Source organism: Chiloscyllium plagiosum, chromosome 9, assembly GCF_004010195.1.
Source record: "Chiloscyllium plagiosum isolate BGI_BamShark_2017 chromosome 9, ASM401019v2, whole genome shotgun sequence".
Lineage (NCBI taxonomy): Eukaryota > Metazoa > Chordata > Chondrichthyes > Orectolobiformes > Hemiscylliidae > Chiloscyllium > Chiloscyllium plagiosum.
In genome coordinates, this window is record NC_057718.1 from 49068341 (window position 1) to 49140150 (window position 71810).

General features: G+C 40.8%; 1 protein-coding gene across 1 annotated transcript; it reads right to left on the minus strand.

Annotated features, from left to right (window-relative positions):
* Positions 1 to 20413: 20413 nt before the first annotated feature.
* dusp10 (dual specificity phosphatase 10) lies at positions 20414 to 55299 on the minus strand. Its single transcript, XM_043695903.1, has 4 exons — positions 55167 to 55299; positions 53865 to 54833; positions 24578 to 24946; positions 20414 to 21384 (listed from the first exon to the last, which is right to left on the minus strand). Exons 2-4 carry the CDS (start codon positions 54784 to 54786, stop codon positions 21119 to 21121), a joined length of 1557 nt encoding a protein of 518 aa, XP_043551838.1. The 5' UTR covers positions 54787 to 54833; positions 55167 to 55299; the 3' UTR covers positions 20414 to 21118.
* Between the last annotated feature and the right edge of the window lie 16511 nt (positions 55300 to 71810).

Here is a 71810-nt window from a genome sequence, read left to right on the forward strand (position 1 = left end):
GCTGGGAGCATTTTTAACTAAGAATCCCAAAGTTATGCGCTCAAGTCTACCGCTGGAACAAAAATCAAGGCTGATGTGCCAGTGCAGTACTGAAGATGTGTAATACAATTACATCTTGGGATGAGATGTTAAATTAACATCCTCACTAGTGGAAATAAAAATTCCGATGGCACTCTTTGAAGTGCAATAAGTGAGTTATACTCAGTATCCTGACAATATTTATCACTTTATCTATATTACAAACCAGATTGTCTGATCATACACTTAATGCCTGCAAATTGGCAACCATGTTACATTACAGCAACGACTACACTTCAAATTTATTTCATTAGCTGTAAAGCTCTTTGGAACATCTGGTTGGCATAAAAGGCACTATATAAACACTCGTCCTTTTTTTATTTAATCAGATGGATTGTATGGAAGTCATAAGGAAAGTTCAGCTTTTCCCTATTCCCAGTGATGAACTCCTGTCACTAATACATTTATAGCTCATCGTGTCAGCCAACTGCCACTTACCATTGCTTTTAGGCAGGATCCTTACAGTCTATGCAGATAAGGACTGCAAGTCAATGTATCCTGTGTCTTACATTGCAGAGAAGATGAAAGTTTGCTTTCCAATTTGCACAACACATTTCCCCTAACTTCCCAATGATTTAAAATCAGCTCTTTAACTATGAAAGGATAGTCCAAAGAAATCTGTAAAAGGAAGTTAGGCCCAACTTTCATCAATTTATTAAATACTAGAAAATTGCTGGCCAGATGAGATGACAGGTAGAGATGGTGAGACATTGATTTGTTCATTTATATATTGGGATACAATTCACATAATAGAATAAAATCGCACATGAGATGTTTATTTATAATTGGTTTGGACACAAAAGCATTCATCCATCTACTTCCACAACTTAGAAGGATGCAGTAGAGGGAGGGAATGATGTTGGGGTCGGCCAGGGTGTGTCAAAGATTACACTATCAAGTTTACCTAGCAACACTTTTCATTGTTATAACTCCCAGTTCCATTGGATACTGGATATCAAACAGTAAAGGTAAATTCCAATGGTATGTAACACAGAATCTAATTATGAGTTAAACCAGTGATGTTGAACATATGAGATTGTTGTTCAAATCCAGTTAGGAGGGCTGAACTATTCCTTTCGTTGTCTAACTCTTCCACTGGTCACAATAAAGTTTGATTTTTATTTAAAAAGGGACTAATTTACACTACTGTATATAGTTCAGTATCAGAAACAAGTCAGCCAGGTTCCTCAAATAAGAAGTAAAAGATGAACGTATTGCAAATAAAAAGTTTTTTGAGCAAAAATGTTCAAATTATTAGCAGAAGGTGTAAACTGCACAAATGTATATATTTTACCCTTTTTGAAATCTGGGAAAATGTATAGACACAAAATAACTGTTACATTCAGGGAAAAGAATTATTCATAGGTTGTGAAAAATGTTCACCTATAGCTGAAGTTGTTTTGCAACCCAATTGTTGTCTTTCTGATTAAATTATAGCTTGATGAATTTGGTTTTATGGAGACAGTGGTATAGATTTTAATGAGGTTTTCAGCACACAAAACCTTGATGAGATGGATTTTAGAGAAAAAAAAGAGGGCACAAGTTATTATTCTGGATGGAGGTTATCTCAGACCCTCTATGAACTAATCTATTCTTTTTTTCACCTATAACTTGCAGCATGTGATGTCCCACTAAAAGTGCCAAAATTGGAGGTGTAGTGGACAGGGAAGAAGGTTACCTCTGAGAACAATGGGACCCTGATCGCAAGGGCCGATGGGTTGATAGGCTGAGGATTGGCAAATGGAGATTAATTTAGATAAATGTGAGTTGTTGCATTTCAGTAAGGCAAATCTGGGCAGGATTTATACACTTAATGGTAAAGTCCTGGGGAGTATTGCCAAATATAGTGACCTTGGGGTGCTTGAAGGTGGAGTCACAGGTAAATAGGATGGTGAAGAAGGCACTTGGTATGCTTGCCTTTACTGTTCAGTGCATTGATTATAGGAGGTGAGATGTCATGTTAGAGAGTCATAGAGACTTACAGAGATGTACAGCATGGAAACAGATCCTTTGATTCAACTTTTCCATACTGACTAGATATCCCAAATTAATCTCATCCCATTTGTCAGCATTTGGCCCAGATCCTTTCAAACCCTTTCTATTCATATACCCATACAGATGCCTTTTAAATGTTGTAATTGTACCAGCCACCAACATTTCCTGTGGCAGCTCATTCCATACATACATCACCCTCTGCGAGAAAAACCTGGCCTGTAGGTCCCTTTTAAATTTTTCCCGTCTCACCCTAAACCTATGCACTGCAGTTCAGGACTCCCCCACCCCAGGGAAAAGACCATGCCCATTTATCCTACCTATGCCTCTTGTGGTCCCTCATTTCCAATGTTCCAAGGAAAACAGCCCCAGCCTGTTCATCCTCTCCCTGTAGCTCAAATCCTCCAACCATAGTAACATCCTTGTAATCTATTCTGAACCCTTTCAAGTTTCACAATATCCTTCAGTTAGGAGGGAGACCAGAATTGCACACAGTATTCCAAAAGTGGCTGATATAATTTCCTGTATAGACAAAACATGACCACCCAAATCCTATACTCAATGCTTTGTCCAAAAAAGGAAATCAGATCTCCACTGTTCTATCTACCTGTGACTCCACTTTCAAGGAATTATGAACCTGCACACCAAGGTCTCTTTGTTCAGCAACACACCCAGGAGCTTACTATTAAGTGTATAAGGCCTGCTCTGATCTGCCTTTTCAGAATGCAGCACCTCACATTTATCTAAATTAAACTCCATCATTCACTCCTCAGCCGAAGGGATCTGATCAAGATCCCTTTGTACTCTGAGGTAACCTTCTTCGCTATCCACTACACTTCCAATTTTAGTGTCATCTGCAAACTTACTAACTCTACCTCTTATGCTCACATTCAAATCATTTATATAAATGACGAAAGTAGTGGATCCAGTACTGATCAATGTGGCACACCACTGGTGTGGATCCAGTACTGATCAATGTGGCACACCACTGGTCACAGGCCTCCATCTGAAAAGCAACCCTCCACCAGCACCCTCTGTCGTCTACCTTCAAGACAGTTCTGTATCCAAATGGCTAGCTCTCCCTGTATTCCATGAGATCTAACCTTGTTAACCAGTCTACCATGAGGAACCTTGTTGAATGCCTTACTGAAGTCCATATAGATCATATCCACTTCTTTGTTACTTCTTCAAAAAACTCAATTAAATTCATGAGACATGATTTCCCATGCACAAAGTCATGTTGTCCATCCTTAATCAGTCCTTGCTTTTCCAAATGTATGTAAATCCTGTCCCTCAGGATTCCCTCAACAACTTGCTGATGTCAGGATCACCGGTCTATAGTTCCCTGGCTTTTCCTTACCACCTTTCTTAAATAGTGGCACCATGTTAGCCAACCTCCAGTCTTCTGGCATCTCACCTGTGACTATCAAGTATCTCAGCAAGTATCTCAGCAAGAGGCCCAGCAATCACTTCCCTAGCTTCCCACAGAGTTCTAGGGTACACCTGATCAGGTCCTGAGGATTTATCTACCTTTATGCATTTTAAGACATCTAGCACCTTCTCCACTGTAATGTGGACATTTTCCAAAATGTCACCATCTATTTTTCCCCACATTCTATATCTGTCATGTCCTTCTTTACAGTAAACACTGATGTAAAATACTCATTTAGTATCTCCCCCATCTCCTATGGTTCCACACATAGGCTGCCTTGCTGATCTATGAGGTACCCTATTCTCTCCCTAGTTACCCTTTGTCCTTAATATATTTATAAAATCCCTTTGGAATCTCCTTAACCCTATTTGCTAAAGCTATCCCATGTCCCCTTTTTCCCCTCCTGATTTTCCTCTTAAGTATATTCCTACTGCCTTTATACACTTCTAAGGATTCACTCGGTCGATCCTGTCGATACCTTACATATGCTTCCTTCTTTTTCTTCACCAAAACCTCCATTTCTCTAGTCATCCAGCATTCTCTACATCTACCAGCCTTGCCTTGCATCTCAACAGGAACATACTGTCTCTAGACTCTGGTTATCGCATTTCTGAAGGCTTCCCATTTTCCAGCTGTCCCTTTACCTGCGAACATCTGCCCCCAATCAACTTTTGAAAGTTTTTGCCAGTACCATAAAAGTTGGCCTTCCTCTAATTTAAAACTTCAACTTTTAGATGCAGTCTATCCTTTTCCATCACTATTTTAAAACTAATAGAATTCTGGTCATTGGCCACGAAGTGCTCCTCCACTGACACCTCAGTCATCTGCCCTGCCTTATTTCCCAAGAGTAGGTCAGGTTTTGCACCTTCTCTATTAGGTACATCACATACTGAATCAGAACATTTTCTTGTACCTACTTAACAAATTCCTCTTCATCTAAATCCTTAACACTATGGCAGTCCCAGTCGATATTTGGAAAGTTAAACACCCCCACCATAATTACCATATTATTCTTACAGATAACTGAGATCTCCTTCCAAATTCACTTCACAATTCCCCGCTGACCATTAAGAGTCTATAGTACAATCCCAATAAGGTGATCATCCCTTTTCTATTTCTCAGTTCCATCCAAATAACTTCCCTGGATATATTCCCAGGAATATCCTCCCTCAGTACAGTGGTAATGTTATCCCTTATCAAAAATACTGCTCCCCCTCCTCTCTTGCTCCCCTTTCTATCCTTCCTCTTGCATTTGTATCCTGGAACATTAAGCTGTCAGTTCTGTCCATCCTTGAGCCATGTGTCTAATTGCTATGATATCCCAGTCACATGTTCCTAACCATGCCCTGAGTTCATCCATCTTCCCTGTCGGACCCCTTGCATTGAAATAAATGCAGTTTAATTTACCACTCCTACCTTGTTCTCTGCTTTGTTCCTGCCTGCCCTGACTGTTTGACTCACTCCTTTTCCCTATTGTACCAGTCTCAAATTGATCTCTTTCCTTACTATCTCCCTGGGATTCCCCTCTACCTTACTAGTTTAAATCCATGATGCAGCTGTACATTGGTTAGGCCATTTTTAGAATTCCGTGTTCAGTCCTGGGCTTTCTGCTATAGATGTTGCTATACTTTAAAGCTTTCAGAAAAGATTTACAAGGACATTGCCGGGTCTGGAGGATTTGAGCTATAGGGAGAGGTTGAATAGGGTAGGGCTATTTTCCCCGGAGCATCGGAGGCTGAGATGTGATCTTATAGAGGTTTATAAAGTCATGAAGGGCATGGATTGGGTGAATCGCCAATTTCTTCCTCCCAGGGTAAGTGAGTCCAAAACTAAAGGAAGTAGGTTTAAGTTGAGAGAGGAAAATTCAAAGAGATCTGAGGGGCAACTTTCATGCAGAGTGTAGTGTTTGTATGGAATAAGCTGCCAAAGGAAGTGGAGGAGGCTGGTACAATTACAACATTTAAAAGTCATCCAGATGGGTGTATGAATAGGAAGGGTTGTGAGGGAGATGGGCCAAATGCTGGCAAGTGGGGCTAGCTTAATTTAGGATACTTGGTCAGCATGGATGTGTTGGACTAAAGGATTAATATTGGTGCTATAAAACTCTACAACTTTATGACTCATTGCAGGCTTGATATCTCCATTCAAGCAGATTGCTCCTTGCAAATGCAACATTGTTGCTGCTACAACCAATGTATTTTCCTTTGCAAAGTGTTATTTTCAAAAGGTTGAACACACACGCACACACACACACACAATGTATTTTACATGTCCTATCAATGATATTTTAAAGTAATATTCACATCTTCATAACAATATTTAAAGCAGACTCAAACATTTAACAGTAATGTGGAGGAACATTGGCTAAAAATATGATCAAACCAGACCATGATGACTTCCTCAGTTATACAGCTTGTTAACACTTGCTTTGTGGCTCACAGAGAAAAATTGCAGATTGTCAAGATATGAAAACTTTGCCTGTTAACACTTTGACAAGAAAACCGCACGGTACCTTCAGGAGAGAAAAGAAGAAAATAAGAGAGAAAGTGATTGGGACCAGGCGCAGTAGGGAATAGAATGGAGAAACAGCAGAGAATATGGACTTAGGAAATAATCATAATGGGGAAGATAGTACAGACCATGAGTAATCAATGTCATCTTGAAGCTCCCCTCTGTCATAGTACATGATTACCACAATGTAGCAAGTTCAGGATACAGTGGAGACCCTATCCAGTGGCCTTGAAAGTCCTTGTCACTCTTAAATTCCTATAAGGCTGATTCTACAGATCAAGTGATGGACAGAGATTCAATGACAGTCATAGTACAACATATCATCGAGAAAACCACCCGGTTGCTGAAAGATACACTTCTGCCACCTCAATCATTCTTAAGCAATTCTCCAGAAAGACTCGGTGAAGGTGTGAGAGATAGGCTTTGCGCACTGTGCACTACTTAACATTGTCATGTAGAGGGAGGACGAAGAGGTAAGAGACTCAACTGGTAAAGAGGAGAGGGAGGTACAAGTGACATGGAGAGGTTCCATGTCAGTCAGCAACATGTCCATGGAAGAATGGATATGCTCTCAGACATGAGATATGGCAAATTGCACAGTGGAAAAAATCCATCATCTATGTATATATTTTCAAAACTTCAAGCAGCTCTGCCAAACAGTTCCCTGTTTGTCTGTACAACTCCAACTGATTGAGTGTGGCCCTCATTAGAGATCTTTCAACAGGGGCTGTCCTCTAACTGTGAGCTTGTCCTTTTTATCACAACCAACACACCTCTCATAGCTTCATAGTTTCCTTTGCTTAGATTTAGGACCCTATTTTTGAATTGGACCACATCACTTTCTTTCCTATTGATGAATTCCAAAACATTTTGATCACTTATTTCTATTGCACCTCTCATAATAAGATTATTAATAAATCTTTTGTCATTATACAATACCAAATTTAGGATTGCCTATCCCAAGTTGGTTTTTCAATGTACTAAAAATGCCATTCTGTACACAACCCAGGAATTTATGTTACAGTGTAATGCTGATGTGGTTCAACCAATTTATACATACATATGTATATATAGGCTAAAATCATCCATGATTACCATAGCACTGACATGGATCATGACCTCCATCTATTCTCCCTCCTCCTTCAAATGTCCTTCTGCAGATTAGTAATGTTCTTGACATCTATGACAATCTCAGCTTTGCGGATACTCCACAGAGCCTTCAGCCCAAATGCAGGTTCAAGTAGTTGAGATGGTTACATTTCCTGCACATATGGTTACACTGGACACTGGAAGTGTCCCTGACTTCCCAAATTGCTTTGGATGAGCATTCCAGTGGACCAAGCAGCCTTGTTATGACTCAACCTTAAATTACCTTATTTCCATTTACTTCTTCTAGTTTAATGAATATTAAATCTGTACCAGGGATCATACCTTGCTGTGGTTCTGTTCGCCGAGCTGGAAGTTTTTGTTGCAAACGTTTCGTCCCCTGTCTAGGTGACATCCTCAGTGCTTGGGAGCCTCCTGTGGGACAGGCCACTATAAATGCCGGAGGAAACACCACAGACGCGCTTCACAGGAGGCTCCCAAGAACTGAGGATGTCACCTAGACAGGGGACGAAACGTTTGCAACAAAAACTTCCAGCTCGGCGAACAGAACCACAGCAACGAGCACCCGAGTTACAAATCTTCTCACAAACTTTGGATCATACCTTATTTAGAATTCTTTAAACTTTCTTAATCAAAGCTAAAGACCAATTTCAATTTTAAATACTTGACAGTAGAAATATTCTCTTGATAAAGTTTACCAACATAGTCATTCAGCCTGCCCTGGCACCCAGTCCCATTGATGATTTTAACATTTCCTTGTGATGCCACTCTTGGAATATTTTCAGCTTTTCAACTCCTGGTCTATTTGAGGCTCTCTCTTAGTGATAATTGGAGTAACATATTGGCATGGATTGAAGACTCAAAAGTGAACAGGAATCAGAATGTAGGCATAAAAAGATAATCTTCAGGTTGGAAAGACGTACTGAGTGGAGTGTCACAGGAATCAGCTCTCAGGCCTCAACTTTTTACCATTTATATAAATGATTTGGATGAAGGGATGGTAGCTAAATTTACTGATGATGTAAACACAGGTAAGAAAGTAAGTTGTGAATTGGACATAATGAGGTTGCAAAGGGGTATAGGTAGGTGATTGGGTAAGTAGCTAATGGAGTATAAAGTGGGAAAATCTGAAATTGTCCATTTGCTCAGGAAGAATAAAAAAGAAGTATAATATTTAAATAGTGAGAGATTGCCGCACTCTGAAATACGGAGGGATTTTGGTGTCATTGTGCATGAAGTACAGAAGGCCAGTGTGCAGGTGCAGCAAGTATCTAGTATCGTTATTGGAATGTTATCATTTATTGCAAGAGGAATTTATTGCAAAAGTAGGTAGGTTATGCTTCATTAATACAGGCATTGGTGAGAACACACCTGGATTTCTGTGTAAAGCATTTGACGCCTTACTTAAGGAATGATGTAAATGCATTGAAAGAATTTCACAGAAGATTTTCTCAATTAATAATGTATTGTCTTATGAGGAGAGGATGGACAGGATAGACTTGTATCTGCTGGTCTTTAGAAAGGCAGGAGGTAATTTGATTGAAATATATAAGACCATAATGGACTATGACAGGGTGGAAATGGAGAAAATGGTTCCACTTATGGGAGAATCTAGAACTAGAACTAGAACTCATGATTCAAACTAAGGGCTCACCCAACAGGGTTACATGTGTCTCTGAAGCTCTCTTCCTCAAAAAAGTAGTGAAAGTAATGTTTTGAATATTCTTAAAACAAAGGAAGATGGATTCTTGAAAAGCAAGGGATGAAGGGTTATCCAGGGGGTGTTGAGAATATTGAGTTATCAGATCAGCCATGATCTTATACAATGGCAGAGCAGATTCAAGGCGCCAAGTTGCCTATTCCTGCTCCTCATTCTTATCTTCCCACCTTCTTGACAGAATGAAATGAAACTCGCTCTTGCAGTACAATGGAATTTAATCATCCTTTTTTGGCAGAGATCCCAGTCCCTGAGATAGAGTCCATAGCTACTCACTTCCACTGCAAACTCTGTCAAGGCTGCTTTGATCATTCATTATGGCCTTCTGCAACCATCAGTTGTAAATTGCAACTACATGAATTCCCAAACAGTCTGGAGGATGTCATACAGTGAATCATGGGTCAGTGTGCTCCAAGGACAGCTGAGTCCATCGATGCCTCTGACTGCGCTTTTACAAAGGTGGGGATCTCTTCTAACTGGATTGTCAAAGATTTTCTGTTGCAGTATTCCCATATCTGCAAATGCTGGCCTCTTGAATTGCAAGCCTGCCTCTGAAAGAATGGTCCAAAACCATAGCTTTTAAACAAGGCATTCTGCACTTTAGATATGATGTTTTCTCCTTCGTAGGAATAAGAGACACAGTTTCCCAATGCCAGAATCACGCTGCTGGCTGATCCAATGGCATACATTATGAAACCTATCCATGAGCTCACTGCCAAGACATCAAATCCTCAACTTCTTCTGAGCCCCAACAGTTAGAAATGGACTCTTGGACAAAATCCAGCCCATTATTGCAACCTGATCTGCACTTCTGTTGTCGATGCATAAATGGTACAAAACCTCTGACTTATAAAGCATTGAACAAGCTGATCCTTTTTTGTGGGTTGATTGAAGAGGATGGGACCTGGCATATAGACTATGGACTGAAGTAAACATGTAGCATAACTATTTCATCCATCTGCTTTCTTCGGGGCATAAGAAGTATTGAAAGTTACTGAATACACATTGCGTCATTCAATACTTGCTTTATTTCATCATTTCTATTTCTCTTCAGCTCTGGTGAAAGGGCAGTAACCTGAAATGTTTGGTGGTTATCCCAGTCTGGAGATAGCAAAAAGGAGAAATAATGGGTCAATTGGTTGTCAGTTAATGGTTACTTACTTCTTCACTATCTCTCCAAAAGCAGGTATGTTATGCTTCATGTATACACGGCATTAGTTGGTTCATATCTAGATTTCTGTGTAAAGTATTTGTCGCCTTACTTAAGGAATGATGGAAATCCATTGAAAGACTTTCACAGAAAGCTTTCTCAAATAGTATCAGGAATGGGTAGGTTGTCTTATGAAGAAAAGGTTGGACAGGCTAGGCTTGTATCTGCTGATGTTTAGAAAGATGGGAGGTAACTTGATTGAAAAATATCGGAATCTATCTGACAACTGAGACAAGTTGCTGGTTCCCAGATTGGTAACCAGGGCACCTACCCTGCCAGACAGGACTCCAGTTGCTGCAATTTGGGGCAATTGGAGAAATAGATAGCTGGGGTGGGAATCAAGAGGGTGGGCTTTGAAAGCCATTCCTTGCACTTGGTTATAAGCACCCAACCTCCCTGTCTTGTGATTTCCCATGCCAGGAGAAGCAAAAGAAAGCAAATCTATCTTCTTGCTGTTGCATGCTTGAGAAATAGGCCTGGACCAAGTGCTTGGATCTGGAAGCTGCCTGTCTTTAGGTTGGGACACCATTGTTGAGGGTACATTAATCATAGAGAGTCATAGAGATGTACAGTACAAAAACTGACCCTTTGGTCTAACTCATCCATGTTGACCAGATATCCTAAATTAATCAAGTCTCATTTGTCAGCACTTGATCCATATCCGTCTAACCCCTTTCTATTCATATACCCATCTAGATGCCTTTTAAATGTTGTAATTGTACCAGCCTGGCAGGTACAATTCACTGGCAGCTCATTCTACATACGCACTACTCTCTATGTGAAAAAGTTGCCTCTAAGGTCCCTTTTAAATTTTTCCCATCTCATCCTAAACCTATGCTCTCTAGTTCTGGACTCCCCTACCCTAGGAAAAAGATCTTGTCTATTTAGCCTATCCATGTCCCTCATGATTTTGTTAACCTCTATAAAGTCACCCCTCAGCTTTCAATGCTCCAGAAAAAATAGTCTCAGCCTGTTCAGCCTCTTCCTATAGCTCAAATCCTCCAACTCTGACAACATCCTTGTAAATCTTTTCTGATCCGTTTCAAATTTCACAACATTTTTCTCATAGGAGGGAGACCAGAATTGCACACAATATTCCAAAATTGGACTAACCAATGTCCTGTACAGCTGCAACATGACCTCTCAACTACTGTACTCAATGCTCTGACCAATAAAGGAAAACCGACCAAATGCCTTCTTCATTATCCTATTTACCTGCGACGCCACTTTCAAGGAACTATAAATCTGCACTCCAAGGTCTCTTTGTTCAGCAACACTCTCTAGGATTTTACCATTAAGTGTATAAGTCCTGTTCAGATTTACTTCCCCAAAATGCAGCACCTCGCACTTATCTAAATTAAACTCCATCTGCCACTCCTTAGCCCATTGGCCTATCTGATCAAGATCCCTTTGTACTCTGAAGTAATCTTCTTTGCTACCTAACACATCTCCAATTTTGGTATCATCTACAAACTTACTCACCAGACCTCTTATGTTCAAATTCAAATCATTTATATAAATGATAAAAAGCAATGGACCCAGAACCGATCCTTGTGGCACACCACCGGTCACAGGCCTCTAGTCTGAAAAGCAACCCTCCACTACCACCACCATCTGTCTTCTACATTCGAGCCAGTACTGTATCCAAATGGCTAGTTCTCCCTGTATACCATGCGATTTAACCTTGCTATCCAGTCTACCGTGAGGAACCTTGTCGAATGCCATATAGATCATGTCTGCCACTCTGCCCTCATCAATTCTCTTCATTGCTTCTTTAAAACATCAAGGTAGTTGCCAAAGTTCATTACTCAGCTCTTAAAAAGCTGATTGACCATGAGTTTTCTTAGCACTAGCATAGAGCATGGCCTCAGGAAAGAGGGGTGCCAATTTAAGAATGAGACAATGAGGACTTATTTCTCTCAGAAGGTTATGAGTCTTTGGACTCTTTCTCATAGAGTCCTTGTATATATGGAAGGCTGCGATAGATGCTTGATCAGTAAGGGTGGTTGAGGGTTATGGGAAAATGCAGGAAAGCACGCAAGCAACATTGGATCAACCATGATCCTATTGAATGGTGGTGCAGGCATGACGAGCCGAACAGTCTGCGCCTGTTCCTACCTTTTTAAAGTCTGATGGCCACTAGGGTAGAGGATTAGTTGACACTGAACACACCTGCCACCATACTTGGCCAGAAAAAGGGTAAATTGTGATCCTAAACTTTACTACCCACCCATCCCCATTGCCGATGCTGCCCGCTGGTTGAGTTTTTTCAAACTGTTTTTGTTCAAATTTCCATGATCTCCAGTATTTTGCTTTTTAAATTCACCCTACAAGTGTTGTCGTGTCTCATTATGTCATTCAATCAGTATAATGATAAAGTTCAGCATGGCGAACAATACATTACCTGCAATAACATGATTCATTAACAGTATAGATTTTTTGATAATTTCTTTATTCCCATGATAATACTTACCCATCTATAGGAAACATTAAAAAATTAGATCAATAACAAAATTGTAAAACAAACACAATACATAAAATTTCAAATTATATTGAATGTTTTCTGCTGGTAAACCACGAATGAATTTTATTGTGGATATTTTGAATACCCTATTCTTCTCAATGGGCAGCATACAAAACTCCTTTGTGGCTTCATATTTTGGAGATTACTTTTGTTACACAGGCCTATCTGCAGGATAAAGCTTTAGCCACAGTATGTAGATGGCTATGATTACCATTGACTGGTTCATGACTTGTCTGAAAAACAGGTCAAGTTCTTTGCTTGTAAACAGCACCAAAATAGTTTCAGAAGAGTTTCTAATTGCAACTGATGAGCAACCCATCATATTAATCCTCTGCTATCAGCACTGTATACTCGTCTGTATAAGAATAGCCCTGATCTCAGCAGCTCTGTATTCAACCTTGGATTTCTTTTTCGACGTATTTGGAAACACCAGCTTCTTTGCCTGAGCCTCTGTGCACAAGAGGCAGACATGTGCTGGCTTTATATGGCTTGACGGCACACAATGAAATCAGTTTCTGAGCAATTTTTATCAAGCCAAAAACTCGGCTCGAATTTTAAACCTTCTTCCCGTGTTACATCAATGCCAGATATAAATTTAAATGAAAGACTTCACAACCCATAAAATGATTTAAAAAAAAAGACACAGACACACAAAAGAGAAATGGTTTTAATTGTTTTAAAGAAGACTATGCCCAGCAGACATCTTGTTTGTACAGCATATTGCTGTTCCCATGCACTATTTATTTCTGGTAATTGGAACATGTAGATTTCTCCCGATTCTTCCACACACAATGAGCTTCCAAACCACAGTCATGCTACTTGGTCTTGGCCAGTCACTATCATAGCTGAAAAATGTGTTGCTGGAAAAGTGCAGCAGGTCAGGCAGCATCCAAGGAACAGGAGAATAGACATTTCGGGCATAAGCCCTTCTTCAGGAATGAGGAAAGTGTGCCCAGCAGGCTAAGGTAAAAGGTAGGGAGGAGGGACTTGGGGGAGGGGTGTTGGAAATGCGATAGGTGGAAGGAGGTCAAGGTGAGGGTGATAGGCCGGAGTGGGGTGGGGGTGGAGAGGTCAGAAAGAGGATTGCAGGTTAGGAAGGCGGTGCTGAGTTCGAGGGATTTGACTGAGACAAGGTGGGGAGAAGGGAAATGAGGAAACTGGAGAAATCTGAGTTCATCCTTTGTGGTTGGAGGGTTCCTAGGCGGAAGATGAGGCGCTCTTCCTCCAACCGTCATGTTGCTATGGGCATTTCCAACGCTCCTCCCCCAAGTCCCTCCTCCCTACCTTTTATCTTAGCCTGCTGGGCACACTTTCCTCATTCCTGAAGAAGGGCTTATGCCCGAAACGTCGATTCTCCTGTTCCTTGGATGCTGCCTGACCTGCTGCACTTTTCCAGCAACACATTTTCAGCTCTGATCTCCAGCATCTGCAGTCCTCACTTTCTCCTCCAGTCACTGTCATAGGCAAAGAGGAATCAGCAGGTAAACGGCACAACTTTAACATTACAATTCTAATATGTGACTAATTAATAGTTGTTTGCTGGTATAGAAGTCGAGTACTGTAGTTGAATTACTTTTAAAACAGTAGCTCTGTAGAATTGACAAACTACTTAGGATATTGCTGAAGACGGACATATCTCATCAGATTATTTTTGTCTTGCACTCAGAACAACTTGCAAGAGACACCAAAGTAAAAGGATAACATTTATACTGTTCAAGAAGAGAGGGCTGATTGGTGGAATCAAGGGCATAGCTAATTGCAAAGGGTGGTGCAGTGGCATTTTCCCTACCTCTAGGCCAGGAGCCCTGTGATCAAGCCCCACCTGCTTCAGAGCTGTGTAATGACATCTCAGAATAAGTTGACTAGAAAATAACTTTTTTTTGCAGTCAAGTTTACTTTTAAATCACAAAGTGTACCCACATAGACTGCATTGCCATGAGAACCCCATGGGGTTCCATGTAAAATGCTTTTGATTGAATGACACCTTGCACTTTTCTAATGTGTCGATAGAATGTTTGCCATATTTGAATTTACAGCTGCACATTTACTTTCTTTACATATCTTTATGTGCTACATCTTGCACTCCAATTTCCCTTGGAAATTGAACAGTCAAATGATCCCCTTTCTTTGACACCCTCATTGAGACATAGATGAGTGGATGGAAGGGAGTTTCTCTACCATAAGCTTATCATCACTGCTCAAAGTACGTATTGGGATACCTACAGTTTCAGACTATAAGATGGGCTTTATCAGTAACTTTGTAAATTGAGCGCTAGTCATTTTCTTATTTTGCAGGCTTGATACTGAAGTATGCATGAAATTCAGTGCTGGAGGGATGTTAGGTACATAGGCCATAGGTTCCAAAGACTGGCGGTTGTATCAAACAGCAAACCTCTTCAACTGTTCACAGCAGGTGATAGTACTCAACTGGCCTGAGCTTACAAATCTCAAACTTCAGTGACCACCTTTAGATACAATTCTGCGATTGAATATCATCTGCTAATAATTATGCTGATACTATTGTCAATTGAACCTGTGGTACAGTGCACTTGCATATAATTGAAATTATATACAATCACACACAGCGCCCTGCTTTTTCCAGGCAAAGAACGTGCGCATATTCTAACAGCTACAAGTCAGTAAGATAGGTGACAGCAAATCACAAGTTCATTTCTCAGGTCTCTGTCTTGACCAGAGTAAAACCTGCATGGTTACAAATTTAAATAAAATTTGGCAGTTAACTATCTGTCATCACCTAACTGGTACATTCTTCAATGATAATGCCTGCACCAGTCAGCGCACACTATTCATGCAGTACAAATGCTTTCCACTCATTGTTATTTCTTGCAAATTGACTTGAATGAATGTTTTTGCCTTTCACTCAAAACAACAAAACATTCAGCAATAGACGTAAGTAATATGCCAATTTTATACAGCTACCATTTTGAAGCTAATTCAATAAAAATATCGCTGGGATCATGACTAAAGGTGAATATGTTGTAAGGGATATATGAGGCTGGAAGCTGTATACCTTCAAGTCAGTTCGAGTGACTGTATAGTAAGAACCATATTATCATTTGACAGAAACAAGGCTTACAAATAGCAAAGCTGTGGAGGTGCCGATTGTTGTGACTAGGGTGGACAAAGTCAGAAGTCACACAATACCAGGATACAGTCCAATAGGTTTATTTGAAACCACAAGCTTTCGGAGCACTGAAGAAGGAGCAACGCTCCGAAAGCTTGTGATTTCAAATAAACCTGTTGGATTATAATCTGGTGTCATGTGACTTCTGAGTTTTAACAAATAGCAATGCTCTGCCCCTCATTAGAGTCCGCCCACATGGTTATATTTTGCACAAAATGTTCAACTAGAAAGAGCACTGGCAGTGCAACCCTTATTACCAAATTATAGTTCCTCGCCCAAGCCCTCTGTTACATTTTCATTCTTTAAATATCTGAAGTTGCTCCTCGCCACTACTTCTCAAAATCCTTGTTAAATCCACTCTGATTTACAAAGATATCTTCCTTCCTTTCATGCTTCATGTTCTGTTTTGCAATGTTCATTCCAGATCCCCTTGTCCTCCTTCCTTGAATTCACTGAACTCTTGCTTTTTCTAAAGGTCCCCCGTAGCGAATACTCCCAACCATATTAGTGGATGTACCCCCAACTGCCCTATCTTCAGATCAGGCTGACCTTGACAGTGAACTAAATTTATAACAAGAATCTGAAAAAGAGTATTAAACAATATAAAGTGGTTATAATGCAGCAGGTGCAAGAATAAATGCCTTTCGTAATCACAATTGTGAAGACATCTTAAATCAATTCACATTCAATTAATAATCCTTTCACTATTGCAAAGTAGGTGAAGCAAACCATATACAGCATCAGACTCTTAGATATTATTGCTATAAGATTACCTTGGCTCATAACTGGTACAATGGGATAATGTCAACTAGGAGAAAGTGAGGACTGCAGATGCTGGAGATAAGAGTGGAATGTGGTGCTGGAAAAGTACAGCAGTTCAGACAACATCTGAGGAGCAGGAGAATCGACATTTCAGGCATAAGCCCTTCATCAGGATTCCAGCACCATACTCTCGACCAAGTGATAATGGCTGTACTCAGTGGACACAAATGATCTCAGCACCAAGTTATCACTGTAAGAGATCCACAGAGCAATATCCAATAATTTATTATCTGCAGTTGCTTCAGTATTAACCTTTCTTTTATCATAAGATCCAAAGCTGAGCTGTTCACTAGTGATTGCGGTGTTCAGTTGCATTCCCAACTCCCACATACAGCACGACATACACACCATTCAGACTTGGGCTGACAGGTGGTAAGTAACAGTCAATCCACACCAGTGTCAGGCAATGACCATTTTCATCAAGACAGCCTAGTTATATTATGCAAGATATGGATTACTTTTATTGGATCATTATTGACCTGAAATTCAAAAGGAGTAGCCAAATAAGTACTGCAACTGCTACAGGAGGTCAAATGCTGTGTATTTTGCTTTATTTTTGACATCCCAAAGCTACCTGACCATGGAAATTAAAGCCAGATAGGTTGCAAAACAGGCTTCCAATTTGCTTGTGCTGAATTTCCACCACCACCCAAGACAAATTTCATCTCTCAAGAGATTGGTCAATGTTCCAATTTAAGGTAGAGCAAAGCAGATCACTGACTGATGGATCAGAAATCAATGAAGAAAGATGATCACAAACATATTAAATAGAATCACAGCACAACAACATTAGACAGATTAGGGGCGGCACAGTGGCACAGTGGTTAGCACTGCTGCCTCACAGCGCCAGAGACCCGGGTTCAATTCCCGCCCCAGGCGACTGACTGTGTGGAGTTTGCACATTCTCCCAGTGTCTGCGTGGGTTTCCTCCGGGTGCTCCGGTTTCCTCCCACAGTCACAAAGATGTGCCGGTCAGGTGAATTGGCCAAGCTAAATTGTCCGTAGTGTTAGGTTAAAGGAGTAAATGTAGGGGTATGGGTGGGTTGCGCTTCAGCGGGTCGGTGTGGACTTGTTGGGCTGAAGGACCTGTTTCCACACTGTAAGTAATCTAATCTAATCAATTAAAAGAAAACCTTAAAGCTCACAAACCCATTTTACAGAATGAGGTGGATATCTTTCAACCACATTGTTTTATGAGTTTCATTCTGTGCACAACTTACAGGTTGGATTCATGAGGATGTCATCAAAACTGTAAAGCCAGAATTGTGAAACAACTTGAAATGTTAGTGCTTTTTTTTTCCTGAAAACAGGGTGAAAGCTTATTTGGCAAATTGCTTGAGACCTTAAAAGATTCTAAATGGCCATGTGAGGATAAACACTAAGATCATTTCTCTTGATAGTTGATAATGAGGGGCTGTAAGGAAAGAAGGCAAAAGATGGTGTTTAAAGTAGTTCAAAAAATATTTAAAGTTTCTTTTTCCTTCAAAATGGATTTGAGAATGAATTATCTGTAGTGTATGCTCAAATAAAAAGTGAATTCACAACTGGGAAGATGAAAAAGACAAAACAAACAGTCAGTTTGTAGTCAATTAGATTTGACAGATGCTTAAAGATAGAAAGGTTTTTTAGATTACATTACAGTGTGGAAACAGGCCCTTCGGCCCAACAACACCGACCCGCAACACACCCATACCCCTACATTTACCCCTTACCTAACACTACGGGCAATTTAGCATGGCCAATTCACCTGACCTGCACATCTTTGGACTATGGGAGGAAACCGGAGCATCCGGAGGAAACCCACACAGTGCAAACTCCACACAGTCTGAGGTCGCCTGAGGTGGGAATTGAACCCGGGTCTCTGGCGCTGTGAGGCAGCAGTGCTAACCACTGTGCCACCGTGCTGCCCATGCAGAAAAGGTGATCTCTAATCATCTAAATCACCCACAACCAAAGATGATCTGAAGGGAAAACGAAGTGACCTCTCCCTAGAAAAGGGACATTAGAGAACCTGCTGCCTCTGATTCTGCTAGCTGTTTACATAGCCATTCCATAGGTCAGTAATGTTGATAATAAAAGAAAATCAAACAGGCCTTCATTTCACACAACAAAGTAATGAATGGAAGGTCAATTCCTCTCCCTGCAGAAGTTGCTGGAATGAAAAACACAGTTCAGGAGGAGGATGAAGTCAGGCCAGCGCTTTATACCTCATAGCTTCAGACATCAGTCAAAGCTACAACCAACTGCAGCTGTTGGACATGATTAGTTTAATATACACATGGAAGCGTTGGTAAATTTGAGTACTCTCTAGCTTTAGGAAAAAAGCTACTGGAAGCAAATGTTTGTCAGTTCCACATTTGACTATCCAGGGCTCTTTTGGCAACTCTCCATGCTTTGTGAACTTCAGTTCATCCATAATTTTGTTGCCTCTCTGATTCTATTCCCTTTCCACCAAAATTCTTCCTGAAGATTCAGAGGGCCCATTGCTATTGCCAGAAATGGCCAAGAAGAGATGATCTCCCAGCAGCTGACCAGGAACAAATGCTACTGATGCTCTGAAAGATATTCACCCTGTCCTGGCAAGAAAGGACAAAGAACAAAACAACACAGGAACAGGCCCTTCAGCCCTCCAAGCCTTCACCAGCACATTTTGTCCCTCCCTATTAAAACTGTCTTCACTTACAAAGCTTCTACAACTATGGCTGCAGGACACACCTTGAATGGGCTTTCCTCTGCTAAAGTGGTCTGACAGTTATGGCCATTGATATTCCCCAATTGTTTTGAGAGGCCATTGCATCCTATTGATATCAGGAGCTGGCCAACCTTCCTTAATTGGACAGTTAGTGCATTCTTTGGTAATCCAAAAGAAAAAGTGAATTGAACAGATAATGCCTACACCATACAGCCACCCTGAAAATGATCCTGATGTCTGTGGCTCTCCTACATCACTAAAGAGTTGCCCCTTCACCATTTTAAAAGTCATTTTGGATGGATAAAATTCCTTTATTGGGCAAAATGCAGATTCAAATCACAGAGATTGCTAACAATAAAATTAATTGCTGTACATTTGGATATTGCAATTTAAGCAGTGTCTCTTTGATTGACTAGTATGTATTAATATTAAACTGGTGATCACAAAGTGCAAAGTGAATCCAGTCTTTATTTTGTAAACTTGCATCGCTGTACTCATTAAAATTATTTTTTTCTGATCAGAATTCTGATTGAATTCAGCATTTAATTTTAAATGCTCCCTAAACAAATCCATTCCTCACCAGTATAGCTTGCACTTCTACCTACAAGTTTAACCATCAATAAAACAACACTACAGCTGAATACAACCATCTGTAAGCTTTGTTCAAGTCAAATAAATTAATCCAAACACTTGCTATATTGGACCAGTTTAGAAAGAGTTCATCTATCACCTCAGCCATTTGAACAACTGCAGCCGGTGGCAGGGGAAGAGTCTAAAAGCAGAGACAAATATTTAAACTTCACAAAGTGCATCTGGAAAACCAAGTCCTCACTCACCTTGCTATCCAGTCTAGTTATGCTATTTGGAAGAACTTAAAACTGGCAAATCTGATCTGATAAAGATAAATCGATTTTACATGAATTATAAGTATAAAATTGGATTTTGCAGGGGCTAAGGCGTGTTCATAAGTGTTGCATAATCCTGTTACTAAACATTTACTCTCAGAGGGTGGCTCATGTATGATTAACTGCTTTCACACTATTTGACAGGAATTAGCTTGATAGTGTGCAATTCAGATGGGTGTCCTTGTTGCTATGACAAATGTTGTTTTATATTAGTTTTACCAATCATACAATAGTCCACAGTTTTTCTTTTATAAAAAAATACACAGCCAATAATCAGATTGTGAAAAATATTAAATAACATTTTACTTTAACATTCTGATCCAACATATTTCAAAGAAGTTGCATCAGTACATATGGTACTCTGACCAGAATCTGAACAAAAATTGCTTTTCATTGTTTTAATTCTCCCCCTAAGTTCGGAGTAGGTGCATGTTACTGTCTATTTACATGAAGGAATAGGCACCCAGTTCCATCCATTTGGTATTTCACACGCAAATCAATTATTGCACAATAAGCCTCAAAAGGGCATGTAATTAATGAGACCATTTTTAATTTAACTCCCAATATTCGCTTTAACCCTCATAGAAAAATATAACCGTCAACAGAACCTGAACATACAAAATCAGGTTTCACATTACATCTTTCTTCATTAGCTTAAATTGAGATTAGGAGCAGCCACGTGTGTTGGGTTTTGTCACTGCAACCAATCTGCTTTGGCAACCTTTGGATAGTTAAAAGGAGATTCCTTGAGTAGTCTCCAGACCATATCATCATCATCAACACTTTCTTCCCTTCACTTCACTTCACTTCCAGTTGTTTGCTGCTGTCTATGAACCTGCACAGACCATCAACTGTATAACTCCACAAGTAATGACTGTGCAGTCAGTCAGTCTTAGGTTCTCAGTTCCAGCATTCTATAAGACACTGCAAAGCAGCGAGGGGATCATTTTAAAAATAAACTACAAAAAGGCAGCCAGGTCATGTTAGACAACAGTTTCCACCCCGACCAGCTTTGGCGTGAGAATACGAGGAGTGACACCATTGTTCAGGTCTTCTTCAAACTCCAGCAATTGTCCCATGAAATTGAGGTTCGGGGAAATAATTGGTCTTTTTCCTTTCACAAATTTGTAGGCATCGGTCATGGTCATCCGTGTGTGCTTCATCAGGTAGGCGATAACTACAGTAGCAGAACGAGAAACACCAGCTTGACAGTGAATGAGAAGCCCCTTGCCGCACTGGTGTGCTTCCTCTGAAAGCAAAGGAAAACAAAACATGTTAAATGCTATGTCAGAATATAAAGTTAACCACTTCCAATATGTTTTGATGATACAGAAAATAATTAACATTGAATGCGCATCTGAAGACAGATTCATAAAAAAGTTTAACTGATGAAAATAAGAATGAGAAAGGATGGTGCAACATATGAACTCCATAATTGTTACCTTGTTTGTTAATTATTTGAAACTGCATATCTTTACCTTTCAGTCTTTGCCTTTCTATTTCCATTTATCTAATTGTATGTGTACAGGATTTTGAAAATGGCTGAAATTACTGCAACTTTATTTTTAGGTCATCAGCAAATCGGTGTTATCTTGGCCATTTATCAATATTAAACAAGATAATATTTGAACACTGGTCCTTTTGGGACTCTACACAGGACATTGTAGAGTGGCATTATCCATACCAACTGCCCATTTCCAAATTCTAATCAGTTTCTACTATGAATTGACGGGTTAATAGACAATATCTTTTCCCTGAAGTGGGGGAGTCCAAAACTAGAGAGTATAGGTTTAGGGTGAAAGGGGAAACAAATTTAAAAAAAAAGGGACCTAAGAGACAACTTTCATGCAGAGGTTAATGTGCAATGGAATGAGCAAGTGGTGGAGGCTGGTACAATTACAACATTTAAATTACAACATTATCTGGATGGGTATATGAATAGGAAGTGTTTAGAGGGATATGGGCCAAGTGCTGGCAAATGGGACTAGATTAGGTTAGATATCTGGTCAGCATGGACGAGTCGGACTGAAGAGTCTGTTTCCATTCTGTACATCCATGACAAAATTCATATACCTTTTTGTTTAAGTAAAAGTTTATCATGTAGAAATTTGTCCAAGCTTTCTGAAAAAATGAAAGTTGAGCAGCAATATGGGCAAAATAGATTTTTGAGCCAACAAAAAGTAAAGAATATCTGCAGTAAATGACTGGCTTCATATAAAATGCCTCAAACTACAAAAAAAAAGAAACTTTCATTTGAATTTAGCAACACATTCACCTGAAACATAATGGTTGGCATTTGACAAGGTCTTCAAAAAAACAATTTGTTCTTAATTTTTCAGAATTCAAAACATGGGCCTTGCTCTCCGTACCATTTATAACTAACCACCACGCAATTAAAAATGCCAACTTTACATATGGACTTAGAACAAATTTGAAAAGGAATTTCTGGTCTCGGAGATACAATACAGAGAGGTCTGGAACCAGTAGGGAAGCATTTATTTCCTGATCAAAGAAACATCTTTGCACTTGTCAAAATAACAACTAAACCCACTCAACTCTAAAGCTCAACAACATTCCAGGTTTTCTGATCACTTCTGCCAAGCAAAATCTTAATGCACAATACTATCACTGATTATCAAGAGGTTCATAAGGGCAGTGCAGAATAAGTCTAACACATTTGGTAGGCTCAGTGAATGACATATCAAACAAACAGTCTACTCGAGCATAATAAATACAATCAATCCTGAATTTTAGATGCTGTAGCAATTGAGCAGCTGCAATAATCGTACGTGCTCACAGATAAAAGCAACAAAAACACAAACACTATGAAGAAGAAATCTCCAGCACCAGTGACTTAGGGTACATAAAGCAGCTTTACAGAATATGAACTTAGAAATTTTGATTGACCTTGCAATTATTTGGTGCACTTACCACTGCAATTTATGGCAGGCTTTAATGTATATTGCTTCCTCTTAAAATAATAAAATGAACAATAAGACCTGCAGATGATGTTCCCTAGTCGATCAACAGTTTTAAAAAACCTTTCATTTCAATGCTACTGTTTAAATACATGCAGCAGCCTAATTGATAGCATTTTCCAATACACCGAATGGCAAGCCCTGCAAAGCAGCACTAGCAAACCACAAAGAGGAACTGATCTGAAATCTTCAGCCACATAGAAAATGCCGGACGGTGCAATGACATCTTGCTTGAGCCAAGCAAAACGACTTGCTAGCACGGAGAAGCATTCCGTATATAACCAGATAATCTAAAAAATGCCACACCAGCAATTTTCATCAGCAAGGGTCAAGTGGACAAAGTTGGGAGCTGCTGTCTCAACATTGCTGGCACCATTGCAGAGCCGCAATTTCATCTAGTCTGGAAGGAGTCATGAGGGACATTAGCACACACTCATGGTTTGTAGGTGGGAACGATGACAATTGGCAAGTGGTCAAAGGGAAGAACAGCTTTGAGAAAGTATAAAGTGCTTAGATATATCTAAAGTGTTATTCTTCATTGTAGAATTGCAGTTTCTGACCTGATGTGTGTAAGACTGAAATATCATCATGGCTTTGATATGTTCTTCCCCTTTGATGCTCAGCTCAGTCAGTTGTTCAGCTGTTTTAAAACCATAGCAGATAGCAGAGTTTTTAGCTGCATTCAAATAATTTAACAGATTCTGCTGAAAGAAGTTTGTTGACAGCTGTTCAGTGGAATCTATTAAGAATGCGTGGCTGACTTCCCACCCATTAATGGATTCTGCTCATCAAGGGTTGTTGAAACAGCGGACAAGGGGAAGGGAAATGTGTACATTTTGATTGATTTAGGAGCTAAGAGAATAAATGTTGTGTAAGTAGATACTACAGAATGCTGGTTTACTTTGAAAGAAAGTTATGAGCTTCTCAAAGACTTCCCAATATTATAGGGCTTGTGAATTCGGTTTATAGTGAATGTCAACTGAGAGATATTAGAGAGGTTAAAGATGGTATGGAATGGGGATGAAAGGCTGAGATTAGAGGTTCTCTGGGCTATCTTACTGAACAAATGCAGACCTTTCAATCTGGCCACTTTTGAACTAGCCCACTTTCAGTAGCAGACCTGAATCCAAACTGACCCAGCTTCAAATTGATAAAATAGCACCGATGGGCACTCCCGATTGGGAGGTGGGATCGCAACACTGGGAAATCTCCCTGACTACACATCCCATCTGAAAGAAGAAAATCCAGCTCAGGGTACCAATTTCAACATTTGCAACTACTGCCTTCAAGCACAACTTGTTTTCGGAGCAAAGTGCACTGAAGTGTAATTTTAAAGCATTGCAAACTTTCCTAATCCCGCCTTTTGAACTGCACATTGTATTAAGGGGTCTTTGTCAACAGACACTTTGAATGTACCTTTGTTTCAAGAATATGAGAAAGAGTACACAGTAAAAAGAAAATTACCAATGAATTCAAAGGCCTCTTCGAAGTATTGCCTGAGATTCTGCTTGTTGCTATCAGTGGCAGGTAGCCGTTTGTAACGGAAGATACCTTTCTCGTAATGGTAAAGAGGCAGATGGGTAGTTACATTGATAATGTAGCCAACATTCATCCGCTGCATTTTTTCAATATCCTGAGCATCCTGCTCATTTCCAAGAAACAGGAAGGGTAGGATGGGGGTCAGCTCTGCATTTTCAATGTCAGGGGTAGTGGGGATGGACTGAGGTAGTTGAGTTGGAATTGCTGAGGCTGCCCCTGCATCTGGGCACTCCTGAAGTTGCAGAGAATGATCACAGAGATTCTCGTGGTGTTGCTTGAAACTGCTATGTCCACCTTTGGAAAGAAAGAAAATAGAAGTTAGCCACTTGTAGAATTCCACGGCATTCCTCGTCCAGCAACTGTACTGTGCAATACTGCACAACTATCACTGCTCTCAAATAGGACATTTTGGCATTTTAGAAAAAAAATGTAAAAAACCCTACTAGTTCTTCTATTGCAGCACCACACCCTGGCCATAAAAAGTACGTAACATAGAAGGAGACGATTCAATACAATATTTCAGTCTGCTACAGCAATCCAGAATTTATCCCACTTTCATCCTGCTTTCTTCCCACAACCTTCATCTCCGTCCACTTCAGTTATTTATCAAACCTCAACCACGTGTTTCATTACCGCCATGCTTTGCAAATGGACTTTTGTGCTCTTTTATACAAATACTGCAAATAAATTGGTCTGTGTGCCTTTTATCAAGTAACCCCCAATAACAAAATTAGCTACAGTGCCTTTTTTAAATACAGTGACAGATTAGTGTTAACAAGGATATGTAGGTCCAAACAGTGATCGATCAGATTACTCACTACCCTGTTTATACCGGAACATTCTGGCCACTGCTGTCGGAGGGTCTTTAGATCGGCAACTGGAGACCCTTCCTTGCTTCAGTTTGCCGACCATTTTTGACGTGTAACTGAGTTCTATGGCATATTATGCCCCTTTTACCTTTGAGATACAACTGAGCATGAAGTAAGTTCTGTCCAATTATGCAGCATTAACTGGCCTAATTTTAAAGTGGGCCACAGGGGTTTTGATTTTTTTTTAAAAAAAAAGGAGCAAAAGCCCAATTCAATCTTTTGTTTTCACTCCTGATTCCACACAAACATTCTGATGTCCAGAGATTTTTGCGGGACCGTGACCTTGGGTTCACTTCCCGACTCCAATTGCCAGTGTACTCCATATAGGACCCAGCTGGTCCTTTAGTGGAATGTATTACTATGGCAGTCACAATGGATAAAGAGAAACAACTCCTAGTGGGTCACATACCATTCTGAACACTGCAACATGGGAAAGTTCCTGCTGGAATAATGTACAATGAAATAGTCTGTCTTGTAAATCTATAAATGATATGTTGCTACAGTATATCAGGCAGGGAATAAAAGCCAAGACCTTGAGTCTTCTGGTAATGGGCCTCACTTTCAGACCTTGTGGCTATCAATGTTCAGATCCACAATTATGCCATTACAGAGTGACACAGGTTTCCTAGGTTTGAATTCCGCACAAGATCCTCAAATATTAAACCAGCTGATCAGGGTCCCACAGGAACACAGACTTTAGCAGCAGAGTGTAGCGTTTCACAAGATGAAATCCTGCACAATGATACCACCATTGAGATTCTCTATCAACATTCCACCTGGAATAATAAGTTTAACTCCCAAACATACTGTACAACACATAGGTTAGACTGTAGCTGTTAAAAATCACTGTACTAGTGCAAGACTGCATTTGAAAATGGTCTATATGGAAGAATACCCATGAGAAGAAAACAGATTCTTGATATTACTCCAATATCTTGTACAACACGGGCAGTGCTTTGGACACAGGACTGCTTTCAGAACAGAAACTCAGTCGGTCCTGTGGCTTTAGGTTTCTTGGATATTTTCAATGAAAGCCTTTAACAACCTGAATTTTAATGTGTGACTGTTTTCTGTGGAATGCATTTGCAAAACGAAGATCATTCCTGTGGCTGTCAATTTATACTTAATTTCAGATAAATTGCTGCCTGTGTTTTTCGAACACGTTTCTAGCCCAGTTTTCACACACTGCTGAACATTTTTACAGAATATCTAATATAGAATGAATGGATATGAAAACAAGTGAAGAACTCTAGTTCTTACCATATTGGCTAGTAGTTGTCAATCAAATGAAAAGGAATTGTGGCCCTTGTATATTTATAATAATGGGCCATAATTTGTTGACAAAATAACAATGAGACGCATTAACACCAAAGAGTGCAGCATTTTTAGGGGTGGGGCACATGCCTGATTAAACTGAAGTGTCCAAGAAGGACTTCCAACATTAGCTTCACATAAAACATCTTGCCAACTACCTCACAGTTAACATGCATTGTATAATAAGACCTTACTTTATCTGTGCAAAGATCTGATAGCTTTGATATGCCCACATCAGTCCAACAGTCCCTTTAACAATGCAATCACTAATCAACCTCACTCACACAGAACATTAATTAGTACAAGTATCGAATTGCATCTCTCATGTTTAAGAGGCATCAACAATAACCAAATTTCAAATCCTTTCTTTAAGGCCATAAGAAATAGGATCAGGAGTAGACCATTGTGCTCGTCAAGCTTGCTCCGTCATTCATTAGACTTATGGTTGACCCAACATTCCTCATGGGCACTTTCCTGTGTTTCCCCATAACCCTCAACTCCCCTACTGATCAAGAATCTATCCCAGTCTTAAAATATACACAAGAACTCTGGAACTCTTGCCACAGAGTTATGGGGAGCAAAGATTGTCAAGCTTCAGAGGAGAAATTCCTCACCTCCGTCTTAAACTGGCACCCCTTCATTCCTGAGATGATGCCCTCTGGTCATGGAGATTCTTTCCACTGAAAATTTCCAATGTGCAGTTCCACTATGCCTGAAATCCTCCAAAAGACTTATTTCATCTGAATTATTTGATTTTTAAATGAAATGAAATTGTCACTCAGAAAAAAAAGTTACGATTACATATGTAATCTAAATTCTGAACAGCTATTAAAAGATAGACTCCATACTTGTTTCACACTCCGAGCACTGGGACCTGAAGGCCGGTCTCCAAACCCAACCCATATCCACTACCCTTCTCCATCCCCTTGAGATGCAATTGACACTGTCCTCTTCCCACACCCTGCAGACCAGACAGCAGCTGTAAAAGTGGCTGACGGCACTTCAATTTCAGAATATGGCAGCTGACCACTGTAGGCTTTTTAAAAAATGGAGTGTGGTCTGCCTTCTTCTGACAGGTTTACACTACGAACATTTGAGGGATCCAGAGTGAAATCTCCTCAGAAATGTGGAGATCACTTCTTCTGTAAAAAGACTGGAGTGGTAATGTGTGAGAAGCTACCACTCTGTGGAAAATGCACCCACAAAGTTCTTTCAAGTTTACAAGTTCTGTAACCATGTTTGGTTGATAATCACCTACACAAATGAATCCTCATGTCTATTTGAACTAATCTGGCTTAATTTCCAATGGCAAGAACCACAGCTACAGTTATCGCAGCGATTACCAGTCTGAAAATACAAAGCATATAGTTTCTTCACATATTCTATTTCTGAAGACAGATAAAATACCTGAAACTACAAAATGAAGCAGGTTAACCACAAGTCATAAAGAGATGAGCATGCCATTTTACTCTTTACCGAGTTGTTGAAGTCCGTTATGATTCTCCTTGACAAGATTTTGGACATTACAAGCTACACAAATGAGGTTTGTGTCAAATTCCTGTTTCCAGAAGGCAGTTTAAAATATAGCTGATTTTACATTTACGGAAATGCTACTGTGTGATGACAATGTTATTCTGAATGAACAGAAAAAATTCTTCAAAGCGAAGTTCCAAGCAGGCCAGAAAAGTAAGAGAAAAACAAATGCATAACAAAACAAAGCAGCCATGCCCCCAGGCTCAAGACATCTGAAGTGTCAGTAAAATGGTGGGGGAGGGGGAGGGTAGAGGGATAGAGAGAAGAGAGGGGAGAGGCGAAGAGGAGAGGAGGGGAGAGAAAATCAGGCTCCAGTGCCTACCCTGTAGGTTTCTCTACCTCATACTTATTCAGTTTTCCACTAAAAGCTGTAATGATCTCAGCCTCGCACTTCTGCCAAAAAACATTCAACATGCTTCAACAGCGCATGTAAAATAAAATCGTAAAATCAAATCTCCAACTGCAAGATGTTTGAACATAACTACCGCTCCCACAAATTCCTCAAATCATGATTTTCCTTATCCTCCAAAGAGCATTAGCCAAAGTAAAGAATGACACTTGCTGGCTGTAATAACTGTACACTATTCATTTTTAAAAATCTTTTTGTTTTTAAACAGTCATTAAGCCACACCGTTGTCCTCCACATTATACAGCTTCTGTGTTGCTGGAAAAGCGCAGCAGGTCAGGCAGCATCCAGGGAACAGGAGAATCGACGTTTCGGGCATAAGCCCTTCTTCAGCCCTGAAGAAGGGCTTATGCCCGAAACGTCGATTCTCCTGTTCCCTGGATGCTGCCTGACCTGCTGCGCTTTTCCAGCAACACATTTTCAGCTCTGATCTCCAGCATCTGCAGACCTCACTTTCTCCTCAAAGATTATACAGCTTCATTTGACTTGGTCCACAGCATCTCAAGCTCAGGGTCTCGCGTCTCTCGTCATGACTCCAATATTTCATGTTGGCATTATGCTGATAAATTTACACCAGGTGTCCTCCCAATGGCTTTAACATTAACTCTTCATTCTGGGACACTGGGCTGTGCACCAATGATTTGCACAATGTTGTTAGCACTTCTTTATTAGGATTTCTAAAATATCATTGAATTTTTCCATAGTTTTATGTATTTTCACTCTCAGGAAATTATGTATCCAAAAACAGTGATCAGTCTTTTCTTCATTTATAGTTCCAAGAGTATTAAACCAATAATGAAACACATTTTAAGAGACATCTAATAAAATAACAATTCAAGTATCAAAGTATTCTGTATAGTGCCATAAGTAGAGATCAGTTGATGTTGTTATCCATAAGCAGCCAAGGCTGCTCTAGCCATGTGTCTGGATTCAACAATAACCTTCCAGAAATTTCTTCAAAATCAATGTCAGCCAGACCATCAACACCCAAATACATCCTAATGGGTGTGGGATGATATAATCAGCTACAAGAAAAAACTCACATCAGAATTGCAAATCCCATAAGATGATGATGTGTTAAATGATTTTCTACATAGCCAACATGATCCATTCCAGAGCTCATTTGAAATTTATCTCGATGGCAACTGCTTTATCTTCTAAAGGAGACCTGGTCATGTGACTCAGTATTTAACCCAACTGCCTGAAGTAGTATGCAATTTTTAAAAAAGTATCAGAGTTTAGTGGTCAGTTCTGCTTCATATTATATGTACTGACCAAAAAGATCCTTAATTCCAGACAACAAAAAGCAAAGCTCAGGGCCTGTTAAAAGCAACCATGAATCTGTTTTTTGTGCATTCTGCAAGTAAGTAAAGTAGAAGTCACATTGACAAAAAAAAAGGTTCTCTCAAAAGATCTGAAGAAATTTACAAAGAAACTCTACAATTCAAATGCTGGCTAGCCAATTCACGAAGCCCCAAATGAGATTTCAGACCAACTACAACAACTTTGGACTTTGACTTCATTGCAAAAGCAAAGACATCAATAAACTGTTTGCATTTAAGCTGACACTAATTACATACTCTCCTTTGATTTTGTACATTTGCAGATGTTCATGTGTTGAAAGACACTGGCTGGGGAGGAGAGGAGTTCAAGTGTATGAAATAAATCCCAGTTCTGGTTTAACTCTACCAGAGTGGTTTTGTGGTCCTTACAAAAGTCTTAGGCCATAAGTAGATGAAGTTAGTAGGGTGCAGAAGAAAGAAGCATGAGAAGACAAAAATAAAATACAGTTGTTAAGAAAAAATAAAATTACCTGCTTACAAACAGGTGGAGAGAATAGGGAGGGAGATTTGCTTTGACACATTTCTACTCTGGACAAATATCATGACCCTAATTACCATCTGCTTTTAAAAAATGAGTTTGAAGTCCAGTTAACATCCAACTAGATAACTGTTTAATACATTCTATCTTTCAGTCTCACATGTACTTGCAATAACCTCTCATTGAAACATTTCCTGGTTTACTTTCTGAATTTGCTGGTGATGAGCTATTTGTTTTACCTTTTTTGTTTCATTGTGATTTTCATTTTTAATTAATAGAATATCAGAAAGCTAACAAGAGGAACTGATAGCTCAAATAATTATAACAGGAATATGGTGGAATTAATGCATGTTAATCATACAAAAGAGAAGTGAGTCATTACACTCCTCAACATGAACCTAAATCTCTTTGGACTTTTGTTTTTAGATTTTCACCATTCAACAGAACTGGGATCTACAAATTTAAAGCAAAACGAATGCCCCACAGTTAACTAGTGAAATTAATCCATTACAGTTTCATTTATGCACTTCATTCTTCTTGCAATTTTCTGTTCCAACTATGTTACACACTACAAATAAAACAGTCAAGATTAGAGTGTGCTGGAAAAGCACAGCAGGTTAGGCAGCATCCGAGGAGCAGGAAAAAAAAAAACAAAAAACCAAACAAAAAAATAATTAGACGTTTCGGACAAAATGATTTTCCTGCTCCTTGGATGCTGCCTGACCTGCTGTGCTTTTCCAGCACCACTTTAATCTTGACTCTAATCTCCAGCATCTGCAGTTCTCACTTTTGCCACAAAATAAAAACAGTGTCATTGGCAAACTTAGATATACCATGACGTTCTCTGGGTCATTATTAAATATGGTGACTAGTTGACACCCTTGTACAGATTCTAATTATTTCCTTCCAAGTAGGACTTACTTACGAAAGATTCTGCAAAATGTCAGGGAAAAAAAAGTGTTAAAAAAGGTAGGGAAACCAACAATCTGCTGAAATGCATCAAGTAGTGTTTTCCTGTAGCATGTCTTGCAATAACACAAATTGATCTATTTTCTCCTGTAATGACACCAATTCTTCCATACTAACTAGCTTCAAGGCAATAATTTACTGTTTCTAACATTGCACAATAAAAGTAAACAAAGGGTACTATCTACTGAACTTAACGTGAAAAATAGTGTTACTGTAGCATTTTCAAACCACCAATGCACCTAACTAATGGACAATGTGACTATACCAAGAATAAACCACTGGTCACTTGAACATGCTTCATTCTGTGGTGAGCCATTACATCTCCTGTAAATAGTAATTCTGGTTCCTTTAACATTTATCTTCTATTCCCCCATTTAAACATTCCAATTGAACTTGCATCTAGTGAGTTCCATCTCCAGATTCAAATATTAACCTTTACCTTTCTTACAGCGCTCCCTCGGCGCAACTAAATGAACTTCAGATTAAAAAAAAAGTAACTCTGGTTCTATAACATGCAGTAAAATATCAACAGGGTTACAAATCAGTCTTGGCCCATTTGCATCTAGGACTTCATACACTCAAAGTAAGAGACTGGAGGACTTGATATTTTCTAATCAACTTGTTCAGGGATGTTGTTACACCCCTCCAGAACAGGTGAAACTTGAACTCAGGGATGCTACCATGGTACCAAGAGCCCCATCCAGACTGGATGACCAATGGAAACTGGTTAATAGGTTTCAGGTCATTAGGCCCTTGACTTCATATTCACAAAAGGGTCTAATGGAAAATTGAAACCTTGGCCTTTGAAATAGCAAATTAAAACTAATTTGAGAATACAGTGTGAAAGATGGCTCCATTTTGGGAGCTGCACCCACATAATTTTCCACCCCAAGCCATTGATTTCTCTCAGTGTGTTGCACAAAGATGCCTGTTACAAAGTCACCTCAGTACTTCTTCCTGAATGTCCACATGAATCATCACTCATGTCTTTAAAAAAAGGTATGCAAAAGGCAAACAACCACCTTTTTGGAGTCAAATCCAGATTGGACTTCACTTTAAAATGGAATAAATGAAAAAACAAAACAAGTCAGGTATAAAAGGCAAGTCAAATTTGCCAAATTGAGAGAGAGTCATAAACCAGTGACACAGAAGTGCACAGGGAAAAAACAATTGGAATGGAGGAAGACTATTTATGAGGTTTAATTGTTACGATGTTCATATGGACATTATTTGATTGGGGACCTTTGGGATAGGTTCCTTTTTGTCTCCTTTCCTTTGATTTTCAGTCACAAGCTACCATCTGTAGGAATGCATTCTCCCTTCCCCTAACCTATGACTATGAAAAGGACGAGGAACTCACCACATGTTGTTCTCCCATTCAGTTATTTTCTTCACCCAAAGATAGGGTAATGCAACACCCCTTTTCCTTAATATGGCTCAGCTTTGGAGCACACCTCCATTTTAAAATGTTAACACATCACCATAATTTCTTCCATATCAATCTGACCGGAACTTAACCTTTAGTTGTTCTGTTTGCTTAAGTATTTCACTATCAAAGAAAACACTATTTTGGTCCTAACCACTCACCCTGCTATTTGAGAAAAATTACTATAAATAAACATATTTTCCTAAGCTCATGAGAAAGTGAAGGATATATTTTAGCAAATGTGGAGTGAAATAATTTAAGAATGGTTCTTTCAGTTAATAAAATAAGCTATTCAGTAACAATGTAAATACTATCGACCAAAACCATTAAGTTTTGACCCTGTCAAAATAACCTGTGTGACAGCTTTTCTCTTGGAGGTCTTTCAAATGCTCAGGGGTTATAAACAACTGGGTTAGCTTGTGTTAATATTGAAAATTTTAAATGAAGTCCTGATACAGTGGCTGTAAATTTAAAATTTAACCAAAGATTGTTACCTCAGGTTCACATAGCTAGGACCTTGTATCATATACACACTAGCATTTAGACGTCAAAATGCAGACCTGCCTTTTGCAGAATTAAAAAAAACATATTTTGGTCTACTAAAAGATCCATTAAGTAGATCATTTCAGACATAATCATACTGACACGAAATTCCTAGCCTAAACCAATAACAACAATGCATGATACTCCTCCATGATAATAACCTCTTCCTTACCCCCAAATGAGCTTTTAACATTTGATAGAATTAAAAAGGTAACAATAACTGCCTATAATGGGACACCTACAAAGTCCAGTTCCACCTGATGTTGAATGATGGAAGTCAGAAGTGTATATTTCCTAACACAAAAAAGTTCTCACTTTCAAGGGAGTTTGCTATTTTAACACACAGTCTGTAAGACAGTATGTTGGAAGAAGTTAAACTGCAGTGGTCTGACTTCTGCCTGGCATAGTTTTAGCTATAGTTTCTTTTTTGACAGTATTTGTGCTGACAAATTCTAACCATTTCGGTTTGGTTTTGGGAATTTTTTTTTTAAAAAAGAACTTACTTCCCTCTCATTCATAAATGCTTCTTCCTTATCTAGGGATAGATCTGGTTGAGAGTACTCCTATATCTAGTTGGCAGTGGATACAAACAATGACCTGAAACAGTTGGTTCTTCACCTCAAAAAAATGCTTTAAGATAAGGCCTCCCAGACCCATAACTGGAAGAAAAATGGTACAAGAATTGGAACCTCGTCCAGGCCATTGGAGTTTAGTCTGACAGCAGCTACTGGCACCATGATCTTCGCCCCACCTGAACAGCAATATTAATAAAATACTATCCCATTACACATCACCTGGTCCTACATCACTGAATACATGCCATCATTGGAGTTCCAATATTTTGAGCCAACGTGCGACTACTTTGTGGGATCATTCTTAATGACATGGACTGTAATGTCTCAAAAAGGCAGCCCAACACCACTTTCTCAGAACAGCTCGGGAATGGAAACAAATATCAGTTTTACCTTCTACAGTCCCAGAATAAAATCTTCCCTTAATTATTGTGGGGAAATATCTTGCTCCTCCTGATTAACTGCATAAGTGCTCAACTGAAATTAAGAACTCATTAACTAGGGAACCAGACTGCTAATGAAATGTAGCAATACACTTGGAGCTTGCAATACTATAAAGACAATGGATACAGAAACAGGTCATTGAGCATATAAAGCTTAACATGCCATTCATATGGCTGAGCTGATAACCTTCAGCTCTACCTTCCTGCTTTTCTCTCCATTATGCTCGATTCTCTTATTGATTAAAAACCTGGTCTCTCACAGCCTTGAATATTCTTAATTCGGCACTCTTGACTGCGCTGTAGAGAATTTCACAGATTCACTCTAAAGAAATGCCTCATCTGTTTTAAAATGGGCGATCCCTTATTCCAAGATTACATCTTCTGAACCTAGACACTCCCACAGAAGGGTAAAACAACCTTTCCATGCCTACTCTGTAAAGTCTCTTAAGAACTCTGTATATTTCAACAAGGGCACCTTTCATTCTAAATTCCAATGACTATAGGCCCAAACTACTTAACCTCTCTTCAATAATAGTCCCTCCATACCCTGAATCAACATGGTGAAGCTTCTCCGGACTGCCTTCGAAATCAGTATATCTGGAAAGTGGGATTAGAATAGTTGGGTGGTTGTTTTTATCCAATACAGAATCAATAGGCTGATGGAACTTTTTCCTATGCTGTAGAGCTTTAGGACTCTTTCCTTAGATAAATGGCCCGAAGTTGTTCACTGTATTTCATTTGTGGTCTGGCTTGTGCCTTGCAGTTTTAGTAAGACTTCCCCATTTTTATTGTCCATTCCCTTTGAAAAAGGCCAATATTCCATTTGACTTGCCAGTACCTGCTGAACCTGTATGCTAGCTTTTTGAAACGTATGTGTAAGAACTTGCAAATCCCCATGCTGTAATTTTCTGCAGTTTTTCTCCATTTAAATAATAACCAGCTCCTCTATTCTTCCTGCCAATGTACATAACATCATATTTTATTCCAATTATCAAGTTTTTGCTCTTTCACTTAACCTATTCATTCATCAGAGATATTTCACTACTATTAATGGAATAAGCATTACATCTATTCTGCTTCCTGTATTTCTTGCTCTTTTCATTAACATTAAAAGTCGGCCTCAAAATTGGACAGGGCCTGAAAACAATTATGAGCATCTGTGTAATTAAGCTGCACCAGTGGTTTCCCATACAGGTAACGTACAAACTTCACGCTATCTACTTAATTACAGCCACCTTTAAATATGTTGGTTAATGGCTGCAAATCTCTTGCCCGCCCCTCCAAGCTTATAGACCGCTAACATCACTTGAATCAAACTCACTATTTAAAACCACTTTCTGACTGGAGCAATTGCTGGAACTGGTTGCCGAAGACAGCACAATCAAGCAGAAAGCTGGACAACAGAGGAGGGAAGAGAGAACATGCTCCAAGCTTGTCTAATATAGAATGGGGGAGAACACCACAAGGATTGAAGAAGTGGTTCTCCAGCCGTAGGGATCCAGATAGACTGTGGGCATAAGCAAAAGGAAACAGACAGTTGTGGCAGTGAATGACAGACTGCTCCAAGCAACTGGATGCAGCGTCACAAGAAATTCAAATCGGAATGGTTAAGATTAGTGAACCTCCATTTGAGTTCACATCAACTGCTGTGTCTCACTGCTGTACTACCCACCTACCAATGGTACATCAGTCACGAGCCCCCACCTCTCATTCATTGCTTCATCACACCCTCTCTTTTCTGCTGCAGGCAACACACCCTCTCCAGCCAGTTCTACCCCACCCTCAATCTCTCACCTCAGTTTGTAAATAGTGCCAACTATTCTTAAGAAACAAAATATGCTATCTACATCACCCTCACTGACATCTGAACTTACAGGGCCAAGTGTTGGATAACAAGCAGCTTTATTTAAAGTTTAAAATTCACAAATCAACATGGCCACCTTCATTGAAGCATCCCCAGCCTAGGCCCTAGCAAATATGACAAGGCTAAAAAAAAACAAAAGTTAGCATCTATATACCTAATTCTCCTCCGCACAATTGCTTCCCCAAACCATTTTCATCCCCTCAGCAAAAGCCTCTCTGTGCCTCCCACCTTTTAAAAGTCAGAGAATGCAAGCAGGCCAGACAGTGCTGCAAGAGCAAGAAAAACCAAGATGATAGGAGAGGTCCTTCTTTCTGACACTCTCAGCCTTTAATTGTATTTAACTCCATTAGCATACTTGCAGACCCAATCAAGATGCAGTCTCCAATGTCCAATGTGAGCTTCAAGAGCAGCACAAACAGAAACCACTCAATGTCCAGGTGCTGAGCTTGTTGCTTGGTGAAATCAGACTAGTACCCTAATGGCTACAGATACTGGAGTTCAAAAAGGTGTGTGCAGTGTCAGAGCTGTTTGCCTCCAACAGGCTGTGGAATTAGAGTGGTTCTTTGGAGCGCCTCAGTTTAAAGATGACGGAGGTGGGGATACATTCTGCAACACAGCCTACTTCACCAATTTTAGGGTCAAGTGGTTTGTGCAGAATCCTTTATGTCAAGGATCACCCAGTAAACTTCAGATACTTTTAACTCTGGAAACCACCAAACTCTGTCTTTGCATCAAGAGCCAGTACAGAATTCAGTAAAATGATCTGAAAAGTTTGACATCCACTACAATTGCTGTGGTGGTGGGAGTCTTCCTTATTACTAAGTACATGTTTGTCTGTGCAAGATTAAGGGAGTATAGTCTGGATCACTAGACTGAAAACAACTGACAGCTTGTATCAATTCAGGATTACCCACTGATCAATCTGCTGACTCTGCAGATTTATGGTGAAGTAGTTCTATGCACACACACCGATGCCCTCAAAATGCCATGCACTATAGGATGTACACTATGGAGGCAAATCATACTCAGTGCTAAAAAGGAATAAACAAAATTAGGGCCATGGAGCCCAATTTCACTCTTTTTATCCAATTTAGGCTGTAATTACTTAGAGATCTCCCAATGGGAGTTCACGCTCACTTAAAAAAAAGTGTTCATTGTCCTTCACAAAACAGTACAAACATTCGTTAACTGCATTTTGAACTATAAAATTTGACATCTCCAGGCCAAGGATCATATCTTTAAAATCTTCAATATATGGTAATTTGGACTCATTTTCTAACTGGTTTCACCAATATATTTTGACACCTGAACAATATTTAAATGAGATATTAAAAACTCTTGACAGACTGTTTAATAGTGAAAGACATAATTAAATCCTGAATGCTCTCTTTAATAGGAATCTATTCAAGACACCCAATCCACTGATATCACACACGGTTAGTTCATTCAGAAAAAGGTAGCAGTACAGTCCTTCATTAAAGTACCAAATGAGACTATATTTTTGAATTTCAAGAGAATTAGCTGTACCATTAGCCAAGTTATGATATCAGCATTCACTGATAGTGTGGAAAACTGCTCTGTTATGTGCTGTACATGAAAAGCAGGTCAAATCCAACCTAGTCATTTGCTGCCCTATTAATCTATTCCTCTCAAAGTGATGGAAGGGGTCACTGCCAATCCTATTAAGCAACACTTGCAAAGGAACAACCTGCTCAGTGATGCACAGCTTGAATTCAGGCAGAGTCTATTGGCTCCTGGAACTCAAAAAGAAGCCTTGATACAAACGTGGACAAAAATATGTACCTCTCGAGGCGAGATCAAAATGACAGCCCTCCAATGAACTTCTCTCCATCATGAGGGCCAAAGTGATAATGTTTGTGAATAATTCCAAAAAGGTCAGCTCCATTTGCAACTTCACATTTTGCATACGGGCATTAGCTGTTAAATGTTACAGGTTAGAGTGGTGCTGGAAAAGAACAGCAGTTCAGACAGCATCCAAGGAGCAGGGGAAAAAAAAAAATCAATGTTTCGGGCAAAAGCCGTTGATCAGGGATACCCTGATGAAGGGCTTTTGCCGAAACGTCGATTTTCCTGCTCCTTGGATGCTGTCTGAATTGCTGCACTTCTCCAGCACCACTACTCCAGAATCTGGTTTCCAGCATCTGCAGACACTGTTTTTACCAAGTTAAATGTTACATACCACTTAGCAGCCAGGCAGTGATCACCACTAATAAAGCGAGAATCTAACCATCACCCAGTGATGTCCAATGGTATTACTGAATAGGAGAAAGGTGAGGACTGCAGATGCTGGAGATCAGAGTTGAAGAATGTGGGGCTGGAAAAGCACAGCTGATCAGGCAGCATTCAAAGAGCAGGAGAATCGATGTTTCGCACACAAGCCCTTCATCACGGAATACCCATCAATGCCCTGGAGGTGATTAATGACCAGAAACTGAACTAGACCAGCCACATATTGCGCTGTGGCTATAAGTGCCAGTCAGGAACAAGGAATTCTGAGTTGAGTAATGCACCTCTTGTCTCCCTATTCCAAATCAGGAGTGGATGTATGACCTCCCTTGTCTGGCTAACTGCAGCTTCAACACCAAACAAGTATGGCACCTTCCAAAACAAAGTACCCTGCTTGTTGGCACCCTGTTCATCACTTTTCACATTCATTCCCTTCACCAATGGCAACAGTGTGTACCACCTACAATTTGCACTGCAGTAAGTTAGCATGGCTCCTCAAACAGAAACATCCAAACCCACAACTTCTACCACCTAGAAAGACAAGAGTAGCAGATGCATAAATACACCATAACTCACAGGTTCTTTCCAAGTAACACTCTATCTTGAACTGGAACTGTAATTGCTATCCCTTCACCTGTTGCCAAGCCAAATTTTGGAACTTCCTAACAGTGCTTTGATGTTCCTGCCTCAAGGACCGCAGCAATTCAAGAAAATAGCTCATCCCTTTTTCCACTGTATTAGAGACAGGCAATAAGTGCCTGCCTAACCAGTGATACCCACGTTCCACTGAACAAATAAATGCAAGGAACAAACAGGTTCATGGCCAGTTTTCACTTACACCTGATGGCAACTGGTATGAGTAGGAGAGTTTGATGGTCAAAATAATTTGCACCCTCAGTTTCCATTGTCCTTTTAAAAGGGTAAGCAGCTTTTGACTGGCTTAATTGTTTAAAGCTGAAAATGTGTTGCTGGAACAGCGCAGCAGGTCAGGCAGCATCCAGGGAATAGGAGAATCGACGTTTCGGGCATAAGCCCTTCTTCATTCCTGAAGAAGGGCTTATGCCCGAAACATTGATTCTCCTGTTTCCTGGATGCTGCCTGACCTGCTGCGCTGTTCCAGCAACACGTTTTCAGCTCTGATCTCCAGCATCTGCAGACCTCACTTTCTCCCTTAAATTGTTTAAACCAAAACAAAAAGTAGCACTGAACAGACCCACTTGGTCTAGGCGTTGAGTCCTAGAGGAGTGTTCTGGAAGTCATTAAATAGAAGTTCTAAAAAAGTTAAGGAGAATTGTTGGGCAGGAGCGGCAAAGTGTGAATGCCTGTTTGTCAATGTATTCACTTCTGGCTGCACAGACCATTCTGAAGGCCGTTCCCTCCAAGGCAATGGATGGAGATTGAAGTTTTTTTGTCATCAATTGTATTTGGTACTGATGAACTGTATTTAATGTTTCTCTGATTATGCACCTACTAAGTTTCTGGTACTCACTATATTCCTTAGTATCTCCAAAACAACAATAGTTGTGTTACATCCATTAGCGCAGAATGAAAAACAAACAAGCAAACAGTCACAGGCTTGGGAGTGTGCAGTTGATTTTTGTTTAGTTTTGACAGAGCTGTAAAAGGGCTGTTATACATAAAACACAAATAAATTAGAAGCAGGAGTAGGCTTTTGGGCCCCTCGAGCTTGGTCTGCCAGTCAAAACGATCATAGCTGATTCGATTGTTCCTTCCTTTAGTAGTCAAAGCAATGTAAATTGAGGAGGTACACTACCTCATTTGATGTATAGGACCATCAGTCTTTTGGGGGGGGACATTGACTGCAAACCATTCCCCACTTCCCGTTTTGTACCTCAAGAGAACAAGGTCTGACGCAATCTCCCTGATGTTTGTTACATTTCTAGCCATCATCCTTTTCGTGCAGATGGTCACTTCTTCCAGTACCTTTCTTTTTTTTTGTTTTAAAAAAAATGACAAAAGGGAGATTTTATAACTACAAGGCTTTCATTGTATGATTTTACTGTCTGCGTATTCAGCAGTCTGACAGCCATATGAAATATTCTTTCCTCTGTTGAAGTTTTCTGCCCCACATTACACCCACCACCTCCCAATTTCTCACCCAAGTTCAATTGCTTAAACTGCAGCGATATTTCAAATATATTTAAATTTAAATTTGAAATTTATGGCAGTGTCTACTCCAAGACATCTTAAAAAATGCATGTCTTAAGTTTGTATTCCCAAACAAATTTTCGATAAACTAAAAAAAGTACACTGTTTTAAAACAAAATATATGATATACAGAGGAGCTGAGTTAATTGATCCTGGTGAGCTCCAAGGAATGAGGAATATAAATTCAGAACATATCATTGATTGATAATATATATGTGTAGTTAACCCAACATCTTTAACCACATAAAGATAGGTCCCTGAAGCACTTAAACATGTGACCAAATGAAAGTGGTTTTACAAATATTAAAGTTGAGAGTTCAGGCTTGTATTATAATTAATTTCGAAGCCCAGAAATAAGAATATTTCATCAACTTTGGGTTAAGCAGTCACCAATTTTTGTATACAAATAGTCAAGCTGACTCTTGGTCAGACAAAAGATATGGCATTTTCCAAAATATGCATATAATTTGCATAGGATAATTATGCTAAATTCTGTTTTTTTTTGAAAAGCAAGTTAGACATGTGCCTAGCACCACCTGTTAGGATTACATCATTTACCACCACTTGTGGCCCTGCCTAAACAAAGTATGATCATTTGTATTGTTAGTTTTCAAGAGGTTGATATCATGCCAACTGATGTCATTGTTATTATCTAGCTCCACAGCATTTCCATAGTAACAAGGCAGGTGGAGGGCTTCAAGTCAATGTCAGAAAGAAAAAGGAGCAAAATTACTTTGAAAGACCAAGCCCATATGTTCAGGGAACCACTCTCCTGTAAATAAAATTTAAGATTCACAAAAGGGGATGACAATGTCCCATTGTTTCCTTTACTGGCACTTGCAAGCCAAAGTGGGCAGTTTAATCATGCCCATCATGATTCATTACACATACTGGATTTAGTCTTCCCTTATTCGTAAATCAGCCTTAAACTGCATAACAGCTCTAAAAGACAGAATATTTCATTCTCGACCCAAATACTTTCAGTAGTTTTCCAAATATACTAATTCCATGTTACATAGAATACTTGATAAGATAATATTTCAGTCTTCACTTGGCAGAGCTGTTACTTAAATGGCATATACTTAAGATATACAGTACAAGAAACAGCAACATCAAAAACTTGGATTTTTAAAAATGTATTCATTCACATGACAAGGGTGTCACTGGCTAGACTAGCATTTATTGCCTATCCCTAATTGCCCAGAGGGCAATTTAAGAGTCAACCACATTGCAGTTGATCTGAAGTCACATGTAGGCCAGACCAGGTAAGGATCCACATGGGTGTTTCCAACAGTGGCAACGGATTCACGATTATCATTAGGTTTTTAGTTATAGATTTTTGTATTGAATTCAAATTCTACCATCTGCCACAGTGGCAGTTGAAACTAGCTCCCCAGAACGTTCCAGGTCTCTGGATTAACAGTCCAGTGATAATACCACTAGACCATTGCCTTCTTGCAATGGCCTGTTTGACAGGACAACAAATTTCTCAGTTTCTCTTTCTACCATTGGGAGCTCTGGAGCCCCCTGTGTGACTCAACATTGACAAATATATTGTGGACTGGGAGTACGTGCAATGCTAGTAGATGGACCTAGATCTTCTAATACATCATTCAAGTTGAAGTGAAAGTGTGTGTAAGCAAAATTACAAAAAACAACCCATTTAGAATCCCTACAGTATAGAAACAGGCCCTATGAGTCCACACAGACTCAGACCCATTTGCTTGCCTTATTACTCTACATTTACCCTTAACTAATGCACCTACCCAACAGATCCCTAAACATTGTGGGCAATTTTAGCATGGCCAATTCACTTAACTTGCACATCTTGGAATGTGGGAGGAAACCCATGCAGACATGGGGAGAATGTGTAAACTCCACACAGACACAGTCGCCCAAGGCTGGAATTGAACCTGGGTGGCTGGCACTATGAGGCAGGAGTGCTAACCACTGAGCCACTGTGCTGTCCTAAATTTGTCTTGTTCATATTGTTTTCTAACCATAGAGATGATCTGAGTGACAAGGGCCATCATTTTAAAATTATAAACAAAGGAATGAAGAACAGCTAAGAGAAAACAGCTCATGTAAAGAGTTATTACAGCTTGGAGCTCTTCTTGAAGGTGTATGCAGTCTCTTTTAAGAGATGGATACATATTGATCCAAAAAGAAAATATCTATGAGGAATTAGTCGCAAGATTGGTCAAGTAAAGAGACAGTGCATGGAAGATATGCCAAATTTCCTCTCTATTGTAAAATAGCATGGTTTTACTGTAAACATTTGGGTCCATAGACTGAAAGTCAAAAATTCGACCATCTGATAGACTGAGCTCTGAAGTCCAATTCAGGAAACTCTGAACACTTTAGGGGAATGTTTGCAGAGATCAAATTATTGCAAAAGACTGCAAAACAAAAAGTGTATCATGCTCAGAAAGCCACTGGTACATTTTCACTGCAGTAGAACTTTTAAAAATCAATTTTTATAAACGCAGTGGGTACTTGGTGATCTATAACATAAGGCTAAAAAGGCAAAAATTGTGTCAGCTAGCACTCCTTTACCAATGTAGAATATATACCAATGCGTCAAATAGTTAAGGTAGTTCATGATCCAACTACTGAGCTCAGACTAAATACAGCAAATGGTGCCATACAAGGAGTCCACAAAAAGCCAAATGTTCCAACAGTGCTTTATAAATTAATTTCAGAAATGTTTGTGCTGCATTAGCTGTCAGAGTTAGTATGTAATATATCATTAAGCAAAATGTTCATGATATCACTTTCTCAGAGCATGCCAACATGGGGGCATTAAGATCCCACTCCATCTTAACTGGATTACATCAGGAGCTGTAATAAATATCTGTTGAATCTTTCAGTACCATGTTACCCACATTTATTCTTATGTTACAGCAGCTAACATAAGCATTGACACATCAGTCACAAATAGCCTGGGAGGCAAAACCCTACACATCACAGATCAGTAGTGAACACTGGTTTTTCATTGACTTGGAGGATTTTTCTCACCGTGGAGCTGATGACCTTAAGTTCTGGCAGATTTGAAAAAAAAAAAAAAAATGGGTTAAAATCACACATTACCTTAACTGGAAAAGTCACATCTTTTATAAAGAGACAAACTTTTCCTCAGTTGTACACAAGAACCATGCAAAACACTTGCCAAATATTCTCAGCACCCAGCAGTCCCTTAAAAACACACAACTTCATCAAGAACAGGTTGGTTAACCTTGGATGATTTAACTAGATTTCAAGAAGCATTACAAACTTAAAGTAAACTACTGCAACTTTTTGATGAACCTAATTACATTAGTCATAAGTTATTACTTAACGACCTTACCAAGCAATATCTTTTGCATTGCTCAGTTAAGCCAGAGAATCTGCTGTTTTATGAAAGACAAGACATCAGTATCATGCAGTCTGATTCTAATGTGGAAGACTGCACACCATCAAGGTTACAACAGCATTAATTCAAGAGATCAGATTATCTTTGTCATTAAATTTAAGTCCAGCATAAAAATTAACAAATAATGCAGCTCTTGAGTATGATGCCCATATATCATGGTCAGTACATTCAAGCTGCAGTAAGTCAGCATGCTTTTAAGAGAAATGCTCATGAAAAGCCCTAGCATAGCAGGTCACCCAACAGTATTAGTGATTATATACTCCATCTTTACTTCAATCACTGGAAGTATGACATGCTGCGAAAATGCTGCTCTATAATCTAGTAATGTACAGCAGACACATGTCCTCGTGAATGTAATATACAATAGGTTATTGCAATAAATTCTACTGGGTTCTTTATTTACATATTCATATCCGGTTGTGAGGTATTATGTAGACATGGGTGCAGCAGGTAAAATATCCTGCTGCACTCTATAGGCCAAAATTTAATGGAGTGGAGGACCTAGCAGAAAATAGGTTACCCTTCATTGAGAAGGATGGTGGTGGTAGTGGCGATGAGACAGACAGAGACAATGATCACAGAATCTAGGAGAGATTTTTCAACACAAGTATTAAGAGATTTTTTCCGTGGAGCACAGGAAACAATGTACTTTTCCAGGCAAAGAAATAATTGCTATTTGAGTTTCTAAATGCTTATTTTCAATAAATTTCCCATATGAGGCAGTGGAAGCTTCACAAAATAAAACACCTTAAATTTGTGAATTGCTTATCTTAACCATCAATATAAATAAAATCAACACCATATACTTGGATTTGCAGTTTACTGAACTTAGTGGGAAAGCAAGTGGCAAGGATGACAGTCTGCAGAGGGATATAGAGAGGTTAAGCAAGTGAATAAGAACTTGGCAGATGGGATAGAAATATGGGAAAATGAGGTTATGCACTCGGGCAAGAAGAGGTGCTGAATATTATTTAAAATGAAGAAAGATCGCAGAAAGCTACAACACAGGAGCTGTCCTCATGCATAAATCACAAAATGCTAGCAAAACATTCAGCAGGTAATAGGGAAGGCAAATGTAACGTCTGGAATAAGTGCAAAGGAAATAGAATGTAAAAAATACAGAGGTCTTTCTAAAATTATAAGGCATTAGTCAGACCACAGCTGGAATACTGAACAATTTGATCTTTTATGGAGGGAAGCAGAGGCACTGGGGAGTCATTGGAGTTTAGAAGAATGATAATTAAAACATACAAGATTCATGGGGGCTACAATAATATAAATAAAAACAAGGATGTGCAAATGCTGGAAATGTGAAACAAGAGAAAAAAAAATTGCTGGAGAAAAGCAGTAATCTGGCAGCATCTGTGGAGAGTTTCACATTCAGTGACCCTTCATCAGAATAGATTCTGAAGGAGCATAACAGAATAGATGTTGAAAGGCTGCTTCCTTTGAGAAAGCCTCAGATCAGACGCATAAATCTCAGTATTTTAAGACAGTATTCCTCTCAAATATCAATGAATCTGTAGAATGAGTACCATAGATTATTTCACAGGCTGAGGTGTTGAGTATATTCACAGCAGAGGTAGATGAGGCATTGAATCAGCAAGAGAATCGAGGGTTAGAAGGTAAGAAGGCACAAAACTGGAGTTGAGGATAATCAGATCAGCCATGACCTCATTGAATGGTGTAGCAGACTTGATGGGCTGATTAGCCTACTTTTGCTCCTGTGTTTTATGGTTTTATGAATGGAGTTTCCGGAGCTAGCAGTGGCATGCCTGAGAAACTTTAAGAAATCCAAGCTCAGGCTTTTCCAAATAGGTAAAGGCCTCCTGAAACAAACCATTGTTCTGTCGTTATAGGTAACTTCAATCGTTTCTTGTAAATATTGCACTTTTGTCTATTTCACTCAAGCCAATTTCCCGCAGAAAGTACTCAGTTTAATGAAAAACCCAGTTGGCAGCAAAAATAAAGTCAATAGTTTAATAGAAGTCATTGGGTTTCTTCAGCCTCTTCTTTTTTAAACGGATTGTTGAAGAACCATTTTGATGGATTTTTCTCATTCTCATCATTGTCTCCCGATTTTTTTGCGTGCTTATGAAGGTCAAATTTGAATTTAAAAAAATAACAGCTAAAAAGTGTACACTCAAAGAGTCCAAAGAGTTGTAAAAGAAGTGCAGCAGACAAAATGGACAGAGGCTTCAAAAAGGCGCACAGTGATGCAAATAGATTTAAAGCCACAACTTCAAAAGATGCATTGCAGATTGGTGTCTTTTAAAATATTAGCAGCATTTACAGAAAAGGTTGGTATTTATATCTATAACAGCATATGGAGAGAGTATAATATGCTCAGTGGAAAAAAAATAATATTAAATTGGAATTTTCACAGTTTAAGGGAATCACTGGTGTAACAATGTGTCCAATAACCATTCCATAATTGGCACTATCGGTGCCACAAACTAAAAATAAAAGTAATTGTCATGGCACATTTAAAGTACAAATAGTCCCGAAGGTACAAAGTTAATTTCCTGTTATCTCCTATTGTTCTGTATCACCATCGTCATTTTTGCATTCAAACTAAGAATCTTTTTTTAAAGTTTTACATCAAGTTAAATTTATTATAAAAAAGGAGTTCAATTGCTGAATTGCAACATGAATAAAAGATTGCCTGAGGAAACTGTTTTACTGATCTGTAATAATTTAAGAAACTTTTGCTCATTGCAACAGTATTTAAAAAGTAAATTATACAGATCTTAGACTAAAGGGGAGAACTGAAGAGTGGAGGTTCAGCTCTGTCACATTCTTAATTTGCATTCAATAAAATACGTCAGAAGACACTGGACATTTTGTTAAATAATTGAAGTTATGGAATTAAACTACATTTTCTGCATGCAACAATCAGGAATGACCTACAAAAAGTCAAATGCATACACAAATCAGATACAAGCAAATCCTTTGTAAAATCCTAATACAAGCAAACGGTCAGGAGGCCTTCCTGACTCAGTAGGTTATATGCAAATTTGGTGAAACTCAGCCTTTTTCTCTCATCACTGACCTAAACTGTTTATTTCCAGTTAAAGAACTTTGCCCAATCGGAATTGGTATAAGCACCCTTCCTTCAGTACCCTTTCTTCCTGGACAATTAATTTAAACAGTAATCTAATCCCTCAAACAACTGTGACCTCTTGATCAATTTATATCCAGATACCTCTGCAACAGTAATAGCCCTAACAGGCAATACCAAACTTGGAGTGGACAGCATCCAGTCTCCAGACTCTAGACTTAGATAGGCCATCACCAAGCAACAGTGTTTACAAACAGACGGAGATTGGATACTTGGCAGACATTTAGATTATAAATACACAATGATCGTTTGAAGAGCAAGGCTGACAAAAATGCCATACTGAATCACAGCACCAGTATTTTCCCCAATGTATCAATTTAAACAAAATTCTATTTAATTCTAATGTTGTAGAATTCTGTAGTTCACTAGCACTTTAAAAATTTTAAAGTCCCATTTGACTTTTCCTTATATAGGATGAACCATGAAAATATAGTCCTCTGACCTGGCAAGTTTTCAATTTCTTCAAAATTTGTTTACCACTTGTGATCTGGTATTTATATTAAATGACGAAAACAGATCTATTTGTAGGCTATGCTGACAATAATCAGACAAATGGCAAGTGTTCGAGCAAATCCATGGGTACCTGTTCAGTCATTATGCTTTTGTATTAAAGTATCATTGGGGCAGACTGCAGAAAGGAGAAGTCTGTGAGGAATGGTCCAAGGGGGCTTTAAAATTGTGAAAGGTTTCACTAGAGATGTCACACAGAGCATTTTCACTTGTGAGCAAGTCCAAAACTAGGACCATATATAAAAATAGATTGTCACTAATAAATCCAAGAAATAATTCACAAGAAACAAATACAAATAAAATCGAATAGTTCAAAACTTCCTATCACTGAATGGAAGTAGTGAATGGGCAATTGCTGTTTTTAAGAGAAATATAGGCAAGCATGAGAGAAAGACATGTAAAATGAGTGACTTAAAATGTGAATCTTGCATTGTGATATATATATATATATTTTAATATGATTCTCATGTGTTCAGTTAATGATCCCAAGTTAAGGTTACCAGCCAGGGATAAAAAAGGGAAAAGTGATTATGGTTCAGATTGCCACCTGGTTAAACTCAGGGACAGGAGTAAGTTATTCTAATCACATCATGATCAAGCTTTATTTCCCATAGTCCCATATCCCTTGATAACACCACGTTTAAAAAAAATTAACACTTCTTTGAAGTTCCAATTATTCTAGCAACCTTTAGGAGGAAAGAAAACAGCAGATTTCTAGTAGCAGTTATAAAGGGTGCACTCAGATTTCTCCAAATACCCATATTTTAAGACAACATCCCCTGACTGTTGATTATCCAGTCAAATGAAATAGTTTAGCTTTAATTTTAAATAAAATCAGCTCATCCCTCAACGCTGAAACTCAAAAAAGGTATATAACAACTTTACCATTTGTCCTCCTAGCTTTATAGAATCAAAGCCTGACAGGGCAGAAAGAGGCCATTCAGCCCATCAAGTCAGCACCAACCCTTTAAACAGCATCCCACCCAGTCCCCACAATATCCCATAACTCCACATTTCCCATGGCTAACCTGAGAACGGGTTAGCCTGTTAGCTGCAGGTTAGCCTGCACATCCCTGGATACCAGGGTCAACTTAGCATAGCCAATCCACCTAACATGAACAGCTTTGGAGAGAGAGGAAACTGAAACACTTGGAGGTAACCCATGCAAACACAGGGAGAATGTCGGTGTGGAGTTTGCACATTCGCTCAATCGGCCAGATGCCTGGTTCTGTGAGACAGTATTGCTAAGCGCTGAGCAACCGTGCTGGCCCTTAAGTTAATTCTTGAAGCTTTGGTATCATTCTGGAAAAGTTCCAAAGAACCTCCATCATGGTCAATATATACCTTCCCTGAAGTGGTAGCCCATAGCTGAACACGGTACACCAGATATGATCTACAGCACTCTACAACTGAAGCATATCTTTTAAAAAGTAATTTCTATGCATATTTCAGCTCGCTTTCAAATAAGGTCAATATTCCATCAACATTCAGGTCCGCACCCTCACACTTGGATATGTTAAACTTCATTGGCCATTATTTTGCCTATTTGCTTGTTTATGATCCTTTGTAACTTCTTGTTCAAATCACCATAATTTGTTTCCATTTCCATGAACATAATGTTCTAATCCTTTATTCTACATAAAAAATATCTGGGGACCATCACCAGCCACATCCCTCTAATTGGAGGAACTGCCTCTTCCCCAAATAATCTGACACCTACCCTATTTTCCTGCTCCTTGAATGCTGCCTGAACTGCTGTGCTTTTCCAGCACCACTCTAATCCAGAACCTACCTACCAATAACTATCCAGTCATGTCACATTCAATGTGGTCTTGACTTTGCCAACCTCTTGTGGAGTCTTGTTAATAATAGTGTAGAATGACCCTAATTTTGAGACCAGACAGAGACTCCATTGTCTATTTAACATGTTAGAACCGCCTCAAAGAACAAGTTAGATTAATCAGACATGGTTTACCCGTCACACATTTAAATTTTACTCTGACCTACTGCAAATTATTTGGATGTTCGGTCACTGCTTGTCAGGACACATTCAAATAACACCCCAAATTCATGCTAAACTGATGGATCTGAAGTTGCCCATTTTCTCCCACCTTTTCTAATGGAGTGACATTTTCCAAATAGAATTCTGAAATCTAAGATTTAGAAAAATGACTTGCGGACCTGAAATTTTCAGACCTGTTTTCTTTAACATCCTGAAGTGGAACTCACCAGCTTTGAGAGATTTGTCTATCTTCAGTCACACTATTTTCTCCATTACCATTTTTCAGAAAAATTAGGCAAACTGAGCTCTAGTCCCTTACCATAGTGGAAACACCAGCAGTACAAGAGGTTCAAAATACCAACTGAATACCCACCATTCTGGATTCTTCATCATCTTCAATGAAACCCTATTTCACACTTACTGTCCTTTTATCGAGTTAACATATAAAAACACATTTTTACTAATAGATTTTGTGTTCTTTACAAGCATTTTGCTGCATTTGATACCATTCTAGTCAGTTAATTTCCACTTGATTTGCATTGTGTAAACCTGGTCTTTAAGGACGTCACTGCCTCATATCACTTGAACAGCAGAGTTGCTTAAAATACAATAAAAAGAGCTTTGAATAAAAATCTTCCCCCGCCCTATAGTTTTTCTTATTTAAGAGAATTGTGAATGTTGGCCATTTGAAACTCAGCGGGTCTGACAGCATCTGTAAAGACAGAAGCAGAGTTAACACTTCAAGTCCAGTGAACCTTAATCAGAACTAAAAGTAGCTGGGCTACTTACAGCATAAGTGGCAGTTATGCTGATGACAGTGGAGGTGGGAATGGAATGTATGCAGAAGATGAAGGAGTGAGAAATCATATGCAAACAGAGTTTGCTCATAAGCCTAGAGAGTTGGGAGGGTGCTAACGTGAAGTGCAAATGATTGAGAATGCGTTGGTACAATGATAGTGTCTTGACTTTTGAGCAAAGAGGCCTGGATTCCGGAATAGAGTGGCGCTGGAAAAGCACAGCAGTTCAGGCAGCATCCGAGGAGCAGGATTCAAGTCCAAACTGCTTCAGAGGGATGTAATAACATCACTGAACATGTCGATTAGAAAAATTCTGAACTCCCTGTAAGCAGACAGACATTGAATCTGTGCCTAGGATCTTATGATACAGTGGTATTGTCTCTACCTCTAGGCCAGGAGATTTGAATTCAAGTCCCACCTGTCCCAAAGATTTTAAATACCTGAACAGGTTGATTGAAAAAAACGTTTTTAATACTATGGTTATTTTGGTTTTGCACATGTGTAGCCTAACAGATGAATATGCAGTGCTCTGAGCAGCCCATACATAAACTCCTATGGGTTTGGGGGGAAGGTAATGAGTGAAGAAGAGAGTGTGTTCATGGTTCTGAAACTGTTAAACTCAAGTCCCGAGGCGATAAAATGTACCTCATAGTGGGTGCAAGATGAGATGCTATTCTTCCAGCTTACATTGAGCTTCACTGGAATACTGCAGCAGACCCGAGACAGAAATGCTGGTCAGAGAATACAGTGGTGTCTTGAAGTGGAAGGCAACTGAAACTCGAGGTCATTTTAAAGGATAGAGTGGAAGTAGTCTGTAAAGCAATCACGTAGTCAGCATTTCATCTCCCTATTGTGAAGGGAGATTACATTCTGTCCATAAATATGACGCTGAACTTCCAGCTGACCACCACTGCAACACCCCATTGTATTCCCAGGTCAACCTTTCTCAGAGCTGCTGCAGTTATCCTGGGGAAAGAAAGCATTACCTTCCACCTAGTTACCATATAGCCTTCAGGGCTCAAACATGGAGTGTAACAATTTCAGAAAATGCACACACTCCTCAGTTTTCACTACCTTCCCCCAAACCCTCCAGCGTCCTGTTAGGTTTGGGCTGCTCGAGCACAGCCAACCCATTTATAACCATTTATATTTTACACTGGCACCTTTCTAAGAATTATCTCAGTCTCAGATTATCCTCAGTAATCTCTATTTGCTAATCCTTTTCTTCTCTCTGTCTAGGCACGGTGTATTCTAAATTTCCACTCGAGAGCGTTGCTGAACAAAGACCTTGGAGTGCAGATTCATAGTTCCTTGAAAGTGGAGTCACAGATAGACAGAATACTCAAGGTGTGTGGTATGCTTGTCTTTATTGGTCACTGCACTGAGTGTAGGATTTGGGAGTCATGTTGCTGCTGTACAGGGCATTGGTTAGGCTGCAATTCGAGTGGTGCATGCAATTCTGGTCTCCCTGATATAGGAAGGATGTTGTGAAACTTGAGAGTTCAGAAAAGATTTACAAGGATGTTGTCAGGGTTGGAGGGTTTGAGCTGTAGGGAGAGGCTGAATAGACAGAATACTTTCCCCGAGAGCATCAGAAGCTGAGGGGTCATCTATTAGAGGTTTATGAAATCATGAGGGGCATAGATAGGGTAAAGACAAGGATTTTTCCTTTATGGGGGGGGGGGGGGGGGCATGGGGGAATCCAACACTCAAGGGCATAGGTTTAAGGAGAGAGGGGAAAGATTTAAACAGGGGACCCAGGGGGCAACTTTTTCATGTAGAAGGTGTTGTGTATATCGAATGAGCTGCCAAAGGAAGTGGCGGAGGCTGGTAATATTATAAAACATTTAAAAAGGCATCTGAATGGGTATGTTAACAGGAAGAGTTTAGAGGGACATTGGCCAAATGCGACTAGAGATTTATTTTGGATGTCTGGCCGGCATGGACAAGTTGGACCGAACGGTCTGTTTCTGTGCTGTATATCTCGATGACTAAATATCTTGTCATCTTTGCAAAATCTTTGTGCTTCCAAAAGCAGGACATTCGGAATAGGCCACACTTTGTCTGACCTATCACCGAACCAATGGCTTCTGGATTTACTGTGACCAATTATCTTTCCATTTGAGTTGGTCTTTTATCATTTACAAAGTATTCCCCAATGTTCCTGCTTTGATAAGTGTTGTACCACACTCATCATGTAGTTTATAATGTCTTTGCACATTTTCCAAAATGAGGCCTCTTTCTTGACGGTGGTAGTCTGTCAAATTTTTCAGATCATGCTCTGCAGCTAACCAACAGGAGGAAGCATGCTGTAGTGAGACCAGACAGGCATATTATCACTTTTCCATTGTCCTTGAAACAAACAGCACTGGCAAAAGTGCTCCACCTAGCAGCCTGGCTAAAACTGGCAGATTTTAAATCCCAACTGTTGCAGGCAGATTGGAGTGACAAACCACTTTAGGACTCAAACCCACATCAATTTGTGGGGAAGGTCAATGCTGCAACTGCTGAGCTGCTTTGCCTTTGCTACTGTAAATGCCATCAATACTGCTCACTCCTTACGTGATAAATCTACGAAATTGAAAAATACATATACTGCACTGCATTCGAACGAAACAAGGTCAATATCATTAAGCCAATGTCTCTAATTATGCTGCATTGGAGATTATGTTTGCCATGTAATCAGGACCTTTCAGAAGTTGTTCATATCTGCAGACCATGCATGAATCATCACTAATGGTCTCTTTCCCCCCTCAATTTCTGTGCTAGTAAAGCAGTCATGCACACTAGCCGGGGTGACGTGCTACACATACTGTATTCGTTTGCAGGATGTTGCCCTGCGCTCCTGCAATGTGACATTTCAAAACAGGCATTTTCATTCAATAAGCAGAATTGAAAAACAACACCGTTTTCACGTCAAAGTCAATCGCTTTATGCATTCCACGTGCAGGCTATGCAACTAAAAATGCTTAAAATGGATCGAGCCTTGAAACGAACCGATTTAGTTCCGCAGGCTGCGCCGTTCACAAATTACTACCAACTCCTGGCGACTTTTGCTTTTCGAAGCAAAACTGTGAAGGCAGCGAATCTCTCTGTGCCTGCTTTATACTTGACCCTAACAACAACTCTGGAAACCTCCGATCGTTAAAAAAAAAATAACTTCCTTATTTTAGAAAAAAAAATGAAAGGTCTACCTTTTAAAACCAGCGGATCCTTGCCTTCTCGTTTCAACGATTCCAGCACTATGTGGAGTGGCTGAGAGGGCAGCACCCGGTTGGGCTCAATAGTGTTCTCATCATAAACTATTATCTCCTTGGAGAATATCCTTTTATAGGAGTCCTTGCCTTCCCTGCAGGAGATGAGATCCAAGACGGTGATCTTGCCCTGCTGCAGCCTCCTCCTGCTGATCTTGTCCGAGCAGTTGATGTGGACGGCTCCCTGGATGTGGCTCTTGTTGTATTCCATGAAGGGGCGACAGTCGATGATGACCGGACCCTGGCTCTGAGACGGGGGGCCCTTGATGCCGCCGCTTTTGGTCAGTTTCTTGGCCAGCTCGGCCGGGGGGATGGTGCGGACGGCCGCAGCGGCCGGAGGGGACGGGCTCCCTCCGACTCCGGGAGCCGGGGGGCTGGCAGAGCCGCCGTTCTCATTGCCGCTCACCATCGGGCTGCCGGCGCACGAAGGGCAGCCGGGTTTGGTGGCGGAGGCAGCAGCAGCAGCAGCAGCAGCCGCCGCTGGGGCTGGTAGAGGGTGGCTGCCGCCCACCACCGAGCCCGGGCTCGGGTCGCCCTTGTTGGGGGGGTAGGTGCTCACCGTGCAGCAACTAGCGCCGCTGCATCCGCAGGACAGGGAGCGCACCGAGCCGTTAGATGATGGCATATACGGAAAGTTGCCGCTTCGGGACGGGAGCGGAGCCGCCGCCTCCGCCAGGCTCTGAGCTTTCGGATGGCCAGCTGCCGGACTCACCGCTCCGGGACGAGAAGGAGGAGGAGGAGGAGGAGGTGGTGAAGCCGCCACGTAGGTGTGATCCAAACGGAGATGGAGCTCCTGCGGTCTGACCGGCCTCGGCAATGCCACCACCCCAACAATCCGTTCGTCTAGAGGGGATGGAGGCATCAGGATGATGTTGATGAGCCCTGCTGGCGATCCGTGGAGGAAATGGACTGAAACGGGATCAAATGTACTGTCAGCATCAGAGCGGAGGGAGGGGAGGGGAGAGCAATAAATTCAGAGGCACGCATTGGTTATTTCTGCCGCAAATAGAAGGGGATCGCAACTAAAAATAAACTCGAGGCACGGGCGCCTTCATTGGGCAACCTGGCGGACCGACTTTTTTTTTTAAAAAAAAGAGAAAATATAAATCAACAAACTGCTCGCTTATTCTCTGGGTGAGGTGCTTGCAATTTAAAGTCCAAGTTGAGCAGCAACTTTGTGCGGAACTGGGGTTTCACTCCGCATCCGCTGCAAGAGGCCATTGAGAAAAGAAATGTACTCACATCACAAAGTGCAGCTCCTCCCGTTCTCTTGGCACTTACTGTCTAATCGTTATTGATCTATTCCCAGAGAAACTTCCCAACACTTGTAGTGTTTTTGTTTCTTTCTCTCTCTTTTGCTACATTCATTCAGCTGGTCCCCCGCCACTGCCGCTTTAATTCAGCTACACTTTTTTATAACAACGCGATTCGCCTTCACCTGACAGGGGCGGGACCCGCTCTCCGATGGACAGGGCGCCCAACCAATGCGACCCCAGAATCCCTGGGGTTTGACACGCCCTCATGCCCCACCCACTGCCTGGTTGACCAATCACCGGTGGGAGGGGACGGACACCGCACCTTCATTGGTCGGGACGCGGCCGACGTTTTCATCATTATGACATCATTGGCAGCCAATGGGCGGGCCGGCAGCGAGGCCGCTCCCGGAATTGATGGGCTGCTCGCTCTTTCCAGTCCAGGGCTGGTGCAGCCGATACCAGTTTAAACTGACCGTGCAATCAGAGCCAATGCAGCCGGGACCAGGTCAGCCAGTACCATCCGAGTGAGTGTGAACAGGGACAGTACCAATAGAGTGAGTGTGAACAGGGTCATAAACCTAGAGTCAGTGTGAACAGGGACAGTACCAATAGAGTGAGTGTGAACAGGGTCAGTACACCTGGAGTCAGTGTGATCAGGGACAGTACGATCAGAGTGAGTGTGAACAGGGTCAGTACTCCTAGAGTAAGTGTAAACATGGCTAGTACACCCAGAATCAATGTGAACATGGCCAGTATCATCAGAGTGAGTGAACAGGGTCAATACACTTTTGCCCGAAACGTCGATTTTGCTGCTCGTCGGATGCTGCCTGAATTGCTGTGCTCTTCCAGCACCACTGATCCAGAATCTGGTTTCCAGCATCTGCAGTCATTGTTTTTACCTCAATACACCCAGAGTCAGTGTGAATAGAGTCAGGAGAAAGTGAGGACTGCAGATGCTGGAGATCAAAGTTGACGGTGTCGTGCTGGAAAAGGTCAGGCAGCATCCGATGAGGATGATAAACAATGATTTGGGCCTCAGCTCTTGATCAGGAATGAGCAGGGCCAGTACAACCAGAGTCAGTGTGAACAGGACCAGTACACCCAGAGTCAGTGAACAGGGTCAGTAACCCAGAGTCAGTGAACAGGGTCAGTACACCCAGAGTCAGTGTGAACAGAGCCAGTACACCCAGAGTCAGTGTGAACAGAGCCAGTACACCCAGAGCCAGTGTTAACAGAGCCAGTATACCCACAATCAGTGTGAACAGGGCCAGTACAACCAGAGTGAAAGCAGCGAGAGTCAATGTGAACAGCGTCAGTGGACGTGCAAGCAAAGCCAGTGAAACAAGGGCCAGTGCTGCCGGGACAGTTTTAATGAAAAGGAACAGCCAAGTCATCTCAACCTGTTTTCCCCTTCGCACCCATTTGGTTACTCATTAAGAAATTGCACTCCTGTTTCGAAAACAGGAAGAAATCATTCAATACAGTTCCAAATGTGCAATATTCCGCAACACTTACTAGTTGGAATTTTGAAGATAAACCAGACAGCAAAACAAAAACAAGGCAACCGGGTATTCCTCCCCAGCCTGTATTAAGTAACACCTCGAAGTTGTGCTGCCCTCAGCAGCATACGGCACAGCATATGGTGTTTGCAAGCAATTAAAAAAAAGCCCGCCAATGTTGCACTGGGAACTTTGAATTGGACTTGACACGAATTCACTAGCAAAACCTGTAAAGTACAGCAAAAACAAAACGATGTGTCGAGCTGGAAATGATACTTTCTAAAACTTTTTTTGTTGTTTGAATTTGGTGGCAAATCTTATGGAATATGTTAAAAGAATCTGTGAATGGTTGGGTTAACGACGATGGGAACGAACACATGGCACGATGTCATTATTTAAATCAAAGATTAAGCATGTCGTCGGAGATCATTTAACTTTTGCATGAAATCGTTTCGACATAGTTTATTCTTCCCACTACGAAAACATTTCACTAAACTGTATGAAGTATGTATGCACTAGGAGGCAGGATTTGCTACTACTGCATATTATATGGGTACAATGCATGTTAGTTGCTTGTGAGCAGTCCCGGCAAGCATACCTGAAATAGGAGTAATCAATTGAGAGGAGTACAACATAGATTTCTAAGATGCCTGGACTTCAAGGGTTAAATAAGTTGGAGGAATGCAAAAATCGGGTTGTTGTCACTGGCATTTAGAAGTTTAAGGATGATTTGATCAGTTGCAAAATAAAAATAATTGATATAAAAATAATAATTGAGGTAAATTATTTCTGTTGGGAGTCTCGAACTAGGGATCATATTCTGAACATTGGAGCCAGCCAGACCTATCAGGAGTCAATTTTGGAAAGACTTTTACGTTTTAAAAAATGGCTAAAATTTGGAAGTCTCTTTCACAAATAACAGATGTTAGATAGATCTTAAATTTAAAACTGAGATTGATAGAATTTTGTTCTTTGAAGATTTGAAGGGATATTGAATGATGATTCAGACTTGAAGGGCTAAATGACCAATTCTTGTTCCTCAGGGTGGGAGATTACATACCAGCAGTAAGGGCAGCTCTTCACTGTACATTTTTTTTTGGAAAGGCAGGTTTCTTTTTCCTGTGAAAAATATTCCTGTGCAGGTTGCTAATGGTTCAAGTCCAACTCTAGCACCTTCAGCACATAATATAGGCTGCAATGTAAGAGCAATATTGAAGGAATGATGCGGATCTGTTATATTTCAGATGAGACTTTAAGTAGATCCCCTGTAAGAGAATCTGTGGCATTGTTTGTCAAGAGTAAGGGAATCTTCCTGATCGTGAACCAATATTCAAACCTCATTCAAATAATTAAAACAGCTTATCTGTTCATTACCATACTGCTATTTTCACAACTTGCTGTATGCAAATTGGTTGCATTGTTTCCTTCATTGCCCCATTGACCACATGTTGAAAGTATTTTATTTACTGAAAAAAGCTTTGCAAAGTTTCATTGAAAGTCTTCCTTTAGTTTGTTTAAAAATGTAAATAATGTTACTTGAACTGATGTAATCATCAAGCATCTTTCACAACAAAAGTACTGCCAGCATTTAAGTAGGGGGAAATTCTAATTGGTAATTCCCTCAAAGCTGCTCCCACTCCATTGACATAATTGTGAAGGAAATCTGGCATAAACCCTGTTTAAGTTGCTTTTCTGGTAAAATTATACCAGTGGAATGGAATAGGTTGGAGGAAACTCCCAGCCTATGTGTTCAAATTTAGACTTTTAAGAAAAATTCCACGCCACACGAAGCTTTTTGTGATAAAGCTTTGTAATGTTCGTGAGCTCTTTATTTATGTTTTCCTCAAATAGCACTGTCTTATTCATCTACAATACACTGCTCCAGGCTAACTTAATACTTATGACTTATTGATTTTTGAGACGATTTGTAGCTCAGGTTGAGATTTTGGATGTAGGTTTGCTCACTGAGCTGAAAGGTTCATTTCCAGACGTTTTATTACCTTACTAGGTAACATCTTCGGTAGATCTCACACGAAGCAATACTGAAAATTCCTGCTCTCTATTTATATGTTTGGGTTTCTTTGGGTTGGTGATCGCATGAGGTTCACTGAAGATGTTACCTAGTAAGGTTATGACTTATATTTTTTAAGTTTAATCAAGAGACATATCCCAATAAAACATATAATCAAGAAAGAGCCCACTCTACACACGACTGCAGACTTACTGTAAGGCCACACTTAAAAGTAGCACTTATCTGTATCTATGCTGTGGCCTCTCCCAAACAGGTTCCTCCGAGATCTGTTGTGAATTTCACTGTTTGTTAGTTTTCCCAGATGCAGTCCGATGTCCAGCGATACATTAATTCAAAAAGCAAAGGCAGTAACTGCACAGGTTCACTGCTGTGTCAGGGAGCAGTATGAGTTTCTCTCTCTCTCTCTCTCTCTCTCCTGCACTGCCTGACCATTGCTGCCTTTGTCTGGTCCTCTCCCTTTTAAAAAGCTTCTGTTTTGACTTTTTTTTTCCTCCAAAGTTCCAAAACAATGCAACAGCATATAAAACAGTAATTGCTGCTCCTGGAATTCGAGGAAATCGCCTCCAACAACTAAAATACCTCAAAAAAGGAGCAACCTGTTGCAGCCAGAAATTTTTCCCATCCTCCATCTTGGATTACCAATTAGGGGGTGATGGATTCTCAGGGGAATATAGCACCAACAGCCAAGTTCCTGGTATCAAGACTAGCTCTAATGCAACGAGAGGTACATTGGGTTCCAAGAGATCAATTGTGTTAGGGGACTCTCCAGTCCGAGGAACATAAAGACAATTCTGTGGCAGCTGCAAAAAATCAGAATGGTGTGTTGCCTCCCTGGTACCAGGATCAAGGATGGCTCAGTGAGGGTGCAGAATGTTCTCAAGGGGGAGAGGGGCCAGCAGGAGGTCATTGTCCACATTGAAACCAATGACATAGGAAGCAAAAAGGATGAGATTCTTAAGGGAGATTATAGGGAGTTAGGCAGGAATTTAAAAAGGAGGTCCTCGAGAGGAGTAATATCTGGATTACTCCTGGTGCTACAAAACAGTGAAGGCAGGAATAGGAGGATGGAGAAGATGAATGCATGGCTGAGGAGCTGGTATGGAAGAAGGATTCACTTTTTGGATCATTGGAATCTCTTCTGGGTTAAAAGTGAACTGGCACGAGAAGGACGGATTGCACCTAAATTGGAAGGGGACTAATATACGGCAGGGAGATTTGACAGAGCTGCTCGGGAGGACTTAACAAGTAAGGTGTGTGTGTGTGTGTGTGTGTTGGGGGGGGGAGGGTGTGGGCAGGAAGATAGTGAGGAAAGAGATCAATCTAAGACTGGTACAGTTGAGAAAAGAAGTGAGTCAAACAGTCAGAGCAGGCAGGGACAAAGCAGAGAATAAGATAGGACTGATAAATTACACTGCATTTATTTCAATGCAACAGGGAAGGCAGATGAACTCAGCGCATGGTTAGGAACAGGGACTGGGAATAGCAAATACAGAAACATGGCTCAGGGATGGAAAAGACTGGCAGCTTAATGTTTCAGGATACAAATGCAACAGGAAGGACAGAAAGGGAAGCAAGAGAAGAGGGGGAGTGGTGTTTTTGATATGGGATAGTATTTCAACTGTACTGAGGGAGGATATTCACGGAAATACATCCAGAGAAGTTACTTGGATTGAACTGAGAAATAAGAAAGGGATGATCACCTTATTGGGATTGTGTTTTATAGACCCTCTCATAGTTAGCAGGAAATTGAGAAGCAAATTTGTAAGGAGATCTCAGTTATCTGTAAGAATAATAGGGTGGTTATGGTAGGGGACTTTAACTTGAAGAAAGTGAGGACTGCAGATGCTGGAGATCAGAGCTGAAAAATGTGTTGCTGGAAAAGCGCAGCAGGTCAGGCAGCATCCAAGGAGCAGGAGAATCGACGTTTCGGGCATAAGCCCTTCTTCAGGGGATTTTAACTTTCCAAACATAGACTGAGACTGCATAGTGTTAAGGGTTAAATGGAGAGGAATTTATTAAGTGTGTACAAGAAAATTTTCTGATTCAGTATGTGGATGTACCTACTAGAGAAGGTGCAAATCTTGACCTACTCTTGGGAAATAAGGCAGGGCAGGTGACTGGGGTGTCATTGGAGGAACTCTTAGGAGCCAGCAACCGTAATTCGATTAGTTCTAAAATAGTGAAGGAAAAGGTAGACCAGGTCTAAAAATTCAAGTTTGAAATTGGAGCAAGGCTAATTTTGACAGCATAAGGCTAGAACTTTCAAAAGCTGATTGGGGGGCAGATGTTCGCAGGTAAAGGGACGGCTGGAAAATGGGAAGCATTCAGAATTGAGATAACGAGAGCCCAGAGACAGTATATTCCTGTTAGGGTGAAAGGAAAGGCTGGTAGGTGTAGGGAATGCTGGATGACTGATGAAATTGAGAGTTTGGTGAAGAAAATGTCAGGTGCAAACAGCAGAGATCAAGTGAATCCTTAGAAGAGTATAAAGGCGGTAGGAATACATTTAAGAGGGAAATCAGGAGGGCAAAAAGGGGACATGAGATAGCTTTGGCAAATAGAATTAAGGAGAATCCAAAGGGTTTTTACAAATACATTAAGGACATAAGGGTAACTAGGGAGAGAATAGGGCCCCTCAAAGATCAGCAAGGCGGCCTTTGTGTGGAGCCACAGGAGATGGGGGAGATACTAAATGAGTATTTTGCATCAGTATTTACTGTGGAAAAGGAGATGAAAGGTGTAGAATGTAGGGAAATAGATGGTGACATCTTGAAAAATGCCCATATTACAGAGAAGGAAGTGCTGGATGTCTTGGAACCTATAAAGGTGGATAAGTGCCCATGAGCTGATCAGGTGTACCCTGGAACTCTGTGGAAAGCTAGAGAAGTGATTGCTGGGCCCCTTGCTGAGATATTTGTATCATCGATAGTCACAGGTGAGGTGCTGGAAGACTGGAGGTTGGCTAACATGGTGCCACTGTTTAAGAAGGGTGGTAAGAACAAGCCAGGGAACTATAGATCAGTGAGCCTGACGTCAGTGGTGGGCAAGTTGTTGCAGGGAATCCTGAGGGACAGGATGTACATGTATTTGGAAAGGCAAGGACTGATTCGGGATAGTCAACATGGCTTTATGCATGGGAAATCATGTCTCATAAATTTGATTGAGTTTTTTGAAGAAGTAACAAAGAGAATTGATGAGGGCAGAGTGGTGGATGAGATCTATGTGGACTTCAGTAAGGCGTTCGACAACTGGTTGGCTGGGAGGCTGGTTGGCAAGGTTAGATCTCTTGCAATACAAGGACAACTAGTCATTTGGATACAGAACTGGCTCAAAGGTAGAAGACAGGGGATGGTGGTGGAGGGTTGTTTTTAGACTGGAGGCCTATGACCAGTGGAGTGCCACATGGATTGTTGCTGTGTCCACTACTTTTCATCATTTATATAAATTATTTGGAAATGTGCATAAGAGGTACAGTTAGTAAGTTTGCAGATGACACCAAAATTAGAGGTGTGGTGGACAACGAAGAAGGTTACCTTGGATTACAATGGGATCTTGATCAGATGGGCCAATGGGCTGAGGAGTGGCAGATGAGGTTTAATTGAGATAAATGCAAGGGGCTACATTTTGGGAAAGCAAATCTTAGCAGGGCTTATGCACTTAATGGTAAGGTCCTAGGGAGTGTTGCTGAACAAAGAGACTTTGGAGTGCAGGTTCATAGCTCCTTGAAAGTAGAATTGCAGGTAGATCGGGTAGTGAAGAAGGCATTTGGTATGCTTTCCTTTATTAGTCAGAGTATTGAGTACAGGAGTTGGGAGGTCATGTTGCGGCTGTACAGGATATTGATTTGGCCACTTTTGGAATATTGCATGAGATTCTGGTCTCCTTCCTGTCAGAAGGGTGTTGTGAAACTTGAAAGGGTTCAGAAAAGATTTACAAGGATGTTACCAGGGTTGGGGGATTTGAGCTTTAGGGAGAGGTTCAATAGGCTGGGGCTGTTTTCCCTGGAGCTTCAGAGGCTGAGGAGTGACCTTATAGAGGTTTATAAAATCATGAGGGGCATGGATAGGGTAAATAGACAAAGTCTTTTCCTTGAAGTGGAGGAGTCCAGAACTAGAGGTCATAGGTTTAGGGTGAGAGGGGAAAGATATAAAAGGGACCTAAGAGGCAACTTTTTTGCGCAGAGGGTTTTTATTTTATTAGATTCCCTACAGTGTGGAAACAGGCACTTTGGCCCAACAAATCCACACCGACCCTCCGAAGAGTAACCCACCCAGACCCATTTCCCTCTGACTAATGCACCTAACACTATGGGCAATTTATCATGGCCAATTCACCTGACCTGCACATCTTTGGACTGTGGGAGGAAATGGGAGCACCCGGAGGAACCCACGCAGACACAGGGAGAATGTGCAAACTCCACACAGACAGTTACCCAAGGCTGGAATCGAACCTGAGACCCTGGTGCTGTGAGGCAACAGTGCTAACCACTGAGCCACCGTGCCACCCTTACGTGTTATGTGTATGGAATGAGCTGCCATAGGAAGTGTTGGAGGCTAATACAATTGCAACATTTAAAAGGCATCTGGATGGGTATATGAATAGGAAGGGTTTGGAGGGATATGGGCCGGGTGCTGACAGGTGGGACTAGATTGGGTTGGGATATCTGGTCGGTATGGATGAGTTGGACCAAAGGGCCTGTTTCTGTGCTGTACATCTCTATGACTCTGACTCTAACTAAATAGATTACATGAACTTACAGGATGGGAACTGGTTGAATGGCCCCACAAGCCTGTCATGTTCTGTAGTTCGTACAGTTGTGATTCATTCTCTGTGCAATAAAATTGTAACTTATGGCTAAATCTTACATTGTTTGGCAGAATATCAGTCATGCACGTTCTTGGAGGGATTTTTTTGCTGTGATGTCTAGCCAGATCTCTAACTATGTCTTATCAAAATCACCTCATTCCCAACTTTCCCTGCCCCTTGGTATTCCTCTTGCTGGATTCTAACCCCGTCTCAACACTTGCTGTTTCTGAAACAACTCACCAATCACTGGATATTGGCTGAAAAACCGGCATATCTGGCATTTTAAAAAGGCTGCTGTGCACCCGGGCAAACTTTAGCAACCTGGTGTTACCCCTCACTGGCAATGTAATAACACAGCAGCCACACTGCTCGGGACTCATAAAGTCACGGAATTGCTACAGCATGGAAGGTGGCCATTTGGCCTATCATGCCTGCATTTGCTTTTCACACAAGCATCCCTGTTTAGTGCCAATCTCCGATGTTTTTGTCATACCCTTGCACACCATTTCTATCCAATTAATCATCCAATACCCTTTTGAAATCCTCAACTGAACATGCCTCCATCACATTTCCAGGCAGTGCATTCCGTACTTTAAATACTCACTGTGTGGAAATGTTTTTTCTCACATCCATCTTCCTTCTTTGCACATCACTTTAAATCAATGCCTTTACATTCTTGTTCCTTCTACAAACTGGAACAGCTTCTCCCAATCTATTCTGTTCAACCTGCTTTTGATTTTGAAACTCTGTATCAAATCTCTTCACAGCCTTCTCCTCTCAAAGGAGAACAGTCCCAACTTCTTCACTCTATCCTCACAGCTGATGTTTCTTAGTACTGGAACCAAAGTCATTGTTTAACCAAAGGCTAGTTTACCTGTCCTTAACAACATCTTCTCTAAATGCCTTCTCTAGGTCACCATTTTTCCTCCCCACTGACATTTGTCATTGCCCAATAGAAGAACATCACTTCCAAGCGAGTAATCAGACAATTCCAAAGATGAGCTTCAATTTGAATTCAGGAAATGCAAATGCATATAAAGTGAATAGAGGATGCAGTTCACCTCATCAATGCAAACTAAATGCTGATGACCAGCAACTATTTAACATTCCATGATGATCTGCTGCACCCAGCTCTCATCTGCTGGAACAAGGTAACAATTAAATCCCGTTTTACTTGTAACACAGAAAACAGCTAAGTTCTGACATGCACAAGGAAAGTTTCCTCCTCCCCATTGTCCTCATTCTCCTCTCAGTTCCTTCACATCCATCCCATCGCTTTGTCACTTGCTTCAATTGTGCAGAGCACAGCAATCCAGGGTGGTGCAGCACATCCTGTGCGGTCTATACTGACCCCTATCCTATCCCAAGCAGCTGAGTCTTATCTTCAGCATTTCTATCATCTGCTCCACTGTGGCACTGGTCAAAGTATTTAACAGTTGTTCAATGTGTCATCAATCACGGTTGCAATGGATCACCCTTATCCCTAAGAACCAACCTTGCAAGGGACCTGGACCCTCAAACAAACCAGATTCATGAGAGTGCTTCAGGGTGTAGAAGTCATGTCAGTTGTTTGGCAACTGGCAAGCATGTCCAGGAAATGGTAATAGTGGTCACAGATCACCTGAACATCAATCAAATGGAACTACTTCCTGTTGATGAATTTAGCAATGTTGTGATATGGCACTGTCACTGAGTCCATTATTTATAATGTTAGTGAGGTCTTTTTTCACATTTTCCTTATTAATTCTGTAGTTAAATAGACAGAGGAACTTACTATACAGAAACAGATCAAATGGCCCAACAAATCTGTAACTTAGGGCTGAATCTTAGTCATATTAAGGATGAGATTATGGAGTACTTCGATGTACTTGGTAAAATAAGGCTGAATCAGCATTGTTTCATTAAGGGGTGGTCGTACCTGACAGATTTGTTTGAAATCGTTGAGGTGGTAATGAGCAAGTTAGACAAAGGAGAGTCTGTGGATGTGATCTATTTGGATTTCCAGAAGGCCTTTGACAAAGTGATGCACAGGAGACTGCTAAACAAGATAAGAACCCGTGGTGTTAGGGACTAGCATGGATAGAGGATTGGCTGATTGGCAGAAGGCAGAGAGAGAGAAGATAAATGAAATTGTTTTCATACCAGTGGAGTTCTGCAGGGATGAGTGTTGGGATGACAGCGATTCACGTTTTACATTAATGATCTGGATGTTGGAACTGAGAGCATTGTTACTAAGTTTGCAGATGACACAAGGATAGGTACAGGGACGGGTAGTGTTGAGGAAGTGGGGAGGTTGCAGAAGGTCCTGGACAGGCTAAGAAAGTAGGAAAAGAAGTAGCATATGGAATACAATATGAGAAATTGTGAAAAATGCACCTTGGTGAGAAGAATAGAAGCACAGACTGAGGAAAGACTTCAAACATAGAAAGCACAAGTCCTGTTTCAGGATTCTCATAAAGTTAACATGCAGGTTCAGTTGGCAGTTAGGAAGCAAATGCAATGTTAGCTTTCATTTCAGGAGGGCTAGAATACAAGAACAGAGATGTACTGCCAAGGTTGTATAAGGCTCTGGTCAGACCACATTTGGAATATTGTGAGCAGTTTTGCGTCCCATATCTGAGGAAGGATATGCTGGTATTGGACGGGGCTCAGAGAAGTTTATAAGAATGATTGTGGGATGAATGCCTTGTCACATGATGAGCGGTTGAAGACACTGTGTCTGTAGTTGACGAAGTTTAAACGGATGCAGGGAAGATTAGATTCCCTACAGGGTGGAAATAGGCCCTTCGGCCCAACAAGTCCACACTTACTGTCCGAAGTGTAACCCATCCAGACCCATTTCCCTCTGACTAATGAACCTAACACTATGGATAATTTAGCATAGCAAATACACCTGACCTGCACATCTTTGTGACTGTGGGAGGAAACCCACACAGACACAGGGAGAATGTGCAAATTCCACACAGACAGTTACCCAAGGCTGGGATCGAACCTGGGACCCTGGGACCCCCATCACCTTGAACCTGTGACCACTAGTAATTGACCCCTTCACTCTTGGAAAAAGCCTCATTCTTTCCAATTTATCCATGCCACTCACAATTTTATAAACTTCTATCAGGCTGCCCCTCAACCTCCTGCATTTCAGTGAAAACAAAACCAGTCTATGCAACATCCTGGTAAACTGTTTCTGTACCCACTCCAAAGCATCCACATCCTTCTGGTAGATGATGACCAGAACTATATGCAATATTCCATGTGTGACCTCACTAAAGTTCTATAAAGCTGCAGCATAACGTGTCTACCCTTATACTCAATGTCCCTTCCAATGAAGGCAAGCATGCCATAAGCATTTTTTACTATCTTATCAACTTTCAGTAATCTTGGACCTGCACACCCAGATCCTTCTGCATATCAATGCTCCTAACGGTTTCTGCCATCCACTGTATAATGTTCACCTGTACTTGACCTTCCAAAATGCATCACCTCACATTTGTTTGGATTAAATCCATTGATCAATTTTCTGCCCATGTCTCCAACTGATCTATACCCTGCTGTATCCTCTGACAATCCTCCTCACTACCTGTAACACCAACAATCTTTGTATTGTCTGCAAACTTACAAACTAGACCAGCTACATTTTCCTCCAAATCATTTATGTAGGCCATGAATAGCAGACGTCCCAGCACCAATCCCTGTGGAACATCACTCATCACAACCCTTCATTCCAAAAAGCATTTTTCCACCGCTACTGTCGGTCTCCAATGACTAAGCCAGTTCTGTATCCATCTTGCCAGCTTGTCCCTGATACCATGTGACTTAACATTTTGTACCAGTCTGCAATGAGGGACCTTGTCCATGTAGACAACATAAAGCACTTTTCCCTCATCAATCATCTTCGTCACCACCTCAAAAAACTCCAACACTTTAGTGAGGCACGACCTCCCCTGCACACTTATCACCAATAAGTCCATTTGCTTCTAAATCTGTATAGACCTTGTCCCTGAGAATTAGATTAGATTAGATTACATTACATTACAGTGTGGAAACAGGCCCTTCGGCCCAACAGGTCCACACCGACCCGCCGAAGCGCAACCCACCCATACCCCTACATTTACCCCTTACCTAACACTACGGGCAATTTAGCACTGCCAATTCACCTGACCTGCACATCTTTGGACTGTGGGAGGAAACCGGAGCACCCGGAGGAAACCCACGCAGACACGGGGAGGACATGCAAACTCCACACAGTCAGTCGCCTGAGGCGGGAATTGAACCCGGGTCTCAGGCGCTGTGAGATAATTTTCCTACCACTAACGTGAGGGTCACAGACCTGTAATTTCATGGATTACCCGTGTTACCCTTCTTAAACAATGGAACAGCATTGGTTATTCACCAGTTCTCTGAGATCTCACCTGTGGCCAAAGAGGATATGAAGATGCTTTGTCAATGCTCCAACAATTTGTTCTCTTGCATCCCTGAATCCTCTCGGTGAGATCCCATGAGGATGCAGGGACTTATCTACTTTAACACTTCCTAAGAAGTTTTTCTTGACACAGTATGTAAATAGTCCAACCAGAGAAAGGGTTATACTGGACCTAGTTTTGGGAAATGAGCCTGGCCAGTGAGTGAAGTTTCAGCAGAGGAGCATTTCAGGAGTAATGACCATAATACCGTGATTTTTAAGATACTCATGGATAGGAATACCAGTAGTTCTCGGACGAAGGTGTTAAATTGGGCAAAGTAAACTACAACAGTATTAGGCAGGAACTGGAGAATGTTGATTAGAGGTGTCTGTTTGAGGGTAAATCCACATTAGACATGTGGGAGTTTTTCAAATGGCAGTTGATAAGAGTTCAGGAGTGGCATATCTTTACCTGTGGAACTCATTGCCACAGAATGCTATGGAGGCCAAGTCATTGCATGTATTTAAGACAGAGTTGGGTAAGTTTTTGATTATTAAGAGGATCAGGAGTTACGGGGAGAAGGCAGGAGAATGGGTTTGAGAACTATGTTAGCCATGATCTAATGGCGTTGCAGACCCAATGTGCTGGACGGCCTATATCTTCTGGTCTCTGTACCATGTGTGTTAAATCAATGGAAATGTGTACTTGGGGGAGCTCGGCTATGTTTCTAAATCCTGTTGCCTGGGCTGCAGTCCAGGTCTTGTCATTGAGAAATACCATGAATTGCTCACTGTCCTGGTGTGTTTGTTGGTACATGACTGAGAGATCCCACACAGGCCACATGTGGCTCCCTGAAAGACAGTAACATAGAAGTTCAGAGTGTCTGTCACCTTTGCAATCATTAGAATAGGTTGCCTGCCATTCGTCCAGTCTTTAGGCCCTGCTGTCATTTTGGCATAGTTCTTTCGCAGTGTCCCGGTACATACCGAACCTGCATCGACACTGCATCCTGATCATCCCAAGGAAATGGAGACAGAAGTGAAAATCTCTGGTCTTCCTTTGAACCTCATGCCTCTGCACACTCTGCTTGAGCTGGGTGCTTCTTGACCTTGGCAGCAGCCTGTTGCTGCTGCTCCTAAACTTGCTGGCAGCCTCTGTCCCCCTACATCTGCTTTTACCTTCTTAGCAAGGGAGCTGCAGCAGCCAACATCTCATTCACGGTTGTGTACTTGGCTCTTGCTGGAAAATGACCAATGTTAGGAACATAAGAAATAAAACAAAAGCTCCAACCCCTGTCCACCCCAGACCCACAAGCATGAAACTCATCTATTTTGTTTAGTAGAGTCTGTCCTAATGTCTTTGGAAACGTCCCAGGTTATGCATCACTCTTGGCCAGGATTTCCCTCTTTTTGAGCCATTGCCATTAACATTTGCATCACTGAGATGCCAGTTTTCAATTTGCAAAATAACAGTAGTATCATGCAAATCACCATTGACCAATATTTGAATATTAAGCGCATTCACTCTGCATGCTTTGCAAATGGATGATGAAATGATTGAAATTAATTGTAGCTGGAGTTTGCAAATTCTTGTTTCATGTATTTGCCCCTTCCAATGTTCTAGTGTCCATCCAACTGATACTGACTGTGCCCACCCCACCCTGACCATTGTCCCAGTCATTTTCCAGTTGAAGTTACCATCCAGTGAATGGCAAGTGATGGCAGAGCCAGTAGCACCAGTTTCTGCCTGGTCACAAGATTACCTCCAGGAGTCTCCCTGTCCCCTTTACCTCACACTATTCTGACAGCACACTACTGCCCATTCTCCTCATGTGGAGACCCAACACATTGAACTTTGTGTCCAACTGTTCTCCCTGCCTCCTTATAATTTGACGATTCCCACCCTGTTCCACAGCACTTTCACCTGAGGAGACCACAGTGGTGGTCGCTGCCAATACCATCCACTCCTGTAACTTACCATGGTCTCTAATGCGCTGACAGCAGTCCTCCCTTTACTGGACTGAGGACTAGCCCACTCCCATTTCTGACATGGCTATTTGGCTGAATAAATATGCAGTGTGTTTGCTGTGCAGACAGCTAACGTATGCTATAAGCATTATGTTGATGTCTTGGTGTGCCATACAGAAATAGTCCCCAACACAGACAGATCACAACTGAGAAGCATGATGTGCAGCTAAATGTACCTGTGCAAAGGAGCAGCAGTATGACAATGCTGATAGCATTTAGGCTCTGACTGAACTGCCACTGCGCTAACAGGCATGGCATTACTTGGCAAGGCAAGAGGTGGGGTGGGGGGGGAAGTGGAGGGGGGGAGCAGAGGAGGGATCCAGGGAGATAGTGAGGAAAGAGATCGATCTGAGACTAGTACAGTTGAGAACAGAAGTGAGTCAAACAGTCAGGGCAGGCATGGTATATGGGAGAGGGATTCACATTTTTGGATCATTGGAATCTCTTTGGGGTAGAAGTGACCTGTACAAGAAGGACGGATTGCACCTAAATTGGAAGGGGATTGGCAGGGGAATTTGCTAGAGCTGCTCGGGAGGATTTAAACTAATAGGGTTGGGGGTTGGGACAGATGGAGAAAGTGAGGAAAGAGATCAATTTGAGACTGGTACATTTGAGAACAGAAGTGAATCAAACAGTCAGGGCATGCAGGGACAAGGTAGGGCTAATAAATTAAACTGCATTTGTTTCAATGCAAGGGGCCAAACAGGGAAGGCAGATGAACTCAGGGCATGGTTAGGAACATGGGACTGGGATATCATAGCAACTACAGAAACATGGCTCAGGGATGGGCAGGACTGGCAGCTTAATGTTCCAGGATACAAATGCTAGAAGAAGGATAGAAAGGGAGGCAAGAGAGGAGGGGGAGTGGCATCTTTGATAAGGGATAGCATTACAGCTGTGCTGAGGGAGAATATTCCTGGAAATACATCCAGGGAAACTATTTGGGTGCAACTGAGAAATAAGAAAGGGATGATCACCTTATTGGGATTGTATTATAGACCTCCCCATAGTCAGAGGAACATTGAGAAACAAACTTGTAAGGAGATCTCAGCTATCTGTAAGAATAATATGGTGGTTATGGTAAGGGATTTTAACTTTCCAAATATCGACTGCGACTGCCATAGTGTTAAAGGTTTAGATGGAGAGGAATTTGTTAACTGAGTACAAAAAAAAGCTCTGATTCAGTATGTGGACGTACCTACTAGAGAAGGTGCAAAACTTGACCTACTCTTGGGAAATAAGGCAGGGCAGGTGACTGAGGTGTCAGTAGGGGAGCACTTTGGGGCCAGCGACCGCAATTCTATTTGTTTTAAAATAGTGATGGAAAAGGATAGACCAGATCTAAAAGTTGAAGTTCTAAATTGGAGAAAGACCAATTTTGACGGTATTAGGCAAGAACTTTCGAAAGCTGATTGGAGGCAGATGTTCACAGGTAAAGGGACGGCTGGAAAATGGAAAGCCTTCAGAAATGAGATAACGAGAATCCAGAGAAAGTATATTCCCGTTAGGGTGAAAGGAAAGGCTGGTAGGTATACGGAATGCTGGATGACTAAAGAAATTGAGGGTTTGGTTAAGAAAAAGAAGGAAGCATATGTCAGCTATAGTCAGGATAGATCAAGTGAATTCTGAGAAGAGCACAAAGGAAGTAGGAGTATACTTAAGAGGGAAATCAGGAGGGCAAAAAGGAGTCATGAGATAGCTTTGGCAAATAGAATTAAGGAGAATCCAAAGGGTTTTTACAAATATATTAAGGACAAAAGGGTAACTATGGAGAGAATAGGGCCCCTCAAAGATCAGCTTTGTGTGGAGCCACAGAAAATGGGGGAGATACTAAATGAATATTTTGCATCAGTATTTACTGTG

Excerpts from the sequence above, each read along its gene's own strand:
- dusp10 (XM_043695903.1), bottom strand. The coding sequence starts at position 54,786 with ATGCCTCCATCCCCTCTAGACGAACGGATTGTTGGGGTGGTGGCATTG. Across the intron at positions 24,947-53,864 it reads GGATCCGCTGGTTTTAAAAG|GTGGACATAGCAGTTTCAAG; the intron begins GTAGACCTTTCA and ends TTCTTTCCAAAG. Across the intron at positions 21,385-24,577 it reads AGAGGCCTTTGAATTCATTG|AGGAAGCACACCAGTGCGGC; the intron begins GTAATTTTCTTT and ends CTTTGCTTTCAG.